At 42.5% G+C, this 72,089-nt stretch overlaps 1 protein-coding gene across 1 annotated transcript; it reads right to left on the minus strand.

The window, feature by feature from the left end:
* Window positions 1-2,014: 2,014 nt before the first annotated feature.
* Window positions 2,015-50,126, minus strand: RIN1 (Ras and Rab interactor 1). Its single transcript, XM_073605232.1, has 11 exons — window positions 49,977-50,126; window positions 49,534-49,610; window positions 40,343-40,520; window positions 35,105-35,219; window positions 28,215-28,287; window positions 17,965-18,056; window positions 14,857-15,876; window positions 11,400-11,705; window positions 9,498-9,629; window positions 7,700-7,836; window positions 2,015-4,622 (listed from the first exon to the last, which is right to left on the minus strand). The coding sequence occupies exons 2-11, from the start codon at window positions 49,563-49,565 to the stop codon at window positions 4,305-4,307; spliced, it is 2,403 nt and encodes an 800-aa protein (XP_073461333.1). The 5' UTR covers window positions 49,566-49,610; window positions 49,977-50,126; the 3' UTR covers window positions 2,015-4,304.
* Between the last annotated feature and the right edge of the window lie 21,963 nt (window positions 50,127-72,089).

The following is a 72,089-nucleotide window of genomic DNA, read 5'->3' on the forward strand; positions in this document are numbered from 1 at the left end:
AATAAAATTTGTGAAATGACCTCTGAATATGAAGGGGGAGTTCTTTGTGGCACCCAAAACACATTGGGGGTTATTTACGAAAGGCAAATCCACTTTGCACTATAAGTGCAATGCAAGTGCACTTGTAAGTGCAGTCGCTATAGATCTGAGGGGAAGATCTGAAATGAGGGAAAGCTCTGCTGATTTTATCATCCAATCATGTGCAAGCTAAAATTATGTTTTTTATTTTCCTTGTATGTCCCCCTCAGATTTACAGTGAATGCACTTCCAAGTGCACTTGCAATGCACTTGTAGTGCAAAGTGGAATTGCCTTTCGTAAATAACCCCCATTGTCTGTTTTCTTTCGTGTAAACCTATACATTAATTTGAACACTTTAATCATTTGGACCAGTGCTTCTTCCATTGGTGAATGTTTTTTTTTTTGTTTGTTCTGGTAACCTGCTGGGTACCCACAGGAGGATAGCCCTGTCTGATGTGAGTAGCCTAATCTTAGCCAGTGAGCTCCCCGAATGTTTTTGTCCTCTCACTACTTGGACTCCCATCAAAATCCTTGCGCTTTTTTGAGGCTCCTGAGTCCTTAGTGACGTCTTATGCCGCGTACACATGATCGGAATTTCGGCCCGCAAAAGACAGATGAGAGTTTTTCGTCAGAAAATGCGACCGTGTGTATGCTCCATCGGTCTTTTGCTGGCAGAATTCCAGCCAGCAAAAGACTGGGAGCATGCTCTGAATTTTTCAGTCGGGAAAAGTTCCTATCCGAAAATTCGATCATCTGTGGCAATTCCGACGTGCAAAATCCCTACGCATGCTCGGAAACAACTCGACGCATGCTCGGAAGCATTGAACTTCATTTTCTCGGCTCTTCGTAGTGTTGTACGTCACTGCGTTCTTGACGGTCGTAATTTCAGAAAACTTTTGCGTGACCGTGTGTATGCAAGGCAAAATTGAGCTGAATCCCGTCGGAAAAGCCGTCATATCTATTTCCGACGAGAAAGCTGCTCGCGTGTACGAGGCATTACATCAAAAATAGTATCGTTGTTCCAATCTTTTAGGCCTAATGCATATGGGCAGAAAAACATCACCATTGGAGGCATTTTTCATTTTTTTAGGCTCTAAATGCAGTTCTATGTCAGCCAAAGTGTACATGCACATTGTGGCATTAAGGTTCATATTTTCAAGCAGCTCTCAGAGGCATAAAAAACTTGCGTTCATAGAGGAGCTTTAGTGGCATAATTCATGAACATGCGTGAATAAATGCATGTAAACAAGCGTGTAGCTGTGTTCATGAATTTGATTGGCCAAGATTCTAGCCAACAGAATTCCTTTACGCACATAAATCTCTAAAAGCCATACTCCTGGCTAATTACATGCCAAAATGAGCATTTTTTTATGGTGGATTTTTCTGGCAGCTCCTGGCTTAAAGATCCAGCTTAGTTAGGAGTATTTTAATACAACTATGGCCATGAAACTCTAAAGTGATACTAAAGACTGTTTTTTTTTTTTTTTGGTTAAAATAAAAAAGAGGTTATACCTTCCTGCTCTGTGAAAAAATATTGCACAGAAAGCTCTCTTACCACTTCTTCTGGAAGTCCCTTGCCAACGCTGTCAACTTCTCATTTCTCCAGATGCCCCCTTAGCAAGCCAAGTGCTAAGGAGGCACCCATGCCAGCACACTCCCAAGCCAGGCTGTGTGCGTCCATAGACACGCATAGCTGGTGAGCAACACCCCTCTGACTCCTCTGACTCCTTTGACTCCTGCTGCCCTCAGTGTCTCCTGTGAAAGCAAGAAGTGAGAGGAGCGTTGCTGCAGCTGAGACATCGCTGGAGCGGTAACAGGAATCAGTTAAGTGTTTAGGGATGGGGGTGGGTAGGACAAGTAATGGGGCATTTTAACCCTAATGCAGAAAATGCATTAAGGTTAAAAAAAAAACTTTTGACTTTAGAACATTGTTAAAGGTTAGTATAGTATAGTATAGTATAGTATAGGATAATTTCAATGCATATACATCAGAAGTTATTAATGCAAAGTTAACAATATTTTAATGGGACTTTTAAATAATACATGTATGTGCTTCCATACTTGCACCAGATATTTTATATAGATTTTTAGATTCTCCCTCTAGGAGCGATCTCAGGTAATGAGTTCAGCATTCCTTTTGAGATAAGATTAACCACAAAAAGTGTTCTGATTCAATCTGGACAAATCGGTAGCTAGCTAGCACAGTTTGCCTATGTATTAAGAAAATGTGGTTGCCCTCTATAATTATACTGTATATATTTACAAACCACAGTTAGAAACAGTTTAGTATCCTTGAAGTGTAGCTATGGGTAAAGTAAAAAATGTCATACACAATGCAATTTTGCATTATCGTTAACACAGCACTTTTTGTTTTTCTGAGTGCGCCTTGAAATATAGTTTTATTGCCTGTGGATCTTGCCAGTAGATCAGTAGTTTGCCCACTTCCTCTTGTAGTAGATTACCTACGCTGTTCGTTTTATAGCGACATTGCAGAGTAGCATTATCACCCTATGGGCAGCATAGTCTTAGATGGACATGTAGTTTTATATTGATTTTAGATAAAAGGCAAACAGATTAAAGCCTAGCTCCAGCTAACACTTTTTGAAGTGGTATTAAACCAAAAACAAAAAAAATGATTATAGGTTATCCATTCTAACATTTGGTACCTGCGTTTTTTTCAGGCTTTTTTACCTTTATTTTCTATTATTTTTCAATTTCCTTTAACAGACCAAGTTGTCCAGCAAAAGTGGCAGTTAGAGAGTTGGGACAAACCATTTAACACTGACAGGGGTGCTCACAATAGTCAGCTTTTATGCATTTATGTAAACCCTCAATCCCAAAAGTAAAAAAAAATGTTGCTGTTAATTGCTTATAAAGCGTTAGCGGGTATTCAGCTTTAATTTGCTAGTCAAGTGCATCTGAATCTGCTAGTGCATCTAAGGCTGGGTGTCTCACAGCAGGGGTCCGGTGCACCCCTGTTCGCCATTTCAGGTCCGATTTCAGCCCGAATATTTGGCTGAATTCGGACCTGAAATGGACCAGAAGACGCACAGGACTCCTGTGCAATTCGCACCAGAGCCGCTCCAGAGATAGGGAGCCGGTTACAATCTCCTGACATGTGAATTGAATGCGGAGAAACCCGCATCCAATTTGCAGTAGTGTGAACCCAGCCTAATACTACACGCTCTCAGACTGATAATGCTGTTGTCCAGAAGTGTCTCCATTGCTCCTCCATCCAGAGTAGAGACACCATAAGACAGGAATCGTATGCATTGGCAAGCTACAATACATAAAATGATTTTTTTTGTTTTTTTTGGGGGGGGGGGGGGGGGTAATACCACTGTAAGTAGTTACAGTTACAAGTGCAGTGTTAATTGGTTGATACCAATTCCTGTATATGAAGATGTTGCTCGACACTATGGCCTGTTAAAAGAAGTGGACAATTATTGGCAGGATCAACAATCAAATCTAAGTTACGGGAAAGACCAAAAACTGCTGTGTTACTGCTATTGACATATTGAATCGTTATACTGTATGTATTTTTTTTTCGTCTTTTCCAATAGTTACGCTTTTATATTCATTCATAAAGATATTAACAGGAAACTGTATCAGATCAGATTCTGATATACATTTACATAATCTTGTAAAACATAGATATTCTCCTAAATAAAAAATATACATCGGAATTTGATGACTTTAAAATCCCTGGCAGAGTTTCTTTCCCAAAAATACAGTAACAGACAGAATAAAATCAAGTCTATTAATAAAGGTTACTTATAAACCATTTTTTGCTACTCTTGGTTTTGAGCACTTCAAGTAGTGTGCAAAATAGCATAGTTTTTAAAATATCTAAAGTGCTGGTCATATAAAACAGCGTGTTAAATACATGCTTTAAATTGCACTAGAGTTCACAAATAAATACTTAATCCAGTTCCTCACGTATGTACTGATCTTTTGTTTTTCTCCTAAAATATTTTCAAAACTCATTCATTCATTAAGATTAATTCTGAGCATCTGTACAACTGACAATCTATGTACAATTTATACCAGGAAATGTATAAAGAACGTATCTCTTGCATGGTAAGTCATATACTACTTTGTGGATATCACAATGGCGACATTCCAATAAAAATGTTGAACACTACAAAGAAGCTACATTTCAGGCTGTAAAAATCATGCTTAGTTAGCTTGAAATTTTATATTCAAAGTATATTAGAATGCCTGGACAAATGACCAGACTCTGTCCTTATGTCCCAAGCTACGCAGTGACACATTTCTGATTTTTTCATAGATGTGATTGGTCAGAGGCTTTTTCTTCAAGGACTTTTTCTGCATCCTCCTCCTCAATTCTTTGGTAACAGAAGAAAAAGCTAGATCCAGTGTCTTTGAGCTTGGCTTTTATCTCCTGGGGATGTTCATCCAGAGATAACAATTGCTGTTCCCCACCACAGTGTAGAAAAATAGAGAAGTCTTCTGGGTTAGAAGGCTTGAATTTGAGAGCACAGAGATGGGTTAGGTCAGCTACTGTCTGTGTTGGCTTCAGAAGGATGGTTTTTGTAGTGCAGCCATTAACCGGATCTTGATGGGCAACTCGTAAGAAGTTCTGGAATAGAAAGACATGTTTGAAAACAATCTGCTAGCCAAATATTACAGCTTTTCTATTATATTTACAACCTTTTTTTTCCCCAGATATGACCTTAAATTATTTGTTTTCTTGTATAAATGTGTTTGATTCCTTCTCAACAGAATTTGGTGCAGGACTAACTTTAGAGGAAAGGCTAGTGATCAGACATGTTGTCTAACTTGTCCGATCACAACTTTCTCTGAGACTTACTGGAGGAACCAGTAGAAAGGAGACCCTAACTGGATCTGTCTAAAATCAACCAAAGCTTTTGTCTGAGGTGACCTTTACCCTCTTCTTTATTATTTTTATGTCTGATTTTGTCTACTCAATTGCCAAAATTTTGCAATTCCATCTGCTGGCAAATTTTGGTTTGTGCCCTTTTCACTGCAATAAACTACCACTGGAGAAAATCATTATAAACAATTCCAAATGCACACAGGATCAGTCCTGTGCATCAGAAATAAACGTAAAAGACAATGGCAATGATGTATCAGCAAACACACAGAAATTGCTATAACAACCAAACAGATGAATAAAAACTAGCCAAATTACTTTACAACCACTGCAAGCCTCGTAAAATAAGGATTGAAAATGCCATTCTAAATAATAAGTTACAAAACCAAATACATGTATGTAGTGCCAGTCCACATATTACACCAAGCATGTATATAAACATATTTGACTAATAATTTTCCCTCTGCCTTTTCTTTTTTGGGGAAGAGGGAATACGTGATGCTGGGGAGGATGCAATTAATACAAACCAGTTGCTTTGCCCTGCACGGCCAAAGTACAGGTGTGCTTTGATTTAGTTTTTAACTGATAGTTTTATCATCTAATAAAATGAACCAATTGCTACAAATATATCTTAGAGTGTATCACTACCAAAATAAATATTTATTTCTGAATCGTGTATCTCATGTCTGTGGACTATATCATCTTGCCACGATAAGATACAATCAATATTGCATCACAAAGGACTACAATAGCCCTTAATCTTCCAAAATACACTAGAACCTTCACCATTGAAAGGACAATTTACAGCATTCACTTCTACATTGCTCTTATATTATAGCATTATGATTAGCAGTAAAATACAAGCTTTGTTACCCTTTTAATTTTATCTTACATATATTATGGAACCATTCTAGAAAATCACTTATAACACTGAATGGAAGTGATGGTCGGTTGTAAACAAGGATAAGTACTTTCATTCTTATATTTGTCTTGTCACTCTCCTACAAAATGCTAATGTCTTATACAGTATCTCACAAAAGTGAGTACACTCCTCACATTTTTATAAATATTTTATGATATCTTTTCATGTGACAACACTGAAGAAATGACACTTTGCTACAATGTAAAGTAGTGAGTGTACAGCTTGTATAACAGTGTAAATTTGCTGTCCCCTCAAAATAACTCAACGCACAGCCATTAATGTCTAAACCGCTGGCAACAAAAGTGAGTACACCCCTAAGTGAAAATTTCCAAATTGGGCCCAAAGTGTTAATATTTTGTGTGGCCACCATTATTTTACAGCACTGCCTTAACCCTCTTGGGCATGGAGTTCACCAGAGCTTCACAGGTTGCCACTGGAGTCCTCTTCCACTCCTCCATGACAACATCACTGAGCTGGTGGAAGTTAGAATGAATGAATGAATGAATGAATGAATGATTTATAAAGCGCTGCAAATGCGAACTGAATCGCCTCAAGATCTTGCGTTCCTCTACCTTCTGTTTGAGGATGCCCCACAAATGCTTAATAGGGTTTAGGTCTGGAGACATGCTTGGCCAGTCCATTAACTTTACCCTCAGCTACTTTAGCAAGGCAGTGGTTGTCTTGGAGATGTGTTTGGGTTCATTATCATGTTAGAATACTGCCCTGCGGTCCAGTCTCCGAAGGGAGGGGATCATGCTCGGCTTCAGTATGTCACAGTACATGTTGGCATTCATGGTTCCCTCAATGAACTGTAGCTCCTCAGTGTCAGCAGCACTTATGCAGCCCCAGACCATGACACTCCCATCAACATGCTTGACTATAGGCAAGACACACTTGTCTTTGTACTCCCTCACCTGGTTGCCACCACACGCACTTGACACCATCTGAACCAAATAAGTTTATCTTGGTCTCATCAGACCACAGGACATGGTTCCAGTAATCCATGTCCTTAGTCTGCTTGTCTTCAGCAAACTGCGGGCTTTCTTGTGCATCATCTTTAGAAGAGGCCTCCTTCTGGGATGACAGCCATGCAGACCAATTTGATGCAGTGTGCAGCATATGGTCTGAGCACTGACAGGCTGACCCCCCCCCCCACCCCTTCAACCTCTGCAGCAATTCTGGCAGCACTCGTACGTCTATTTCCCAAAGACAACCTCTGGATATGATGCTGAGCATGTGCACTGAACTTCTTTGGTTGACCATGGCAAGGCCTGTTCTGAGTGGAACCTGTCCTGTTAAACCGCTGTATGGTCTTGGCCACCGTGCTGCAGCTCAGTTTCAGGGTCTTGGCAATCTTCTTATAGCCTAGACCATCTTTATGTAGAGCAACAATTTTTTTTCAGATCCTCAGAGAGTTCTTTGCCATGAGGTGCCATGTAAAACTTCCAGTGACCAGTATGAGAGAGTGAGAGTGATAACAACAAATTTAAACACACCTGCTCTCCATTCACACCTGAGACCTTGTAACACTAACGAGTCACATGACACCAGGGAAGGAAAATGTCTAGTTGGGGCCCAATTTGGACATCTTCACTTAGAGGTGTACTCACTTTTGTTGCCAGCGGTTTAGACATTAATGGCTGTGTGTTGAGTTAATTTGAGGGGACAGCAAATTTACACTGTTATACAAGCTGTACACTCACTACTTTACATTGTGGCAAAGTGTAATTTTTTAAGTGTTGTCACATGAAAAAATATAATCAAATATTTACAAAAATGTGAAGGGTGTACTCACTTTTGTGAGATACTGTATACATAAAAAAAAAAAAAAACCTATGTTCCATAATTCAGCTTACAACATTATGTAAATGCATATTCATTATAAGCATTCACGTGATACCTGTAAGTCATTAAGTGATGGCAAGCCTTGCCTCCTCCGATGCCATTCACTAAGGGACAGTGCAGCATCCTGGGGGTGAGTATGTAGTGAGCATAGGACAGACAGAGAGGCAGATATACTGGTCAGATAATAACCTCCTGGTAAAGAGAAAAAAAAAAAAAAGACAGAATGAGGAGGGATCGACACATTATTCAAACTAGAGTAAAGTTCAAGTTCAGGCTGGATTGACAATGAAGCAATGCAATAACCCGTTCATTACCTTACACATTGACTCAACATGTGCTATGATGCCTTTAATCTTAATGAGACCCCAGTGCATTTTGTCAACAGCTATGTGTTTTGTCAACGGCTATGTGTTGCGTCAAGCAGATAGAACATGAATTTTTTTGTGCATTAGGTAGGTCATTTAAATGTGTTACTGTGCCATGAGGTGCTTGACAAAGCACACATTGCCATAACACATAGGTCAGAAAGGGGCTTAAAGACTAGCTATAATTTAAATAAATACATTGAAATGACCCTCCTTCCCATGCTAACTAAACCCTCTTGCACTTGTACCATCCCTCCTCCCAGCACCCCTGACACTGAACCCCCTGCTATCCTGACTCTGAACCTTCTTGCATACCAGCACCCCAGACACTGACCCCCCCCCCCCCCAATGCTATCCTAACTATGCACCCTCCTGCATACCAACACCCCTGACATTGAACCCTTGAACCCCCCTACTATTCTGACTCTGCACCCTCCTGCATACCAGCACCTCTGACATTGAACCCTTCTACTATCCTGACGCTAATCCTTCCTGCATACCAGCACCCCTGCACTAAACTCCCCTACTATCCTGACTCTGATCCTTCCTGCTTACCATCACCCCATGAACTGAACTTCCCTACTATCCTGATGCTGCACCCTCCTGTATACCAGCACCTCTGACATTTAACCCCCCTACTATCCCGAGGCTGCACCTTCCTGCATACTAGCACCTCTGACATTGAACCCTCCTACTATCCCGACGCTGATCCTTCCTGCATACCAGCAGCCCTGAAATAAACTCCCCTACTATCCTGACTCTGATCCTTTCTGCTTACCAGCACCCCGACACGGAACTCCCCTACTATGCTGACTCTGCACCTTCCTGCATACCAGCACCCCTGAACTAAACTCCCCTACTATCCTGACTCTGATCCTTCCTGCTTACCAGCACCCCTGACACTGAAGTCCCCTACTATCCCGACTCTGATCCTTCCTGCATACCAGCATCCCTGAACTAAACTCCCCTACTATCCTGACTCTGAAGATTCCTGCTTACCAGCATCCCTAAACTAAACTCCCCTACTGTCCTGACTCCAGAACCCCGACACTGCTTCTTTCTGCTAGCCAGCACTACACCTGCCACTCAGCCACTCTGCCACTGCAAACTCCACCATTGCTCCATCACTATGGAACCTCTTCAAGGTGGCAGCCACCATGTACAAGTCCAACAATCAAATTTATTCTTTATACATTTTAATTTAAAGTTAAGGGTTTTTTTTAATTACAACACAACTATTTATCATTCCTCCCTACTAAGCTATTTAACCCTCTATATTTATATTTTAAACAAGCAATGTCTATATCAGGCTGGAACTGGAAATCTATTTCACGTCCTATATGCTTCTTTTACAATAAAAATAGGCTATGATAAACTGTACATAAACACCGACTTGGTGTGCTTTCGCAATACAAATGTTACAAATATAAACATAATGTAGAATCATATACAGTATCATATATCATAAAAAATGAGTAATATTCTTACCTTCCCCCATAAGGGACTCTTGTGGCAGCAGTTCTATGGTGTACTGAGTATCTATCAGAAGGTGGGGCAGCTCACATAGTGCCAGCACATAGCACAACGCAGGGAGAAATTCATCTGCACCACAAGCATCATCTGGAAGAGACAAGTGGGACTATAGTCTTACAATGTATAAACATTATTTTCCTTACCTGTAAGCATCTGCTATGACTATGGACATTTTGTAATGTATTTGCATTTCTTAAAGTGGAAATAAACTGTCTCAATCAGTGTTAACTAGTTTTCATAGATAAGAAGGTATATTATATGTACTTGTTGCAAACTTTTTTTTTTTTTTTTTTTACAATTCTTCAGTTGCTTCCTGATTTCTGGCCTAGGCCAAAATGTTGTCCTACATCCCATTAGTCTTCATAGGCATTTTTTCTATAATCTGGAGAAGTGCAGGAGGGACTTTCTTAACTAAGCACACTCACCTGCCTATATGCCTGAGTTAGGGGAAGGTGGATTCCAGGAAGTAAATGCTGCATCAATCACCTCTCCTTACTCAAGATGGCCACAGCTAGAAAGGCTTAGGCGGTGTTGTTCAAAGTGATTTCTCAACAAAATAAAGTATGGAGGCATGGAGATATTAGTGGGGGTGTTTGCTTTCATTAATAAAAAAAAAATAAGTAGCATTTTCAAGTTGTGGTGCTCAGATAAAAGTAAGTTCTGCTTTAATACCATCAATCATTAAAAATGTAATTTCACAAAAATATTGTAAGTACGATATATGCACACAAAACATTTCCTCTATTTTATTGTATAATAAAGCAAACATGTGAAAAGCTAATAAATTAAAGTGACCAATACAATGAAAAAATATATAAGCAGAGGTTATCAATGCTGTCACTACAAATAAATTGACTAACAGTTAGATATATAGACAGATGAAATTATCTCCAAACTGGATTTTTGCAGAAAAAGTCATGCTTATCCAACTCCCTCATGTCCTAGAAGTCTTCCCTCTTTTCTTTTATGTAAACCCAGTTAGTAAAACCTTAAATAAGCTTTAACACGTTAATGTAATTTAAAAAACTTTCTGCTGCCACTTTGCCAAATGCCAAGGGTTCTCAATCTTACAACTACTGTTATCTTAGCATCAATGCCTATAAGTTATTTACAACTACAGAAAACCTCTCCCTCTCCTTTCCTCCACAACATAAGGGAGGTGCTCTATAGTACACAGAGAGAACTGGAAACAAGGCTAACTGGTAAGAGCCAACACTTGCAAAGAGAACAGAAAGTTCTTAACTCACAAGATTTCTGGCAAAAATAACAGATATTTTTGGTACTTATCAATGAGATATAACAAAACGCATTCCATGATACATTATATTTAAAGGACCAAAAAGAGAGCAAATAGGAGAAATTTACTGTTAGGGTTTACCTACACTTAAAGTGGAATTGAATCCCAAACCTAAGTATTCTTAAAAATGTTCCCACCCCTTCTCTTACCTATCCTGCCTACCCTATGCAAAAAAGATCTGTATACTTACCTATTTTTAGTCTGCTCCAGTTCAGTCATGTGATTCTGCAGCTCTGGCTCCCTTGTGTCAGTGAGTGGCTGCTGCAGGGGAGAAGAGGGAACAGTGACAATGGCTGGGCCAAGGGAGCCTATGAGCGATGTCACAGCACCCAGAATTCCCAGCTGTTGACAAGTATTCCATGACACAGGGGAGCTGGAGCTGCAGGATCACCTAACTGGACATGAGCAGACTTCAGATCTTCAGATCGTTTTTTACACAGGGTAGGCAGGATAGGTAGGGGGAGTGAACCCTACTTTAAAGCTTGTTTTCAGTGGAAAGTGTGACACCATTACTATGTGATTATGGCAGTTCAAAGGCTACACAGGGTACTCAGTGTTACCTTGCTGTGTGTCCATGCTTTTATAAACCCCTCTGCAGGCTTGTAGCAATAAGCGGACCTTATCAGAAGGAGAATATTTTAATTGTATTCTTAACAATTTCTGTCGTATTTTCTCCAGATCCTGAGCCACGGGAGCTTTTAACTTTACACCAAGAAGTGATGATCCACCTTTCTTTACACTTTGCATATTCTTTCCAAGTTTCTCCAGCTCTCCATTTTCTTCCATTTCTCTTTGAATTTCAGACATTAGATATGATTTCAGAGGCTTTAGTATAAGTCGGTGGAGTGATTTTTCCAAGACACGTTCTGCAATAGCATAGAAGACAGTTCTGTTAGTATTATGACATCATTAACACATATAACCATGCTATATTTAACTTACCTTTAACTTATCTCATGACACTGAATATATAAGGCAATCCTAGTAAACACCTGGTATAAAGAAGTAAGCTACAAAAGGCAAAATGGAAGTACTCATAGATGGGTATTAAAAGGATGAACGTGAATTGTGTTAAATGGTATACCAAAATGATTATGTTTTTTTTAGCATAGATCTGGTATTTAAACTTAAAAAATACTGTATATACATGTGTTCACATAAAGAACAAGTGTACATGAGTTGTGACAATATTATTAAAGTGGTATTAAAACCAAAAGCAAACATTTACTATATTGCAGACTTGCTGGTAAGTGTGCTAGGAAATGTTCTGTTTGTAATGCGCAAAGCCCTTCCATGTGCTTCTTAAGTGAGTCGTAGACGGTTCAAATCTCAGCTGGATTAGCAGTAACTGGCCGAGATTTGTACCGTGTGTGGGCAGGCTGAACATACCAAGTTGACCAATTGATCAACTTGGGTACAACCAGCCTTCCAGATTTACTTGCAATTAATGCTAGCAGCTATGGTTGCAGGAAAGAAAATTGCACTGTCTATGCCCTGCCTTACTGCAAAGTCTAGTTATAGATTGGGGTGGTTGCCACTTATCTACACAGTTTGTTAGCTGAATCTAGCATGGGGACACATTGGATGCCTTCATCTGCCATTGTACTCTTGCTAGGCGTCCAATGTGTCCCTGTACTTTTAAAGATGGGGTGAGCTCCCTCCAGGCAAACCTGACCTTATTGTTTCCACTGCTATATGTGCTCCAACTTGGAGACTCTCAAAAATATAGAGTTATGACTGCAGTATACAAAGGTGCCTTGGCAAGGCTTTCACATATATTTGCAAATGTGTACAATGAAACCCTTTGTTTTTAACAAGAATTGTAGGGGCAATTTGTTTTTTTTGCAGCCTAGCTAGTAAGTGTGCTGGGAAACTTTCTGATGTTTGTAATCTCCAAAGCCCTTCAATGTGCACTTTATTGCAAATGCTAGTTATACATTGACAGCTGAATCTAGTGAGGGGACATGCCTTCAGCTGCCATTGTGCTCTTGGTCCATTCTATCCCTGTGCCTTTAAGGAGGAGTGGGCTCCCTTCAGGCAAACCTTACCTTAAAGCGGAGTTCCACTCAAAAGTGGCACCTTTCGGGGGGAAGGGGGGACAAGTCTTTGACAGGCATACTGTTCCCACTTCCGGGAGTCCGGGCCATGGCCCATGACATCACCACGGGCTCCCTCCTCCTCCCCCTGTCACCGGGCCAGTAGGAGAGAGGAGTGAGGCCTCATGCATGCGCAGTAGGGTTCTCAGCATGAAGCCGTAAGGCTACACTGCCGGGTACCCTTACCCGCAACTGGCGGCGGCAGCACCCGAAAGCTGATGGAAACATCAGCTGCGGTGCCAACATCGCTGGACTCCAGGACAGGTAAGTGTCCTATTGTTAAAAGTCAGCAGCTGCAGTATGTGTAGCTGCTGGCTTTTAATTTAATTTTTTTTTGGGCAGAACACCGTTTTAATTGATCAACTGCTATATGTGCTCCAATTTGGAGACGCTCAAGGCTTGATGTGGCACTGCAGCTTTCACATATATTTGCTGGAAAATTTTCTGTTTTAGGATGTGCAAAGTCTTTCCATGTGCAGCTTACTGCAAAGGCTAGTTATAGATTTGGGTGTCTGTGACTTATCTGCACTGCTTGATGGTTGAAGTGTGGTCAGAAATTTTCTGTTGTTTGTGATATATTGCAGCTTACCAATTCTTAAATGTGACGACTGCATTCATTTTCTTTATTAGGCATTATTTCCTTTATTTTTACCTGATGGTCCAGCCAGTAGGTCTGTTGTTTTTCAACAAACAATTTTACACTAACAGGTGTGCTTCTAATGATCAGCTTATATTTATTTATTTATTTATGTAAAACATCAACCACAAAAGAGAAAAAAACTGTTGCTGTAACTGTTTGTGTTACTGCAGTGTAATCTGGAGTTTAGCTTCAATTTGTTAGTGTACCTAAATCTACTAGCACATCTAACATTTCCCTTCCCCCAGACTGACAGTGTTGCTGTCCAAAGGTGCCCCATGCCCCTTCATCCAGAGTCGGGGCATTCTAATACAGGAGGCGTGTTAATGGCCAAATCACTATGTAAAAAAGAGAGGAAAAAAAGAAAACCAAAGCAACCACCACATCTCAGGATTGGTAAGCTGCCTGCAATATACTATATTTTTAGTTTCGGGTTTAATACTGCTTTAAATTAGACCTGCTGTGCAACAGCAAACAATGGGAGTTATTTACGAAAGGCAAATCCACTTTGCAATTTGCAAGTGCAAAGTGCACTTGAAATTGCACTGAAAGTACACTTGGAAGTGCAGTCGCTGTAGATCTGTGGGGGACATGCAAGGAAAATAAAAACAGCATTTTAGCTTGCACATGATTGGATGATAAAATCAGCAGAGCTTCCCCTCACTTCACATCTACCCCCTCAGATTTACAGCGACTGCACTTCCAAGTTCACTTTCAGTGCAATTTCAAGTGCACTTGTAGTGCAAAGTGGATTTGCCTTTCGTAAATAATCCCCATTGCATTGCTTTCTTTTAAGTTATTGTGGAGAATTCCTTTCACTTCTAGCCTCAGACACATAACTGGAGGTCAACACAAACCTCCCAAAAGGGATGTAAAATTCCATCTTGGACAATTGTCACCAATACATTAAAAATGCAGATGACCATTTAGGTGTCTGCAGCTACATATAACACAGAGTTAATGAAGTACAGGTTCACATGTGCATTCTACACCAACACATAAGCTCACCATCTCCATCTGATGCAACCCTTAATTTTCTTAAATATGGGAACCAAATATTAAGATAGCCCAGTAAGTCAACATAAATAAAGATCTTACTGTTGCTTATAAGACTGGGCATTTTCATGTTTCTTTGTAATTAAATCTGAAACAAGAGACACTTTTTATTTAGCTTCCCATTTAAGGTGGGACATCCATATAATATTAATAAAAGTCACACCATGCCCATGTATATATGCTCACTACATCCTATCTGTCAGAGCTCTTATATGGAACGTAACTAACCTTGTTCATCGGGTATAAGCATTTCCAGGTGCATTTCTGCACTCTCTCTTAACAAATGCTTCATGCGATCCATAAAATCCCTGATCTCCTTTAACAAATTCTTATAAGTTGTAGGTCCCTCCTGTGTCTTATCTTTTACATCTTTATTTTTACTCAGTTCCATATTTTGAAGAAAGGCTTGCAGTTCCTTCCCAAACTCTGTTGACATGTCTTTTCCCATTTCCTCTATTAATATCATCATCTTTCGTTCTGGGGATAAAAGGGACAAGAATGCTCCACTAACTGCCCGAAATGAGGAACGGCCACTTTTCTTTTTCTTTCTGCGTGTAAGCTGAGGAGACTTTCCACCATCCTCGGATGTTACATCATCTGCACTGCTGATGGATCCACTATCCTGCTCTTCCAAAGTGGACACTCCATTGATGTGGTTCTCTCTTGCATCCTTTGAGTCTTGTGTTCTTGCCAATGTGGAAGGGACATTGTAGTCACCTACATCTTTAGACCGCATTGGTGACAGCTTTATTCCAAGGTCACGACTACCCTTACTTAAGCTCTTTCTCAAACGCTGTCTAAGAGATGACCGAGGTTTTCTATACTCTTGGTCTTCTGAAGATTCCTCAGTTTGTTTGGTCTCAGTTCCATGTGACATCTCCACTGAAACCACCTCTTCTTCCTCTTTTACAGCTTCCTCACTAGGCACTGGAGGAGGTGGGTTTAGAGGAGGAGAAAGGGATCCTGAATTTTCAGTAGACACCCTGACTTTGATACTCTTCTGGAAGTGGGAGCGCTTGAGTGCGCTAGTGTCTTTGTTTTTGAAAAGAGGATTAAGAAAAAAGAGTGCTCCTTCTTTCCCTCCTGAGGAAACCTCTTTGGGGCTGCGAGTTTTGAGTGCAGGAACAAGAGTTGGGCTGATAGTGTCTGGTAAGTCAGGCAGAGGTGACAAGGTGAGTGTAAGAAAAGTGGTACTGAAGGTTGGAGCTGAAGAATTATCACGAGCATTAAGGGAGGAATTCCAGAACTCTAAAAGGCAACAAAAGAAAGTACTAATTTAGAATGTGAGAAATCAAATATGAGACATAAAAGAGCATATACAACTATTCAATTTTTGGTTTCTGCCTTAAAGTAGCATAAGAGTTCATTAACTACAGCCTGTCATTAAGCGTGTGCCTGGGGCAGGTGGGATAGCCTCTTGCAGGAAGGAGTTGTTGTTGGCACCCTCTCTGTGAGTGGGCTCCCATAGCAATGAGGTTCCCATCCTGTACAAAGGTACGGAAGAGTCAAGTGAAGTTTAGTGCATGCAAGGAGTCCACAGTAGGTGCACGGCGGGACCCCATACTGTTACTGAGAGTGAGGTAGCGGTGATACGCTGGACAGGTGGATGCGGACAAGGCTCAATATGTCCCTCCTAAATGCAAGTTATAGAGAAGGTGTATATTGTTACGGGGACCCGAGAGTTAACTGGAGAGTAGTTACAGTGCAAGTGTACATGGTGTATGTTCATCTCTAAAAGTAGAGGCCCTCCATAAGGTCGAGGATTCCCTCACGGCGGCCTCAGCCTTGTCCCAGGGCATTGGTGGAAACAGCACAGAGCAAATGTATCCCATGTGTAAGGCAGTGACCCTATTTCAAGCGCCTAGAATAGCCCAGAAGAAACCAACCCAGGGGTAGTGCTCTAATGTAACCCAAACTTGGCACCCAATGAGTTAATGGGAAAACATGGAGGAAAGGTTCATCTTCAGCCCCACCCCGCCTACATGCAGAAACCCCTGTGAGTTATAACAGTGCAGCCATTGACACACCCCCAGATCTCATCCAAAGCAACAATCCATTAACATGTATCCATTAACATGTATTACCATGTGCACCCGGACTGGCAACAAAAGGTATAACATGAGTTAACATGAGGATGACAATATCAGAAAATAAACTCGGTCCAGCTGCTTTACATGGCTTATTCTTATTGTACTCATGATTATCAGCAGGGGCGGACTGACAACTCATGGGGCCCCTGGGTAATAGAAGATTATGGGGCCCCCAGGCTTACAGATGGCTGCCATGCCAGGAGTAAGTAACAAACAAAATAACATATAGAGTACAGCAGTCAGGATGAGCGCCATACTCATATCAGAGTCCTCCCTTACACCAAAGTCCCAACATTCTCCCTATACATCACAGTCTGCAGAGTTCCACCTTACGACAGGGCCCCCCAGTGTGCCACCCTACAGCAGAGCCCCCCAGTGTGCAACCCTACGCAAGTGAGTCATAGAGCTAGAGGAATAGTGAACTGCTGTGGTTGGCCTCAGATTGGGCAGTGAGGCATGTGAAAAAAAGCCATGCTTGATGCCTGTGTGTGCACGCAGTCCACTACCCATGCGCATGCGCATTAACGCACCTAGGCATCTACAGACGCCCGTGCGCATGCACATGAGTGCGCACGGACGGAAGCTTAAGGTTTTCTTACACACAGGCAGTGGTGATGCAGGAGAGGGGAAGACTGTGCCTGTGTACTGGTGGGCAGGTAAAGAGTAGGGAGGTATAGTAGAGATTGAGATAGAAGTTCCGAACATCCGTCCTCCAGAAGCAGTGCACTTCTCCTCACACAGAAAACTGATCTGACTGCTTCAGAGACAGGAGGAGCCCTGCTAGAGGAAACACAGCTTCTCCCCTCCCCCCTGCTCACCAGGGTAAGCACTGACAAGAATACATTCAGTTCAGCTCACCCAGCTTACCTTCTAGCAGGCTGCAGCCCCTCCCACACTGCAGGCTGTACACTCTTTCTCCTGTCCTCAAGCAGTCGGCAGTCTCCTGCTCATATGTCAAATAAGCTGCACTGGGGAAGGGGGCGGGTACACTGTGTTCCTATTTGCAGTGCAGAGGCAGAGCAGCTATAGCCTCAAGATTTTCACATCAAAAGCATGTCGGTGTCAGACATTTCAGGGACAGATGAAAAAAACACAGGTTTTTTACAAACTGTCCCTGGTTTTACTGAGGCTGGCAACTCTGATGGGGCCCCCTAGAGGCACCGGATCCTCGGGCAGTGCCCGAATGGTCAGTCCGCCCCTGATTCTCAGTATACAGTATAAGCATAATAAACTCTCATTTATTTACCATGTCCTAGATTGGAAATAGCCTCCAGCTCTTTGCGTGAAGTCACTTTTTCTATAGCTGCGGGAAGTCTTAGCGTATATGGGAGAACATCCCTGAAAAATAAGGAAAATAAAAGTTGCATGCAAGATACAAAATAAGTGTAACAGTGCAAAGAAGAATAAATGTAGAAAAATAAAAATGCATGAAAGTGCAGCTAAATATGGTTGAATAGATCACTGTAACTATAAAATATAGGTTAACAGAAAACTTTACTAGAAAAATAATGGATTCTGATGAAATATGCCTCTTCTGTACTTGCTATTGCTTTGTATTACATTTATAATAGTAGCTTGGCACCTAAAGATCTCACATTTAGAACTCATGCCGTCCTACATTTTTCAATCTCTGTACTGCTACTTAAGGTAAACGCAAACTCCCATACTTATGCTGTGTAATTATAACTGTGAAACATGCCATATGCTTAACCTGCTAAATTCCTATTGGAATGTACAGTGCACTCACTAGACTTCTAATGTACAAGAAAAAGAACCACTGCTCCAGGTGTATAAAGATAAGGCTGGTTGGAGTATCTTGCAGAGTGCTAGCCCCGGCCTGCCTCCGTGGGAAACTTGGAAAGAAGAAAAAAATGGCTGCACATCCAGAACTTCCGATTGCCTTTTATTTTTCTTCACAAATATAACACCAGAGACACCAAACTGTGGTCATGCAGAGGCGTTTCACACATACAGTTGCAATAAAAAGTATGTGAACCCTTTTGGAATGATATGGATTTCTGCACAAATTGGTCATAAAATGTGATCTGATCTTCATCTAAGTCACAACAATAGACAATCACAGTCTGAATAAACTAATAACACACACAGAATTAAATGTTACCATGTTTTTATTGAACACACCATGTAAACATTCACAGGGGGAAGAGGGGCTGGGAAAGAAGGGAGAATGGAATTAACCTCGTGATGGGAGGGGGGGGGGAAGGAACAGGGACAGGGGGAGGGAGAAGTGGAGGGGAAGGTAAGGGAGGGAAGAAAGGGAAGGGGGAGGAGGGGGGAGGGGAGGGAAAGGACAGGAAGGAAAAGGGGGGAGGGGGAGGGGGAGGGAGGGGGGAAATAGGGAATAAGGCCTCATAAGAAGGCCCTATAGGACACTGATTCGTTTAGGCCGGGGGGGATGGTGGCATTGAGTCGCTCGATCCACAGGGATTCCCTTTGGAGTATCGAGCGATCCCAATCGCCACCCCTGGGACTAGGTTGAACCACCTCCAGTACCAGAAATTTGGCCACAGTGTTATCGAATCTATGATATAGGCCAATGTGTCGGCCGATAGTAGTTAATTTGCCGTTTTCTGAGTCATAGAGGTGGTCGCCGATTCTCTGTCTAAATTCCCGGATTGTTTTGCCCACATAAAAGGCTTTGCATACACAGTTCATAAGGTAGATCACCCCTTTTGTACCACAGTTGGCGAAGGTCCGTGGGACCAGAATCTCCCCATTGGGTAGAACCACAGTTCTACTTTCGTGGACCCAAGGGCACCGGGGACACTCCCCGCATTGAAATGTGCCATTGGGACCACTCCTCAAAGGTTTAGTGGGATTATAATGGCTGGCAGTTAACTGATCACGTAGTGACCGCGCTCTACGGAAGACCACTTCCGGTGTGTGTCTAATATATTTGGTCAGTGTGTGATGTTCAGCCAATGCCAATGTTTGGTTAGAATATTACGAAGTACGTTGTGATGTGCAGAGTAAGTCGTGATGAATCTTACGGTTTCTGTGGGAGAAGAGGGTTTCCTGCCTTTGAAAAGTAGAGAAGTCCGGGAGCGTGACAAGGACTTATTATATGCTTTGCGCAAGATGGTAGAGGAGTAGCCACGTTGTAAGAGGCGTTCGCGCAATGCTTTAGCCTGACGTTTAAAGTCGTTGTCATGTGTACAGTTCCTACGTAAACGTGCATAGGGTATGCTCCGTACCAGGGAATTCGGATGAGCACTGGTGGCGAACAACAAGGTATTCCCAGCAGTGGGTTTTCTGTAGAGGTCAGTGCCTAAAGTTCCGTCCGGTTGTTTAATAATTAGTAGATCTAAGAAGGGGATTTGCTCAATCTCGATTTTAAATGTAAATTTGAGATTTAGGTCGTTGTTGTCAAGTTGACGTAAAAATTGTAAAAGTTTGTCCCTAGAACCCGTCCATACCATGAAAAGGTCATCAATAAAACGATACCATAAAAGGATATCGTTTAGAAATTCCATATATTGATCATGAGCATGGATATGTCGCTCCCAGCCACCTAGATATAAATTTGCATACGCTGGGGCGCACGACGTCCCCATTGCAACACCCTGTATTTGTAAAAACAATTGATCGTTAAAAGTAAAATAATTTTTGGTCAATATGAAATACAGTAGTGTCAGTACAAATTGATTCAAGGGCCAGGTCGTTGTATCTTGTTCAGCTAAGAAGGATCCAGCCGTCCGTACGCCCTGCTCGTGGGGGATACTGGAGTAGAGAGCCTCAATATCAACAGCCACGAGCAGGGCGTCCGGAGGGATCTGGATTCCCTCAAGGTGTTGCAATAGGTCAGTAGTGTCTCTGATATAGGACGGGAGGCTACGGACATGGGGCATTAGGAAAGCGTCAACGAATTTACTCGCATTGTCTGTTAGGGAGCCTATCCCCGACACTATGGGTCTTCCCGGAGGGATATGTACATCTTTATGGGTCTTGGGTAAGGAGTAAAAGGTAGGGGTACGGGGAAATTTGGGGACCAGGAACTCCAAGGTGTCTTTGTCAATGAGGCCTGTGATATAGGCCTCAGTGCAAAGAGCCCGGAGTTCCTGTGCAAAGGAAGATACGTGTATCTCAGAAATGGGTCTATACCAATGTTTGTTGTTGAGTATAGCAAGGCACATAGATTGGTATTGGTAATTGGTCATAAGAACAATATTACCGCCCTTGTCCGATTGTTTGATCACGACATCAGAGCGTTGCTGCAAGGACCGAAGGGCTCGGATTTGACTAGAATCAAGGTTTGAGGGGAAATCAGGCCATTTTTGTTTCTTGAGGTCACTAATTGTAGCTCGAAGGAAGGCCCATATCTCAGGGCAGGTATTGAGATCGGGAAACCTACGGGATCGTAGGCGAAAGGGCTTGGGCAGAGATGTTTGTTTAGGGATAACCGGAGGACCAGACATATTAGGTGCAGGGAGAGTAGGTGAAACTGTCCCTGTTACAGGTTCATTGGCAGGGGTATCGTCAGGACCCCCGCAATCTTGTGAGGATGCGGGGTCTCCGGTGTCACCTTCATCGTATAGGAGCATCAGGTCGCGGAGCGCCCTGAACTCTTCCATAGAGAAGCCTTTGGTACGCTCCGCGAGCTCACGCTCCAATCCTAAGTTGATGCGATCCTTATCATAGATAAACCTAAAGGTTAAGTTACGTGCAAAAAGGTACAGGTCCTTAATTGTTTCAGTAACCTTCAGTGCATCAAGAGGACAGAAACCCAGACCTAGCTGTAACACCGAGATTTCCTCACTATTGAATGTGTAGGGGGTAAGATTTATGACATTACGGTCGGTGTGGCATGGAGGGGAGGGTTTTGTTGAGACGGTGGAGGTTTTAGGACGTAAGCATCTAGATTGCTCTGTTGTTTTTTCAGATCTAAAAAAATGGCATCCTCATTAATTTTCGTATATTTATTAGTCATTAAAGCCGAATTTAAGATTTTGGGAATAGTACCGTGCAATGTGGAGTGACCAGTGGCCCCTTCTAAGGGGGTATTTATATCGTGTGAAGTTTGTGTAGGGGGTGCCTGAGTGGATCTGGGGCCTTTTGGGCCTTTCTTATCTTTTTTGGAGTTCGTTGGAGGGGTGTTGCCCCCAAAACGAAGTCTCTTACGTGAGGCTACTCCTCTACCATCTTGCGCAAAGCATATAATAAGTCCTTGTCACGCTCCCGGAATTCTCTACTTTTCAAAGGCAGGAAACCCTCTTCTCCCACAGAAACCGTAAGATTCATCACGACTTACTCTGCACATCACAACGTACTTCGTAATATTCTAACCAAACATTGGCATCTTTTGGCTGAACATCACACACTGACCAAATATATTAGACACACACCGGAAGTGGTCTTCCGTAGAGCGCGGTCACTACGTGATCAGTTAACTGCCAGCCATTATAATCCCACTAAACCTTTGAGGAGTGGTCCCAATGGCACATTTCAATGCGGGGAGTGTCCCCGGTGCCCTTGGGTCCACGAAAGTAGAACTGTGGTTCTACCCAATGGGGAGATTCTGGTCCCACGGACCTTCGCCAACTGTGGTACAAAAGGGGTGATCTACCTTATGAACTGTGTATGCAAAGCCTTTTATGTGGGCAAAACAATCCGGGAATTTAGACAGAGAATCGGCGACCACCTCTATGACTCAGAAAACGGCAAATTAACTACTATCGGCCGACACATTGGCCTATATCATAGATTCGATAACACTGTGGCCAAATTTCTGGTACTGGAGGTGGTTCAACCTAGTCCCAGGGGTGGCGATTGGGATCGCTCGATACTCCAAAGGGAATCCCTGTGGATCGAGCGACTCAATGCCACCATCCCCCCCGGCCTAAACGAATCAGTGTCCTATAGGGCCTTCTTATGAGGCCTTATTCCCTATTTCCCCCCTCCCTCCCCCTCTCCCTCCCCCCTTTTCCTTCCTGTCCTTTCCCTCCCCTCCCCCCTCCTCCCCCTTCCCTTTCTTCCCTCCCTTACCTTCCCCTCCACTTCTCCCTCCCCCTGTCCCTGTTCCTCCCCCCCCCCTCCCATCACAAGGTTAATTCCATTCTCCCTTCTTTCCCAGCCCCTCTTTTTTTTTTTTTCCCTCCTCCACCCCCCCCCCCCCCCCCCTTTGCCCTTTGTTACCATTGGGTTCTACCACTATATAGGATGCCTTCTCTGCTTAAAGCTTACTCCTGAATGTTGTTGGTTATTGACATTCCGTTGCTTATATACAGAATCATTGTATTGTTTTTGCTTTTAATATACCATGTTTTATTATGTTGTGATTTGTATTGCTGTTCAAGGATAACCTCCTCCCCCGTTATTGGACTCTGTTGGCCTTTGTTTCGCCTTGCTTTTTCTCCCTGTGGCGGACACATGCTCACCCTGGCAGCCCCAGGGCTGCTTGTGTCTCCGTGTCTGGGAGGTTGATTCCCTTTGACGGGAGCGCGCGCTCGTGCAGTGGCACCTAACGGTGCGCCTGCGCAGTGCGGGTGAGCAGACCCTGTTACGTCAGGGACCGCCTCCGTCACGCCGTCCCTGACTTCCGGGTTGGGGTGCTCTTATAGCGGCCGGTTACGGCCGCTATGAGAGCCTACAGCCTCCTGACGCTGCGCTGTTTGAGGATCACCCTTCGGGTAAGTTCTGTTCCCTCTTGTTTTCCCTATTTCCAGCCAGACCTTTCCTGCATATTGTGTCCTCCTCTCATATCAAGTTCATCCAATACGGCTTCCTCTTGTAGTGCCATTTGCAGCCTTAATGTATCTCTGTTTATGTCTATATCCAGAGTGTTTCCCCTCTGCTGAGGACTAGTACCCCCCAACCCGGCACTGCTTTGTACCCATTGTCAATCCACACTACCTCCAATACTGCAAACTTTATCCTTAGTTTGTTACTTGTATACCGCTCTTTACTTGTGGGCAAACCCTTCCTTCTATATTTATGGATGGTAATTCTAATACAAACTTTGATTGCAGTTGCTGCTGTGACCTCCCTCTGCCCGCATACATCACTGGCTCCAGTCCTGGGGGGCTCTCATTGCTATTGTAACAGTGCTTGGTCTTTTCAACTTTGGTATATGATCCCCTGCTATGCTGTCCTCCTCCATTCCAGCTCATGCGTCTTTCAATTAATTAACGCTTTAGTGGTGAGTGCCAGCTCTCAATACCTGTGTGCAACTTCTTTCAGTCCTGATCTGTTTCCTACACAGATGGAAATATTGGTTCTCTCCCCCTTTCTTCACTGACCCCACTGGCTCCCCTCTCCTTCCCACCTTTCCCTCCTTCCCTCCTCCCCCCCCCCCTCCCCCTCCCCCCCCCCCTTCCCCTCCCCCCACTATCTTTCTTCCCCTGTTTCCTCCCTTTCCCCCCCCCCTTTTTTTTTTCTCCTTCCTTCCCTCCCCGTCTCTTCCTCTGGTATTTTCCGTTCTATCACCATCAATTATCTCTTCTCTATCTTTTTCTTTGTTCTTTTTCTGCACACTGGTTTTTTGGAAATCTCAGAGTCATAACACTGGCACCCTTATATTCCACTCTTTCTTTTGATTTTTTTATCCCCTAATTCAGTGACTTACATAATTCAATTGTCCAAATTTATTCAACAGAGGCTGTTTGCTATCCCCTGTGTTCGCCACAGGGGGAATCACATGGGGCCTTACATACCCACAGAGAATCCCTGAACGGGTGAGCTTATCCTTATTGTACAAAATTTGTATGTAATTGTTTAATGTATTATGTAATGACTTTGCTGTAATAATTACTTCTTCATATACTTTTTGATCTGCTTGTATTTATTACAATTTATTCCATGTTGCACTATAGATATTGCTCTCCTGAGGAAGCGGTGAATACCCCGAAACCGGTCGAGAATTCAAGCTATCTATGTATCCATCATTATTCTTGGGTGTAATCCATATGGTTGTATATACTGTCTCTGCTTTGAACTACAACTGTATGTGACATTGTAATAATCTTTTAATAATGTTTTCTATTAAAATTGAATTTTTATCTAACCACTATTTCCCTATCTACCCTGATTTACTTAATATTTAGTTATATCCAGTACCGCAATAGTCCCCTCCTGTTTTTCTTTGTGGGGGGTTGAGATACTGGCCGAAAGGAGCAGCCAACTGCGGCCGTTCCCTGCCCCCTGCCCTTTTCCGTATCAAAATAAAAGGCAATCGGAAGTTCTGGACTTCTAATGTAGCCTGTATGCAGTGCTAAAAGGTATCTACTGCCTACATACCTGCCTGACTTCCCCACCCTTACCCTATATTCAGACAGCCGAATATGTGTGGCCAAATTGGCCACTGGCAAGAATGTCCAGCTGTCAGCAGGAGATGTCAGATTTGTACTCTATACAATCAATAGCAGGTGGTGCTGCTTTTCACATGTAACCGCTCATCCATTTCTGCAGAGTTTTGGCTGCACACAAACTGGCCTTAGGTAACTGGCCAGATTTTTTGCAGCTTTAACAGAGTGTTGCTGCACCCAGATGCTATATTTTTTATTTAAATAAAAAGGTGTTCTCTAACTGGTGTTGGCAGAAATCCCTCTACAAAAATGAATAATAGTCAATCAGTTTATAGCAGCATAGTTCAAATGCAAAGGACATTCACCAATCATTCACTCTAGGTAATTCAATTACTGTAATTTTAAACACATGCACCAGGAAGATATACCTGCAGTGTATGATTAGTGAATGTCATACTGAAAGCATCATAAATATGCCCTTAAGAGCGAATATCCCATTACCACTCTCTGCTATACAAATCAGCATTGCTCCACATCACAGCCTGTATTTTACAGCCCATTCATTAAAAAGGTGTTAACCCTAAACAAACAAAAAAAAAATGCTCCTTTTCCTTTAAAGCATGATATACCACACAGTGATTTTGCAGTGTCATTTGTCCCAATACATGTTATACAATACCTGGTTGATCCTGGCTGTTCCTGTGTTCCCTGCTGTAATGTGACCACGCTTATCGTGGCTGCTGATCAACGATAGCGTGGTCAGATTACTTGCCTCCGTCATCCTGCTCTCTCCTTATCGTCTCTGCATCTCCCCCTCCCTCCTTGCCTTTCATTTCCGTAGTTTATGCTCTGAGCCGATCTCCTCTCCCCTCTGCCCCTCCTGCATCTATTCCCTTGTGGCTGTAATGTAACATATATTATTATTTGTATCCTCTCTGTTTTAGGAACATATTAAGTACCTTCTTTGCCCAGCTCTGCTGTGTGGTCACATGCCCTCCCTCTGCTAGCTGGCATACATCAGAGGGGAATCTCAGCCCCTTCCACTGTACTCCTTAGATCGAGAAGAAGAGTGGAGGGAGGACACATGGCCACACAGCAGTGCTGGGCAAAGAAGGCATTTAGCTTTATCATTTTTTAAAAACACACACACTGTACTTTATATCTTCATAAAACAGAGGGGATTTAAGTAATTTATATATGTGACTTTACAACCACTTTAACAGCAGGACCCAAAATGGAACCTGCAATATGTTGAAAACTCCATAATTAGAAGAGAGGCTGATCACATAACTTTGAGGCTGGTTTCACACTGCAGTACGGAGCAGCTCACAGCAGGGGTCCGGTGTGTCCCTATTCACCATTTCAGGTCTGATTTCAGTCCTAATTTTTGGTTGAATTCGGACCTGAAACAGACCAGAAGACGCACAGGACTCCTGTGCAATTCGCAACGGAGCCGCTCCAGAGATGTGTGACCCGGCTCCATAGAAAGCTGGTCACAATCGCCTGACATGGGGAACCCGCATCCAATTCTCAATAGTGTGAACCCAGCCTGAAAGGTCATGGGCTCTATATGTTTTTATACCTTTTTTTTTTTTTTTACTTGTTGGGGGGAATTTACTAAAACTGGATTAGACAGAATCTGGAGCAGATATTAACCTTCTAGCTTCAGCTTGTTCAGTTAAGCTTTGAAAATAAATATAGAAGCCGATTGGTTGCCACGTAAAGTTGCTCCAGTCCTAGTAAATTACCCTCGTTCAATTTAATAGCACTTTGCTAGTAAAGTGCTTTGCTATTTAATAGCAATTTACTAGACCAGAAGACAGCAGAGCACTTTAATTTCATACCACTGGTTTATAACTCAAAACCTTAAATGCCACAAACATTTAAAGTTTCCTATTGGTAAATCAGAATTGTGTGGAACTATCGGTATAGAGGAAGTGGCCATAAATACGTGAGCTGTAAAAAGGTTAGGATTGCTCTCAGCAAATCTTCTTAGTTTAATCATCCCTACTATACAGTTTCCATACTCCACCCCCACAATCTTACTGCTAGGTTTACCAAAAAGTAACCAGTGGTAGCCATAAAAGAGGAAAAAAACAGAAGCCACCTACTTCAGGTACTAGTCCTGAAGTGCTTCATAGTAAATATAGCCCTGATTCTCAACAAAACAAATAGGTTCCTCTACTTTGCCTAACATAGGCAGAGTTTGTGATTATCAGAGTAAAGACTACAGTCCAAATCCTGAAGAGGACTTAAAGTAGAACTAAAGGCCATTTTTTAATTTTGCATAGAGTAGGGAGGGTTATAACCCTTGTCATTTTTTTTGCCATCTGTGACCCACTGGGGAGATTTCGCCTCACATTATGTCCTATAGCCAAAACAGAATGTAAGAGCAAATCCCTCCAAAGTGAGGGAATTCTAATTTTTTCACTTTTAGTGATAGCTGTAAATAGGTTAATTGGCCCTAGTATGGGTATGTATGGACATTAGTTAGGGACCTTAGATTGTAAGCTTCTTGAGAGCAGGGACTGATGTGAATATAGATGTAAAGCACTGCATAAATTGTCTGCACAATATAAATACCTGTAATAAATAATAAATAACAGGATCAATAGAGAGGGTTAATCTCCCTAATGCCGTATACTCACAAGCGGAATTTCCGACAGAAAGAGTTCGATGGGAGCTTTTCATCGTATATTCCGACCGTGTGTATGCCCCATCGGACTTTTTCCGTCGAAAATTCAGAAGGACTTAGATAAAAGATAAATATAAAAATAAACATATTTAATACATATTTGCTTTGCATGAACATTTTCATATGTTTTATTCCTATCTACATGCTGCAAGTACTGAAAAATAATGGTTGATTATGTGTCTGCAATATAGTGTGCTCCTACCTTCCCGTTTGACAAGACAACAGAGTGAATTTTGGGCTCTGAATTCCAAAGCATTTGTTGTCAGCCCTGCCTACATTACTTCTGATGCATTAAAAAACTCAGACCTCTCCTAATCACCTTTCACTCCTCATCTCCATAACCGCTCCTTGGGTACAGGTGGAGAACACAGGAAGTGATCAGTTTACAGGAAGTGATCAGTTCACAAGATTTCTGGCAACATAGAAAATGCACTTATGAAAAAGATATAAAAAACACTTTCAATGGTATCATTAGTAGAGCAAAGGTGAGCAAAGAAAAGAAGTTCATTATTAGGGTTTACATACAGTTTAACTAATTACCTTTCAGAACTGTAGTAAGATATAAGTCGGATAAGATCTGGAAAGGTAAATGTTGAACGTTCCAGAGAGAGACCTGCAATGTACAGAAAAAATCCACAGTCATCAAATCAGTTCAGATCAGGAGAGAGGCCAGAGTTGAGAACAAGCACTTAATTTATATAATATTCAGTAGAGCAAAGACATACCATAGCTATAATCAAATTACATAACTTAAGGAGATTAGTGGGCCTGACTTGGTACTCAAACTGATAATCTACTTCTTCAGTGATTGAAAAGGCCAAAGTACAATACAAGAATCTTTAAAAGACTCAGATAAGCATGATTTGCTTATGCACTGGTATCTTGCAATGAATGAACAGTTTCACATGGTCTAAGGTTCAGTCTGGATTGAGTAATTTTAAAGAGGATCTTCACCTTAGGTGCAAAAATTTTAAGTCAGCAGTTACAAATATTGCATCTGCTGAATTTTCATATAGGAAACTTACCTGTCTAAGGATCCAGCGCCATCCTGACCTGAGCCGGTTCTTCTGGGTTAAGTTCTGCTTTAGGTATAACTATAACTAATATTCATAAATGGTTGACAGTTTGCTTCAAACTTTCTTGATCCACCATTTTTATTGTGTGGTTTGTGGCGCTTTTCATAGTGCCTCCCAGCCTTCCCTTTACTTTCCTGCCTTTATACAGGCTGTGAGGATGGGTTGTGTCAATAGAAAAAAACTGCAATTAAAAAGAACTGTGTGTTCACCATTTTCTGGGAGCACATAAAAATATCCGGCCTCTACAAATTAACTGAAGATATCCATGACCCTCAACCCAGGAAATGAATGACATCAGCTATCTGACTCAAACAATTTCATAGGTTGGGTTACATAAACTCAAAGTTTTCTCCCCCCCCCCCCTCAATTGTCTCTCTCTTTGGTCTAGAGCAGTCATTTCCAAACTGCGCTCATTTGCTTGCCTTTATCTGGCCCTTGGGGGACTATTACTCTTACTGATGCAAGGCACTAATCCTCCCACTGACACCAACAAGGGGGTACTACTCCTCCCACTGATGCCAGTGAGGGAGGACTATTCCTCCCACTGATACCAATAATCTACTGACCACAGGCTCTATGTTTTTTTTTTTTACTCCCATTGACCGCCAAGCCTGAAACATTGTTTAATCCCACTAATGCTGGGACATTTTCTACTAGTGTCCATCATAAACTATTCTGTTTGCCGGCCACTAGAGGGCATCTGAACTATCCAACAACCTGATTGTTATGAATCAACAAGATAACCTCCTCTAATTAACGCCCCCTATTTAAGGCACTCATGCCCCTACATAATTAACTTGACAAAGGAGCGCGCCTGTCACTACCATTGGCAGAGCGCACGCAAGGAAATGCATTGCATCATTTCCTGTGACATCACACGCTCGCCGCTGCGGTCCATGTGCTCTTTCTGGGACGCTCTGCTACAATATATATTTACGGTGGGGAGGGAAAGTATTCAGACCCCCTTAAATTTTTCACTCTTTGTTGCATATTGCAGCCATTTGCTAAAATCATTTAAGTTCATTTTTTTTTCCTCATTAATGTACACACAGCACCCCATATTGACAGAAAAACACAGAATTGTTGACATTTTTGCAGATTTATTAAAAAAGAAAAACTGAAATATCACATGGTGCTAAGAATTCAGACCCTTTGCTGTGACACTCATATATTTAACTCAGGTGCTGTCCATTTCTTCTGATCATCCTTGAGGCTGGGTTCACACTAGTGCGACAAACGCTCCGACATTGGGAGCTCATGTCGCATGACGTGTGAAAATCAATGTTTCCCTATGGGAGCCGTCCTAACTGGTCCGACACAAGTACTACTTCAGCCCATTGACTATCATTGAAGTCGGATCAAAGTCGAATCGCCGTCTTGCATGATCCAACTTTGGCATGCGACTTGTGCTCAGATGATCTTGAGGGGGAACTCCGTGCCAAATTTTAAATAAAAAACCGGCATAGGTTCCCCCTCCAAGAGCATACCAGGCCCTTCGGTCTGGTATGGATTTTAAGGGGCACCCCCTATGCCGAAAAAATGGCGTGGGGGTCCCCCGCAATCCATACCAGACCCCTATCCAAGCACGCAGCCCGGCCGGTCAGGAAAAGGGGTGGGGACGAGCGAGCGCCCCCCCCCCTCCTGAGCCACGCCAGGCAGCATGCCCTCAACATGGGGGGGTGGGTGCTTTGGAGTGGGGGGTGCCCTGCGGGAGAAGAACCTGAGAGCGCGGAGAAGAGGCCGCAGAGCGCGAAGAAGAGGCCGGAGAGCGTGGAGAAGAAGGAAGAGACCGCAGATAAGAAGCAAGAGACCACGGAGAAGAAGGAAGAGACCCCCGAAGTCGGAAGACGCCCGGAGCTGCCTAATAAATTACTTTAAAAACCCGTGTAGTGTTTTTTTTTTTTTTATTGACACTTTTTTTTCCTAGGTGAATGGGTAGGGGTACGATGTACCCCATACTCATTCACAAAAGGTGGGGGGCCGGGATCTGGGGGCCCCCCTTATACGCCGTTTTTTTTGGCGTAGGGGGTGCCCCTTAAAATCCATACCAGACCGAAGGGCCAGGTATGCTCTTGGAGGGGGAACCCATGCCGGTTTTTATTAAAAATTTGGAGTTTCCCCTCAAGATTCATACCAAACACAGTGCCTGGTATTGGCGGGGATCCAAGTCGGATCCCCGTTTATTGAAAGTCGGACGTATGTCGGCTTTAAGTCACAGGGCAAAATTGGATCCAGAGGAGGACGGCTGTTGTGTCGCACCAGTGTGAGACCAGCCTGAGATGGTTCTATACCTTCATTTGAGTCCAGCTGTGTTTGATTATACTGATTGGACTTGATTAGGAAAGCCACACACCTGTCTATATAAGACCTTACAGCTCACAGTGCATGTCAGAGCAAATGAGAATCATGAGGTCAAAGGAACTGCCTGAAGAGCTCAGAGACAGAATTGTGGCAAGGCACAGATCTGGCCAAGGTTACCAAAAAATTTCTGCTGCACTTAAGGTTATAAGAGCACAGTGGCCTCCATGATCCTTAAATGGAAGACGTTTGGGACGACCAGAACCCTTCCTAGAGCTGGCCGTCCGGCCAAACTGAGCTATCGGGGGAGAAGAACCTTGGTAAGAGAGGTAAAGAAGAACCCAAAGATCACTGTGGTTGAGCTCCACAAATGCAGTCGGGAGATGGGAGAAAGTTGTAGAAAGTCAACCATCACTGCAGCCCTCCACCAGTCGGGGCTTTATGGCAGAGTGGCCCGACGGAAGCCTCTCCTCAGTGCAAGACACATGAAAGCCCGCATGGAGTTTGCTAAAAAACACCTGAAGGACTCCAAGATGGTGAGAAATAAGATTCTTTGGTCTGATGAGACCAAGATAGAACTTTTTGGCCTTAATTCTAAGCGGTATGTGTGGAGAAAACCAGGCACTGCTCATCACCCGTCCAATACAGTCCCAACAGTGAAGCATGGTGGTGGCAGCATCATGCTGTGGGGGTGTTTTTCAGCTGCAGGGACAAGATGACTGGTTGCAATCGAGGGAAAGATGAATGCGACCAAGTACAGGGATATCCTGGACGAAAACCTTCTCCAGAGTGCTCAGGGCCTCAGGCTGGGCAGAAGATTTACCTTCCAACAAGACAATGACCCTTAGCACACAGCTAAAATAATGGCTTCACAACAACTCTGTGACTGTTTTTGAATGGCCCAGCCAGAGCCCTGACCCAATTGAGCATCTCTGGAGAGACCTAAAAATGGCTGTCCACCAACGTTTACCATCCAACCTGACAGAACTGGAGAGGATCTGCAAGGAGGAATGGCAGAGGATCCCTAAATCCAGGTGTGAAAAACTTGTTGCATCTTTCCCAAAAAGATTCATGGCTGTATTAGATCAAAAGGGTGCTTCTACTAAATACCGAGCAAAGGGTCTGAATACTTAGGACCATGTGATATTTCAGTTTTTCTTTTTTAATAAATCTGCAAAAATGTCAACAATTCTGTATTTTTCTGTCGATATGGGGCGCTGTGTGTACATTAATGAGGAAAAAACTGATTTTAGCAAATGGCTGCAATATAACAAAAAGTGAAACATTTAAAGGGGTCCGAATACTTTCCGTCCCCACTGTATATATATATATATATATATATATATATATATATATATATATATATATAGTACTGTTTAAAAATTGACTGTGCAAAAGATGAGAACCCTGAGTGACACTTAAACCTTCTCACACCGTGACAGGGAGTTGTACTGTCACAATATATAAATACTTTTCATAGCCTGTAACCAAGACAATATTTATTTTCCTGCATTGAGATGTGAATTATTTGCCCTTTCTTCTGTGGTAGCCTAAATTGAATTTTAGAATAAAAGGTTTACTATGCTTTACATGATTTCCTATGAAGAATACACTGTGCATATTTAAATTGTGCAATATGAAATGTTTCCGAAGCATTAATGTTCCAATATTAGTAGTTTGTTCCAGTAAAATGCAGTGTAGTCATATCACCAGAAGGTGGCAGAAGTGTATTATCACTTACAATTGGAGACATACACCAATGTAATTTAAATGATGCATACAGACATGATATCCAAAATCTGTAGTAATCCCTGGTGTTTTAAATACTGTATATTGTATATATACTGTGTATATGTATACATGTGTGTGTGTGTGTGTGTGTGTGTGTATATATATATATATATCTCTATCTATCTATAGATAGATAGATAGATAGATAGATAGATAGATAGATAGAGAGATATATATATATATATATATATATATATATATATATATATACAATATACACATATACCCGAAGAGAGAGAGAGTAAACGGCACTCCCACAAGTCCTTTTTACCACTAGTTCTCCTTCTTACTGGCTGTTCAAAACAACAAATGTAAGAATTCATAGATTGGATGAAAGGTTTAGCATAGAGAGGAAGAGAGAGAAATAGAGACAGAGAAAATGGAGAGAGAGAGGCAGAAAAGAGAGAGAGGAAGAGAGAGAAAGAGGGAGGAAGATAGAGAGAGAGGGGAAGAGAGAGAAGGAGAGGTCTGTATCTGTCCCCTGAATTGGTACTTTTAAACTTTTTGGGCTCAGTCCTACATATGTAAAAGTACCCATACAGGGGTATGTCATGTCCGACTGAACATACATTAACTGATTCTCTCTACTCATGTGACTCAACCATGATTACTTAGGTTTGCCAGACTGCACATTGTGCCCCCACCACTAGTCAACAGCAGAGATTTCCTGGAATGCGACTAGTCATATTACTGTTTCCTTCTCAGGGAAAAAAACAAAAAAAGGTGTCCAGAGAAAAGTATAGATGAAGGGTATTTTTTGCTAAGTACAATAAGCTCCATCAACAGCTTGAAGCAAGCAGATACTGGAGATCATCTGTGCATTAGCATGTCATGGTTGAACATGAGTATGGCAGCCTAGGTTAGAAGTCAGAGAAATGAAGATGATTTAGAAGAATACGGTGCACTAGTTGCTTGAAGTTGCAATTAATATATATGGGTCAGTCCAGATCAATGAAAGTTCACTGAACCTAATGCAGTCCCCTGGTGGGTTATCATGTTGCTTATTCTTGCTCAGCAATATTTCAGCTTGTATGCAGATTTAATTGGCTGAAAATAATATAGTCACTACAGGGGGAAGCTTCATACAAATCTATGTGAACTGTAAGGACTAAATATATGGAAAAGTAAACAAGCAATATGTGAAAGGCTTATCAAGAATTAGTTTCAGCTAAACTTTACAGTAATAACGCAAGTGTAAAAAAAATACCATGTGTTCCCTTTAAATACACACAAGTCATTTCTTTTGCTCTAAGGAGTTTCAAATAATCAGGCACTAATGTGGACAATAAATTGATAATCTCATTGAAAATGCTGTAGACTGCAGACTCGTTACTATGCTTTTACCACAGCCATTCACATAAACAGCAGTCAACTAATGGCTGGAATTAATATTTCATTATGCAGTTGTTTTCGTAAAAGACCAAGAGAAGCAGCAAAGTGAAAAAGTGATTTGTTGATGGTTGGGGGTTTATAGTCCATCCAGCTTACACAGCAAAATAGAGGCTCTTAAAGTGACCCTGTCAGGTTATAAATAAAAAATAAATAAATAAATAAATAAAAAGAACAAAGATCCCTGCAATAGAAAAGCTTTTGTACTCACTTGTCCAGCATCCCGTCTCATTTTCCTCTTTCTTTCCAGCTCAATTGCTTTCTCCAGTCTTATTGACAATCAATATTTATGGGAGTGTCAGATGCCTGTGTCCCATGCTGCGTGTCGAGGTTCCATCCTCTGACCCCTATGTCACTGATGTGTCCTGTAGTGACAGGGGGCACAGGCAACGACACTCCCAGAAGTGTCGGAAATTGAATAGTCTTATGGAAGCTGCAGGTTGTAAAGTATGTCACATATAGTTATGACCAGTACAAATCGTGCTACACTATACTGCACCTTACTAATACCCTGTAAGGTTCAAGACAGGCATTTATGTGAGGGTTTTAAATCTCAGTGCACAAAAATCGAAGTAGTTTTGAGTTCTCCAGACACTTCAGAGCTGCTCCCCAACAAATAATCCAAAGGGGTCCAAGCAGGGTGATTCTCTCTGATTGCCATTACTTTCCCAGTGAAGAGAAAACAAACCAGATGCATTAGGCAATTGCTGGGAGACCAATGAAACAGTTGCATCTTGCTACTGTACAATTCAATAGAAAAGCACACACCCAGTAAAAGAAACACATGAATTGACCTAACCACCTTAACCGAGGATGGGCAACCTACTGTACTCTGCTGCACCTTGTCTAGTGTATTGTGGCCTGTCTGCTATTCACCTGATGATCCTTCATGTATATAAGCCTGATGGATGAAACTTGGCCCGCAGTCATCTGATAGTCGCACACACAGGACCAACTGCTGCCGAGTGTTGGATCTCCTCACCAAGAATGTCTGGAAAATAAAAGACTATGGTAAATTCTGAGTACAATGGACATTAAAATAGTGACAAAATACATATATTCTAGTGTCAAAAAAATAGAAAAAACACAACAGGCCATTCCTTAGGGAACAAGAATACAGTACTAAAAATAAAACTTATGAGGCTTACTTTGTTTTAAAAAGACAGCAATGGATAAGTATGTACATGTAAAATATAAGCCTAAGGGCACAGTTATTCTGGATTTGCCAATATTCAAAATGGGAATTAGACTAGAAAAAAAGAAATGAATATGTTCTCTATAATGATATAAATACAAGCCTAAAAATATAGCAAAAGGACAAAGTCTGAACATGTAAGCTCCCTATAACCTTACAACACTGAGTGCTTCACTGGGGACAAAGGCAAACTTACTGAATGTTTTCTTTAGCTCTGTGTATGTAGGGGAACATGCTGCTGATTTGTAGTATGATGATACTGGTGGAATTATAAATGCAACAACATGGCTTGGTAAAAGTAAATGCAATAATTAAAATCTCATATAAGCCTTAACGGTTTAGGCCTCATGCACACAAGACGCTGTTAAACACACGTTCAGAGGCAGTTGGACACTTTTTTCAACTGCCCCTGAACTCATTCAATGTTATCCTATGTGTCCATGTACACAGTCTCGTTTTTTGGCGTTTTTAGGCAGTTGCATTTAACCTCGTTTTTCCAGAAGCAAAAAAATGGGTTCAGACGCAAAAGTTTTCCACGTTTCAGATGCCAAACGTGGCTAAACGCCGGTACCGCGTTTAGCCACATTTGCGCTTATAAGTGTTTTTAAAGGAACCCTATTTTTTGGACCAGAAAACACAGAAATATGATGGTAAACTGCAGCAGAGAATGACATTTTGCGACCCGACTTTGGGGCCCCATATCTCGGGGCCACTTGGTGCTAGGAACCTTGGTGTGCAAACAGTGGAACTAGCACTACAACATATCCAAATCTGGAGTTCCTAGCACCAAGTGGCCCCGAGATACGGGGCCCAAAGTCGGGTCACAAAATGTCATTCTCTGCTGCAGAAAAGTGCTTGACATTTCGCAACCCGACTTTGGGGCCCCATATCTCGGGGCCACTTTGTGCGAGGAACCCTAAATTTGGTGTGCTTCTGGCCAATGAAATGTGTTACCACCTAAGCACTTTATGAATCTAAACGTGTCTAAACGCACCAAGTGTTTTTTCTGCTAAAACACTGCGGCCAGGGGAGAGAGATGAGCAAATGCTCTGTGTGCATGGGGCCTTAAAGCGGAGCTCCACCTTAAAAAAAATGATTAAAAGCCAGCAGCTACAAATACTGCAGCTGCTGACTTTTAATAAATGGACACTTACCTGTCCCAGGGTCGCTCATCTCTCGGCTGCCCCCGCCGCCATCCTCGGTCAGGGAATCAGGAAGTGAAGCGTTGCGGCTTCACTGCCCGGTTCCCTACTGCGCATGCGCGAGTCGCGCTGCGCGTCTTCACTGGTCCCCATTGTATTCTGGGAACGGTGCGTTTCCCAGAACACAATGGGGGGGGGGGGCATCTGCAGATATTCTGCGGCTATCTATACCCAGAAGTGGGTGCAGATGCCTGTATTATACAGGTATCTGCACCTCCCTCCCACCTGAAAGGTGCCAATTGTGGCACCGGAGGGGGGGAGGAATCCAATGAGCGGAAGTTCCACTTTAGGGTGGAGCTCCGCTTTAAAACTTTACCTGTGCTAGGTGTGTACTTCCCTACATTCCTTATTTTGTCTTTTTGACAATATCATTAGCCTTTTCATGGTGACTGGTTAAGGTGTCTGTGCTACCTGTGTGGATCTACACTCACCGGCCACTTTACTAGGTAAACCTGTTCAATTGCTTGGTAACACAAATTGCTAATCAGCCAATGACATGGCAACAACTCAATGTATTTAGGCATCTAGACGTGGTGAAGACAACTTGCTGAAGTTCAAACCGAGCATCAAAATGGGGAAGAAAGGGGATTTAAGTGACTTTGAACGTGGCATGGTTGTTGGTGCCAGACGGGCTGGTCTGAGTATTTCAAAAACTGCTCATCTGCTGGGATTTTTACGCACAGCCATTTCTAGGGTATACAGAGAATGGTCAGAGAAAGAAAAAATGTCCAGTGAGCGGCAGTTGTGTGCACGAAAATACCTTGTTGATGTCAAAGGAGAATGGACAGAATGGTTTGAGATGATAGAAAGGCAACAGTAACTCAAATAACCACTTGTTACAATCAATGTACGCAGAATACTACCTCTGAATGTACAACACATCGACCCTTGAAGCAAATGGGCTACAGCAGCAGAAGACCACACCGGTTGCCACTCCTGTCAGAACTGGAAACTGCAATTCACACAGTCTCGATTTCAGCTTAGACATTCAGATGGTAGGGTCAGGATTTGGCGTAAACAACATGAGAGCATTGATCCATCCTACCACGTATCAATGGTTCAGGCTGGTGGTGGTGGTGATGTAATGGCGTGGGGGATATTTTAATATAAATATATTTAATAAATGCCACGGCCTACTTGAGTATTATTGCTGACTATATCCATCCTTTTATGACTACAGTGTACCCATCTTCTGATGGCTACTTCCAGCATGTTAATGCACCATGTCACAAAGCTCAAATCACCTCACCACTGTATTCTTGAACATGACAATGAGTTCACTGTACTCCAATGGCCTCCACAGTCACCAGATCTCATCCAATAGAGCACCTTTGGGATGTGGTGGAACGGGAAAATTCTCTTCATGGATGTGCAGTAGAGCTGCACGATTCTGGCCAAAATGAGAATCACGATTTTTTTGCTTAGAATAAAAAGATCACGATTCTCGCGACGTAAAATCTTTCACATTATACAAAAAAAATTGGGCTGACTTTACTGGTTAGTGTTTTGTTTTTTTTTTAATTCATTAAAGTAATTTTTTTCCCAAAAAATTGCATTTGAAAGATCGCTGCACAAATAAAGTGTGACATAAAATATTGCAACAACCACCATTTTATTCTCTAGGGTCTCTACTAAAAAATATATATATATATCATGTTTGGGGGTTCTAAGTAATTTTCTATAAAAAAAAAACAAAAGGATTTTAACTTGAAACCAACAAATGTCAGAAAAAGGTTTAGTGTTTAAGTGGTTAAACTTTCTTCATTTACACACAAGTCTATTCCATTGACAAATTTTTACAATGTTTACACTTAAGCCCCGTACACACGATCCGAAAATCGTACAAAAAATGCCGCATTCGAATCGATCGTACGATAATCGGATCGTTGGTACAGAGCTTTCGAGAGCCGATCAGGACAGTTCATCCGATATTATTCTATCGAAAATGCACGAAAATTTTTTTCGTACGATGCCAGATCTTATGATTTTCGTTTAAGCAGTACAGCTGTTGTTCGAAAATGCAATACAAATGCATTACAACACATGACATCACTTCCGAATTTTTATTCTGTCGTCCGGGAATTTTCGTGACTTTTGTAAACCCATTAGATTCGACGTGAGATTAGTATGCAAAAAAACCCAAAAAAAACGGACGATCATTTGCCCGATAATCGGATCGTGTGTACGGGGCTTAAGTATGTTGTGATTCTTGGCAGACTGCCTGTTTTTTTTTTACAGCTGTGGCTTCAGAAGAGCAGAGAGAATTCTTTGCATAGACAGAATTGTGAAACACTTTTGTCAAGATCACCACGGGGAAAAAATCGCGATAACGATTTTCGACGATTAATCGTGCAGCTGACAAATCTGCAGCAACTGCGTGATGCTATCATGTCAATATGATCCAAAATCTCTGAGGAATGTTTCCAACACCTTGTTGAATCTATGTCACGAAAAATGAAGGCAGTTCTGAATGCAAAAGGGGGTCCAACCCGGTACTAGCAATGTGTACCTAATAAAGTGGCCGGTGAGTGTAAGTACTGGGGTATCTTCAGATATAGAGATGAGGAGATAAAGCCGCTCACAGGAAAACCACTTCAATCAATGAGAAAAATCCTCCCCCAGCCTCACAGGTGCTGGCACTGCACAATTAATGGAAGGAAAAAACCGAAAAGCCTGGATGGCCGCACTTCCGTGAAAAAAGCACCTTTATTGTAACAAAACTAGGTCACATAAAATCTAACGCGTTTCGCATCAAATTTATGTGAAACGCGTTAGCTAATAGTTGTCCTGTGTTATCCGACTATATGTGACCTATTTTTGTTACAATAAAGGTGCTTTTTTCACGGAAGTGCGGCCATCCAGGCTTTTCGGTTTTTTACTTCTATTGGGGTATCTTCCTTAAAACCTGAGGTAACGGAAGAAGTGACTTGAATAAGCTACAAAACATCTTCAACGTTACACAAAAAGTCTAGTTAAATGTGACCAGATAGTTCTTTACAGACCCAATAATCTCTTGTTGTGATCCTTTGTACCCAAACACATTGAGATGACCAACTTTGGTCCATTCTGTGGCTTGGGAAAAGCCTTTCTATCTCCCCATACACACAGTGTATATTATATAAAAAGAAAGAAAAAAAAGAGCGCACCAGCCTAGTGCATTATCCTTGACAGATTTATTGATTAAAAACAAGATAAAATCTACTCACAAAGGTAGAAGAAAAAATCGCATTTGTGTATGGCACAGCAGCGATTAGTCCAATGGTAGCAGTTTTCCAGGTCCCAGGAAGGAGGCGTACGGACTACTGCTGGCTAACGCGTTTCGAAGGTTGCCCTTCTTCATCAGAGCCTTGGACCTGGAAAACTGCTACCATTGGACTAATCGCCGCTGTGCCATATACAAATGCGATTTTTTCTTCTACCTTTGTGAGTAGATTTTATCTTGTTTTTAATCAATAAATCTGTCAAGGATAATGCACTAGGCTGGTGCGCTCTTTTTTTCTTTCTTTTTTTCTTTCTTTTTATCTAATATTAGGACATCCCATCCTTAAAGAGCAGCAAGGCCGAAATCCACAGTCCTTCCTGAACCCTTGGGATCTTTTAGCTAATACACCTGTGCGCAAGAGTATTTTTTGCTTTTTTTGTATATACAACAGTGTATATTATATTGAGAAGAATGTGTACACAGCAAAGGTCACCAGTTGTGTTACCACGACTTACCCCTGGTGGCTCTCTCTGCAGTACATGGAGTGCGGTCGCTGAGTTGACACTGAGGTGAAGCCACACACTCTGTGTGAGAAGAAGCTTGTCTGTAATGCTGACTGAGGTTGATGATCCTCTTGGAGATGGGGAATGGGGGGGTTCATTATTTGGGTAATCATACACAGGTTCTGTCGTGCTGAAAAGACAAACAAAAAGAACTGGATATTAGAGTGTATTTATCATTGATTAGACAAGAAATTCACCCAACATTCACCTGTTACGTGTTTGCTTTTTCACATTCATGCTATATAAAAATCATTGTGATCTCTCAATATTTATCTGGCAAAAAAAAAATAAATGAACCGGTACATCAAACACAATCCCCTTCTATTTGTTGAACTAGATGGACAAGTGTCTTTTATTTAGTCAGTCTAAGCTTGTAACAATTAGTTTATGGGAACATTTCTTGAACGGGATTTACCCAACATCTCCTCCTCAATGGGAAAGTGTTTTAGAACTCATTTACAGTTGCAGCCGGGGGGGCAGTAAAAATAGGCGGTTGAGCAGTGGTTTTACTGTCTATAAAAACCTATAAAAACTATACACCATAGTTTTTGGCTGCTTTCCTGTACTACTCATCCTATTTCATTAAATAAATATAGTAAATGTAGCACATACACTATATTACCAAAAGTATTGGGACACCTGCCTTTACACGCACCAGTCCTCAGGAAGGACGTACTGGAAATGGAGTGAGTACAGAGAAGGGCAACAAAGCTAATAAAGGGTCTGGAGGATATTAGTTATGAAGAAAGGTTGCGAGCACTGAACTTATTCTCTCTGGAGAAGAGACGCTTGAGAGGGGATATGATTTCAATATACAAATAACATACTGGTGAACCCACAATAGGGATAAAATTATTTTGCGGAGGGGAGTTTAATAAGATACGAGGCCACTCATTAAAATTAGAAGAAAAGAGGTTTAACCTTAAACTATGTAGAGAGTTCTTTACTGTAAGAGCGGCAAGGATGTGGAATTCCCTTCCACAGGTGGTGGTCTCAGCGGGGGGCATTAATAGTTTCAAGAAACTATTAGATAATCACCTGAATGACCGCAACATACAGGGATATACAATGTAATACTGACACATAATCACACACATAGGTTGGACTTGATGGACTACTATGTTACTATGTAACTATGTATGAACTTAATGGCATCCCCGGCTTAGTCCGTAGGGTTCAATATTGAGTTGCCCACCCTTTGCAGTTACAATAGCTTCAACTCTTCTGGGAAGGCCGTCCACAAGGTTTAGGAGTATGTCTATAGAAATGTTTGACCATTCTTCCAGAAGCGCATTTGTGAGGTCAGACACTGATGCTGGACGAGAAGGCCTGGCTCGCAGTCTCTGTTCTAATTCATCCCAAAGGTGTTCTATCGGATTGAGGTCAGGACTCTGTGCAGGCCAGTCAAATTCCTCAACCCCCAAACTCGCTCATCCATGTCTTTATGGACCTTGCTTTGTGCACTGGTGCACAGTCATATTGGAACAGGAAGGGGCCATCCCCAAACTATTCCCACAAAGTTGGGAGCATGAAATTGCCCAAAATGTCTTGGTATGCTGACACCTAAAAGTGGAGTTCCACCCAAAAGCGGAACTTCCTCTATAAGGCCTCCTCCCGGAATCCTGTTTGTGAAACTGAGCTTTTGGAGAGGAGGGGGGAGCAGGTATCCGATTTTGACAGGTACCTGTTCCCACTTCCGTTCTGGTTGCGGTTGGAAGCGGAAGTTCTCCCTCCCAAAGTTTACTGGGACAGATGGCAGGTTATAGAAAACTCCGGGACCAGTCACAGAGCGCAGCACGACTCACACATGCGCAGTGGGCACCCAGCTGTGAAGCCGCAAGCTGTCACAGCCGGGTGCCCATATAGTAGAGATGCCGCCGAGGGAGGACAAGGGGAGAACACAGCATGGGTGAGTGCGCCGCTGGATCGTGGGACAGGAGAGTGGCTGTTTATTCAGCCTAGGTTCACACATGTGCAGTGCGAATTGAAGCTCAGGTTTCACTGGGAAGATAAAAATCAGTTGTTCAAAGGTTTCACTGCATTGTAGCTGCGGATCAGAGAGCAGGGAGAGGGGGAGGAAGGGGGGGGGGAGGTGTAGTGAGGAGAAGGAGAAAATCCTTGTTCAGAACGCAATGCATCTGCGAATAAGATGCTCTCCTATAGGAGATAATGGGCTTGTAATTCGCACTGCAATGCCCAAAAAACGCACACGAATGCAACGCATATATGTGAACCAGATACTTTCAAATGAATGTATTTTAAAATGTCCTGCGAATTGGATGCGGGGTAAGCCGCATCTAATTCGCATAGGTGTGAACGGGGGATAAAAGTCAGTAGCTACACTTTTTGTAGCTTCTGACTTTTAATAAACAAAAATATGAATGGAACTCCGCTTTAAGAGTTCCCCTTACTGGAACTAAGGGGCCAAGCCCAACCCCTAAAAAACAACCCCACACCATAATCCCCTTCCACCAAATGATTTGGACCAGTGCACAAAGCAAGGTCCATAAAGACATGGATGAGCGAGTTTGGGGTGGAGGAACTTGACTGGCCTGCACAGAGTCCTGACCTCAACCCGATAGAACACCTTTGGGATGAATTAGAGTGGAGACTGCGAACCAGACCTTCTCGTCCAACATCAGTGCCTGACCTCACAAATGTGCTTCTGGAAGAATGGTCAAACACTCCCATAGACACACTCCTAAACCTTGTGGACAGCCTTCCCAGAAGAGCTTAGGCTGTTATAGCTGCAAAGGGTGGGCCAACGCAATATTGAACCCTACGGACTAAGACTGGGATGCCAATAAATTTCATGTGTGTATAAAGGCAGGTGTACCAATACTTTTGGTAATATAGTGTACGTTTGTAAAACTCAAAGCCCAGTCTCTAGGAAAGCAGATTCAGAATGCATTTGCATAAAAGCGGGTCTGTGCAGTAAAAGGGCTTGTGTCGATGGAATCAGTTTGACATGAATCAGAATTCACTGACAGGAGCATTTGAGCTGCAGTTGACTTCATCCTGACCTGCATAGACCTTTATGGGAATGCAAAACTCACTTGTAATGAACAAAAAAACCCCGCCATTGCAGGCCTTTGTGCTACGGCTACACTGGTCATTATTATTATTGGCTCAGTAATGCTACTAAAATCTTATGAGACAGATTTCTTTATATCACATTGATTTTAATTTAAACTGCTACATGCAGTAAGAGATTTTCAGTAGTTTCATTGAACGATTGACCTACAGCTGCAAATTCAACCGCTTCCCAACCAGCCGCCACAGTTTTACTGCGGCAGAATGGCATGGCTGGGCAAAATGACGTTTCCTTACATTGCTTCACCTTTGGGCCACTAGCCGCTGGGCTACCGCGATCGCTCGTGACAGAGCGAGAACCGGGATCTGTGTGTGTAAACACACAGACCCTGGTTCTTTCAGGGGAGAGGAGACAGATCGTGTGTTCATACTATGTCTCTCCTCCTAGACAGTCCCATCCCCCCTACAGTTAGAACACACCTAGAGAACACATTTAACCCCTTGATCACCCCCTAGTGTTAACCCCTTCCCTGTCAGTGACATTTATACAGTAATGAGTGCATTTTTTTAGCACCGATCACTGCATAATTGTCAATGATCCCAAAAAAGTGTCTGATATGTCTGCTGCAATATCGCAGTCCCAATAAAAATCGCAGATCGCCACCTACTATTAAAAAAATAAATAAATAAATAAAAATACCATAAATCTATCCCCTATTTTGTAGACGCTATAACTGTATACGCTTATTGCGTTTTTTTTTTTACAAAAAAAAAAAAAAAGAATACATATCGGCCTAAACTGAGGAAAAAATGTGTTTTTTTTATTAAAAAAATGTGGGATATTTATTATAGCAAAAAGTAAAAGATGTGTTTTTTTTTCAAAATTGTTGATCTTCTTTTGTTTATAACGCAAAAAATAAAAGCCGCAGAGGCAATCAAATACCACCAAAAGAAAGCTCTATTTGTGGGAAAAAAGGACGTCAATTTTGTTTGGGTGCAGCGTTGCACGACTGCGCAATTGTCAGTTAAAACGACGCAGTGCCGTTACACAAAAAATGGCCTGGTTATTGAGCAGCCAAATCTTCCGGGGCTGAAGTGGTTAATCACATAACAGGAACTATTAGCAGTTGATCTCCACTCTTCTTCTCCAGAGATTTGAATGGTAACATGAGAGAAATCTCTCAACAATGGCTCATTTGGCATTCTTGGGCAATTTGTCATATTTATGTATACTTCATGAAAATGATTTCCTGGTAAATCACCCAACAATCTCTTGCAGTAGCACAAAAGAGTGATTTTTCCAATAACATATTTTTTCTGTCTATGAGATTAAAAACTGCCCATGAAGCTAAAAGTTGGCCAAAGATGGATCAAAATGTGGTCAGCTCAGCGGGGACCGGACACATTTCAATCTGTATGTGGCTTTCCCTGTTCATCAGAAGTTGTTTTTGTCAATCTGCAGCTGCAGCCAATGATCAATGTATTCTGACAGTGGAGATTTCTGTTGTCAGATCACAGTGTCCCGTTAGAAGGGATTCCTTCATCCACCTCACTTCAGTGGATGGCAGAATCAGCTTAACAGCTAAATGAAAAAAAAAAAAGATTCATCTATGGCAGGGATATGCAATTAGCAGACCTCCAGCTGTTGCAAAACTACAAATCCCATCATGCTCTGCCTCTGGCTTTCAGGCTTGTGGCTGTCAGAGTCTTGCTATGCCTCATGGGACTTGTAGTTCTGCAACAGCTGGAGGTCCGCTAATTGCATATCCCTGATCTATGGCCAGCTTTAGAGCCAGCTTTCTTCATCTATGCTACACAGCGAGGATGGACAAATCTTTGGCTGAAGGCTATTGTATTCTGACAGTCGTCACCCCCAGCTGTCAGAATACCTGAATACTTGAATAGTGACTTGTTGGCTGCAGTCACTGTTCTTCCAACCTTTTTCTGCCCGATTCCTTTGATTTCTTTGATTTCTCCGGCAGGGCCAAATATGTCTTGAATTTTGTCCAGCTTCAGGCCTTATTCACATCAGGCAATTTGGGATTCCAAATTGCGCTGCAACAGTGATAAAACACACCACGTGTTTGGGTGCCATTCATTTTGAAAACATGGTACGATAATTTGTGCAGCAAACCACATTGCACAAAGCTTGCCGCCCAAAAGGAGCTCCTGCTCCATTTTGGGCAACAAGTTTAGCATGATGAAGTTTGCCACAATTGATGAATGGTAGCCAAACACGCAGGGTGCGTTTTGCCACAATTGTAGTGCAAATTGAAATTGCGGGCAGAATTGCGTCGATTCTGCCCGTGAACCCAAATCACCAGATGTGAACGGGGCCTCAAGGCAGAATGGCACCACCTGTCTCAAAAGCTGATTTCTCATCAGATGCAGCCACTGTTTGGGTATTCGGACAGCCATAAGTGCCAGCTGTCAGAATACAATAGCCAGCAGTGGAGATTCCTCTATCCATACTGAATGAAAGAAATATTGAAATACACTATATTACCATAAGTATTGGGATGCTTGCTTTTACACACACGTGACCTTTATGACATCCCAGTCTTAGTCCGTAGGGTTCAATATTGAGGTCAATAAAGGCATGGATGAGTGAGTTTGAGGTGGAGGAACTTGACTAGCCTGCAGCAGAGTCCTGACCTCAACACCTTTGGGATGAACTAGAGCGGAGACTGCAAGCCAGACCTTCTTGTGCAACATCAGTGCCTGACCCCACAAATGCGCTTCTGGAAGAATGGTCAAATATTCCCATAGACACACTCCTAAACCTTGTGGACAGCCTTCCCAGAAGAGTTGAAGCTGTTATAGCTGCAAAGGGTGGGCCAACTCAATATTGAACCCTACGGACTAAAGCCTTGTACGTGGTTCGATTGTCGTACCGAGCGTCTGATTTTTGTAAACAGCATGTGTGCAGGATTTTGTCTAACATACATCTAACTATCCACAAATTGTTGTTTGACAAACACGAATGTAGTGACGTACTACGAGAGTATAAATAGGAAGTTCATTTCTCGAGGTGAGCGTTGATTCACAATTTTCAGACCGTTCCTGATCTTCAAATGACAGTTTGGGAGTAGGCAGTTACATTAAAAACAACACAATGGAAAATTAACAAGGGACACCAACATAATTGTATTTCTGATCTTAAAGTGATTGTAAGGGTTCGTTTTTTTTAAAATAACAAACATATCATACTTACCTCCACTGTGCAGCTCGTTTTACAAAGAGTGGCCCTGAACCTCGTCTTCTGGGGTCCACTGGAGGCTCTCACGGATCCTCCCCACATCGGATAACCCCCTGGGAGAAGCGCACTCCAGAGGGGGTTACCTTGCGGGCGCGCACCTGAGTCCAGCCTTTGGCGTCCATAGCCGCCGAATGTATGACTCTGCCCTGCCCCTCGGGTCATTGGATTTGATTGACAGCAACGGGAGCCAATGGCTGCGCTGCTATCAATCTATCCAATCAAGAGCGGGGCAGAGAGAGCATGTCCCCGTTGGGTCAAGTTCCAGGGCTCAGGTAAATAAAACGGGGAGGCTGGGGGGCCGGTTACTGGAAGGTGTTTTTTCACCTTAATGCATAGGATGCATTAAAGTGGAGTTCCACCCACTTTTACAACTCTTCAGCATCCCTCACTAAACTGTGCACTGTAAACGAATTGGATATTTTTAATTTTTTTTTCTCAGCACCTACTGTATATCTGCTGTATTCATTTTTCACTTCCTCCTCCCTGGCCGTGGCCCATCGCATCATTTCCTGTTTGCAATGCCTTCTGGGAAGGGGCGGCAACTTCCTCTGACACTGCCATTGCTATGGAAACCTGACCTGAAACCTATTACACTGCTTGTGCTGCACTGAGCATGTGCGAGATCTGCAAGAATGAGATCCAGGAAGAAATACAGTCTGGCTTCAGATGCCCACGGCCTGCTGTAAGTTTATAAAGTAACAAACTACTGCTATAAACTAACAAAACAGACCTTAGTTTACAGACTAACTTTACTAGAATACATTAAAGCGGGGTTCCACTCAAATTTTTTACTTAATCTTACCCCCTTCTGTTAATTGCATAGATGATCAAATGCCGCATGAAATTTTTTTTTATTGCTGTAATTACCTTTATATTGTACTTTATTGTGGCACTTCCTGTCTCTCCTCCCATGGGAGTAGGCGTGTTTATTGCCTTTCCCCGGTGCCGCACTGTCTCCTGGGAGCTTAGTGTCAGGCTTCCCAAGATTCAGTGCAGGAACAATGATCATGCACGTGAACAAGCTGTGAATGAACAGCATTCACCGCATCCAGGAAATCAATGTTTGTGGGCTTCATATGCCCACAAGCAAGATGGAAACAGCCAGCATCACATTTTTAAAGTTATTCTTCAGTACAAAACAGACAGAGGCGGAAATATTACACCCAAACTGTGAGTATTATTTTGGGATTAGCAAAGTGTCTCAATGACCTAAAAAAAAAAAAAAGATTGGTCGCCGGAGTCCCGCTTTAAGCTTGTGTATTATAGGGGTATTTTTATTTAAAAAGTATAATTTCGGCCGGAACACCACTTTAAGGTGAAAAAACACGAAGGTTTACAACCCCTTTAAAAACTCAGGGATAGTTACATAGTTACATGGTTAGTAAGGTTGAATAAAGACACCAGTCCATCCAGTTCAACCTGAGTGAGTGTCTACAATTGTCCCTATCCCTGTACATTGTGTCTCATTAAGATGCTCGTCTATTGTATCATTATTTATTTAAGGTACCCAAATAGCGCCGTCAATTTACGCAGCGTTCCACACATACATTGCACACTCACATTGGTCCCTACCCTCAAGGAGCCCACTATCCAAGGTCCCCAACTCACATTCATATACTAGGGCCAATTTTGGACAGAAACTAATTAACCTAATAGAATGTCTTTGAAGTGATAATGGTGTTGTGGTAACTTCCCCAAAAAATCAAACAACCATAATATTAATATTATTTATATCACTACAAAACAAAAGCCTTTAAAAATAAGTTTGGCATAACTCCATCAGTATCACCAGCAAAGTAGCTTCATTATTATCCCATTAAAGAAGATGAGAATGTGCGCTGCATTTCAACATTTCATCAATTGCCGCATCACAAATGTTAATTCTAGATTACGAACGCTAGTTTACCGAACTCTGCTGGGTCGTTCCCTGATTCCGATCATGTATGTTTGTACTTTCGACTTTTGTGTGATGATTTCTGTACTGACCATCTGAAAATCGGACGTTGAGCTGTCGTTTGTCAAAAATTTACTAGTCTGCTCATCCAGCTTTTGTCTGACGCAAAAGTGAATCGGCTGTCGAAAGCACCGTACTAACAATCCGAAAAAGGCAGATTGTTCTGCGGACTAAATTTTACTTCCGATTTTCGTATCATGTGTACGGGCCTTTAGGCTTACACAGACAGCCACCACAGAGAAATTGCGGTAAATATAGAGCTGTCAATCAGGTGCATTCATATCTATAAGCTGCTGTGCAGTCTGCTATAGAAAATGCAGCCTAGGTGAATTTTGCAGCGTTGCCATGCACTTGGTGACCTACAGAAATAAACAGCAGTGCAGAATTATAAATGTGTAGCATGCGTTTATGTATGTATGTAGTATACTATATGACCAGCTGACGTAGATACATTTTTATAAAAGTGTCTATAAGTGTCTCCTTAGACAAAAAAATGTAGCAAGACATCAAAACCAAGCGTCGAGTGTCAAAAATGTGAGTCAACTGGTATCTGCATTAAAAGCACACAATGCTGCACTGACTGTCACATCATCAAGTGTCAGTCCAACGTCCCAGGTAACACATGCACAATAAGCAATCACAAATCCTTCGGTGAGTTGGAGGTCGTTGGATTTGCACTAAATAGTGTCTCATTTTATCCAATATTTGCTTGATAAATCCCCTCGGTATATTAAACACAACCAAACCGTTAATGAAACATCGCCATTAGATCTGAAACGAATGTAATGCTTCCACTAATACAATATTAATGCCGATTTAGTGTGCTTGCTGTAGGAAGCTCTGACCACGATGACAGAGCTGAAAATCTGGAAAGTGAGAGATGTTTTTGGAGAATACCTTGTCATGCTAGGTTCCGATACAGTTTCCATGCCAGGAATTCCAGTTTGCTTCCTTCTTCGTAGGAGATGCTTGATCTGAATTTGGGAACAGGATTACAGTGTCACGTTGCTATTAAACCAGGAAAGATTATTACTCATGGTTGAACTTTGGCAGAACACAGAAATACTGTACTGGATGTATAGTAGAATGTGCTGGATTACTGACGCTACACAACTTTTCTATGAAATACTCTTTTTCAAACTGTAATATAGCCATTTCAGCTTTATGCTGACTATAACACTTAACGTACAGTGTTCTACTTCTAGATTGTAAGCTCCATAGGTAAATGACCTCTGTCTTTGTATGATTAGGAGTTTACAGACTAGGATTTCAGATTAGTACTGTATATAATAGGCTGTTGTGCTATGAAAATAGGTAAAGAAAGTACTAAGTACACTTACCTTGGTTCTCCCTTGGGACGCAGACTGTGGAATTTCTCTCACCCTCTTTTCCAACCCCTATGGGCGTTCCCGGAGTGACTAACCCTTAGGGTGTTGCGAGGTATATACGCAGCTCCTTCACTCATTATTTTCTATGGGCCCTCCCCTTCTTGCCTTTCACTGTATCTCTCATGCTGTCAGCTCTTCCCACATGCCTGCTCTGTAGAGACTTGTGAAATAAAAGAAGCTTCCAGGAGGGAACAGCTAGAGGCTCGGAGACCTGGCACTGGCTTAAATATTAACTATTTAAGGCTTCTTTCATACGGACATTTCAGCATTTTTGATTTACGGATTGAACGCAGCTGCATTGTTTTCAATAGACATATTCACACAGGTGTGTAAATATGCACTGCGTTCAGATCCGTAGCGCAAAATCCAAAAATCTGCATCTGAGGACATGCATATACAAGTACGCCAGATGCGGGTTTTTTTTTTTAAACAGGAGAATTTTACAAATGTATTTAAAGCGGAGCTCCGCCAAATTTTTTTTTTTTAAAGTCAGCAACTACAAATACTGCAGCTGCTGACTTTTAAAATATGGACACTTACCTGTCCAGGGCGCCCGCGATGTCAGCACCTGAAGCCGATCCGTCCCTCGGCTCCCGAGGTGGAGGTGCCGCCATCTTCGGTAAGGGAATCAGGAAGTGAATTGCGCTGCGCAATCCCGCTTCTCCCTGCAGTCTTCTGGGACCTGTGTGTCTCCCAGAAGACAGTGGGGGGGGGGCGGAGGAGGTGCCGGACACGGCGTAGATATCCGCAGATACTGCAGCTATCTATGCCCTGATGTGGGAGCAAATACCTGGATTAGACAGGTATCTGCTCCACCCTCCCCCCTGAAAAGTGCCAAATGTGACACCGGAGGGGGGAAGAATTCAGAAAAGCGGAAGTTCAATTTTTGGGTGGAACTCCGCTTTAATGATCATTAAAGTGTTACTAAACCCCGAAGCTTGCATTCACTATATCTGGTCTCCCATAGTACACAGAACACGGAAATGCAATTATTTTTGTAAATATAAACTGCTAAATAGCTTTTCTCATCAGCAGTTAGAGCAGTCTTGTGACTTTTATAAGTGTCCAGCCGAGCACTGGTTAAAGCTTGTTGGAGGAGTTTTCTGACTGTCCTATGAGACTGCAAGACCCCTGACCTTCTGTCTGGAGAGTACTGATTGGCTTTGTGCTGATCACATGCACCCTCCCAAGAAAAAAAACCTCTCTAGCAATACATACCAAACTGAGCATGTGCAGCCTGACTTCCTAGACTCTGTGTTAAAAAATTATCAGGGGACAATGGAAGAAGGGGAGGATCAGAGAAGACAGCCTTTTTACACAATGCGAAGGATTAACCCCTTATGTTCCATAGTGAGTATAACAAGCATGCTTTACTGCATATACAGACTGATTTTACTGTAGTGGGTTTAGTAACACTTTAAGCAGGAACTTTTGTGCTAGAAAAAAAGTATGAATAATAAGATCAATAAAATTTTAACATCCATGTGAATATAGCCTTACAAATCCTTGTGGACAACTAACTGTACAATTGTAATCTCATTTATGCCTGTCATTCTTGTAGGCAACAATAGGATACAGACTTTATATCACTGTGTTGATCGACTTGTGTACAACCAGCCTGCCACGGTTTTCCCAAATGATAAGTGCCATTGGCTATACCTGGCAACAGGGCTGCTGTTAGAAATCACAGGGCCCCATACAACCTACCTGACAAACAATCCCCCCCCCCCCCAAGTGACTGAGGACATAGATTTATCAGTTACATTTTCTGAAAAATCACCTGCACAGATGAATGAATAAGACAGTCCTTTCAGGCTTCCTGCTCATCCGCAAACATAGTAAATACAGTTAACTATGCTTCAGTGATGAATGGACACAGGAGTGATTGGTACCGATCGCTCACTGTGTTCATTCAGGAAAGGAAGGAGCCAGAAATTAAGAGTTTATTACAGGCACCTTCCCCCCGCTTTCCATCACAAAACATCCCCCTGCTGGTGGGAGATGGGAGGTGGTAAGCCGGAAGCACTGCGGGGGGGGGGGGGGGGGGGGACACACAGGGGGGCCCCCAACAGCAGATGGAAGAGACATGTGCTAGAACCAATCCCCTTGCAGTGCAGCCGGAAGGAGAAAGAGGAGGAGATTCTGGCAGTGCTGCAGGGGAAGGCAGAAGAGGATCGGTGTCTGCATTAAGACAGTACAGCCACTCCTCCTGCTCAACAAGTGCCCAGGCCCCCCTTTTTAACTGATGGGGCCTGGGCCCAGTACAGGAGGGCTGGTTGTACTACCTTATCAACAGTCCTGGCCGGCAGCACTGATCATTGTTTTATGACAGCAGAGAAGGCTCCCTGCCATCAGAATATAATAGCACAGTGGGTAGGTTTCCTCCATCCCTCTCGAGTGTGTGGATGGAGGAATAGGCATTTTTTTTCCGCTGGTGAAACAGGAAATTTGTTACTGGCAGGATCACCAGGTGAAATAATGGAAAAGAAGCCTAAAAAAGAAAACGAATGCAGTCACCAAATCTACGGATTGGTAAACTGCAATATATTACATTCTTGTTTTTGGGTTTAATACCATTAGGTTAGTGACTCAAAGTATAGAGCTAAGAAAGTCATCATGACAGCCAGGAAACTAGCATTCTCAGGAGATGTGTGCAATGGCAGTTTTTTATCGGTTCACTTTCTATGTGTTTTAATTAGTATAAACTGCAATAATTCATTCCGTACACCCTCCCCCCCGCAACTTACAAATAGTTGAATGTATTCAGATCATAAAATGCTGTGGTATCTGGCAGCAAGCTGTCATAAGCAGATCCTTTAAGCCTCTGCTGACTTGCCTTCTAACCACAGTGCATCCTGGTACCATCTTTTCTCCAGGTAAATGACTAATGCCGCATACACACGACCGGTTTTGCCGTTGGAATAAACTCCGAAGGTTTCTCCGATGGAATTCCGCTCAAGCGGTCTTGCATACACACGGTCACACCAAAGTCCGACCGTCCAGAACGCGGTGACGTACAACACGTTCGACGGGACTAGAAAACGGAAGTTCAATAGCCAGTAGCCAATAGCTTCCGTCTTGTACTTGCTTCAGAGCATGCATCGTTTTTGGTCCGTCTGAACAGCATACAGACGAGCATTTTTCCCGATAGGAATTGGTTCCATCGGAAATATTTAGAACATGTTCCATTTCTAGGTCCGTCAGAATTTTCAAAAAAAAAAAAAGTCCGATGAGGCCTACACACGATCGGAATAGACGATGAAAAGCTTCCGTCGGACTTTTTTTTGACGGATATTCCGCTTGTGTGTACAGGGCATAACACACACTCGGCCATCCACAAGATGAAAAAGAAAATGTAATTCAACAGACTAGGTCACTTTCTTCCATTGCTCCATGGTCCAGTTCTGATGCTCATGTGCCCATTGTAGGTGCTTTTGGCTGTGGACACGGGTCAGCATGGGCAGTCTGACCCGTCTGCAGCTACGCAGCCCCATAAAAAACAAACTGTGATGTGCTGTGTGTTCTGACACATTTCTATTGGAACCAGCATTAAAGTGATACTAAAGTCTCCTTTATTATTGTATGAAAATAACAAACATGTTATACCTACCTCCTCTGTACAGTTGGATTTGCACAGAGCAGCCCCGTTCCTCCTCTTTTCGGGTCCCTCTTCAGCACTCCTGGCTCCAACCTCCTGTTGAGTGCCCCCACAGCTTGCTATGGGGACACCTGGGCTGAGCCGTGTCCTGCTCCTCCTCTCTCCTCATTGGCTCACTGACTTTGATAGACAGCAGCAGGTGTCAATGGGAGTTTGGGTTTTGCGCTAACTCAGTTGTCTAGCCATTACAATTTGTCCTGTGTCAGAGATGCTCAAATCCTTATGCTTGCTCATTTTTTCTGCTTTCAACACATCAACTTCAGGGACAGCATGCTCACGTGCTGTGTAATATATCCTATCCATGTGGCCTCTATTCAAGTTAGTAAAGCACACTTAATGTAGTTGTAAACCTCACACATGAAATATGAACAAAGCATATCCCTCTATAGTGTGTATCAATCCAGAGCACTAAGTGTCATTTCTGTCTGCTGCTTTGATCCTCTGCTATCAGCATGAATCACTTCTGACAGGTTTTCCTGACACCAAGAAAAAATGGTGACAGGGGAGGGAGCTCCATCTGATTGACAGCCTCAGCTCTGTTCCTGTGTGAAGGGGAGTGTTTCCCTTCCCTCCAATCAGCTATCAGAGCTCTTCTCACTAAGCTCTGCAGAGTGTAACCTCAGCTCTCTGCCCCCTTTTTCTGACAGCTCAGACAAGCTTTATAAATTTTGTACTTTGAACAGATGTAGAGAAGACTGCAGATAGACAGGTACACCTTATGTAGGACAATTCGTTTTACATCTGTGTATCATCTGATGCCTGTCACTTCACTGGGTATATGTAAGGGTTTAAAACCACTACAAAGGCCTCACAGTGTGCTTGCATAATGATATTATACATTGAGATGGATGGGAAGGGTGGTGTGCCGCCATGGGTTTCTGAAAAGAGCACACATGCGCACTGATCCTCCAGACCCAAATAGTGTGTGCTCAGAGCATATGTCGGTGCGCATTCGGTTACTTTACACAAACCCCAGGATGCAACCAAATACAGCTGCTTCTTCCCATTCATTTCAAAGGGCAGCTGTAGGTCCTGGGAGAGGCATTACTAAAGTTCACCACGCTGTATGGCATTTGCAGAGCCGTATGCATGAAAGTCACCTCTATCCTGTGCTCATTGTGCCATCACCTCCAAAGAAATAAGCTGCACAGCGACCTCACTAATGCACCCAAAGTGTATCCATGTGGGCACCCAGGGAATGCATGGTGACATCAGGGACACGTAGCTGCTTACTTCATGAAAAACCTGCGAAGCATGTTTGTGCCAGCGAGGCCTGGGGGTGCTTCATGATCTATGAGATAACCAACAGTTCCTTTAAAAGGAGTAATATATTCTGCAGTGATGCATAATCACAGAGTAATTCCATAAAGAAATCATGATGTCTGTTGCAGTAACTGAAAAGAATACTTGTTTGTAGCATACGATGATCTGAGATAGAGAGGAATGGATAAAGAGATAACTTTTAAGAGGTTCTGAGACAGATTGTGTCCCTGACACTTTACTCATATCTATCAGTACAAGGGTGATTAATATCTGGGTCAGCATAGATTAATTCCCCCCTATCAAACAGCTGCCATCTGGAACCATAGTGATTATTTGGTACAAATGGATTAGAGAGGGACAGAGGAGAGGGGAAAACATTGAGACTCAGGACATCAGGGAGTAGGAAACCATAAAAATTATATATGGGCATGTCCAAAATATTGTGATGCTTGTTAAGAGGGCTTTTTTTCAGCAGGAACGTAGTTCCGGCACCTCCAACATTTAATTCATGTAATGGCAAGGGTGCTGGGGTGTGCTGAAGGGTCTATTGATGCTAGCTACTGGGGATATAGGGATCTATTGTTGCTAGGGGGAAATCTACTGTTGCTGGCAAAGGTTTATTGTTGCTGGGGAGGTCTATTGTTGCTGGTGGGTGATCTGTTGTTGCTGAAGGGTCAATTGTTGCTGGGAGGCATCTACTGTTGAGGAAGGGGTCTATTGTTGTTGGCTACTGGATAGACTATTGATGCTGACTACGGGGAGATCTATTAATGCTGGTGGGGGTCTATTGCTGCTGGGGGTATTTTGTTGCAGGGGGCCTACTGTTGCTGGCTGAAGGGGATCTATTTTACTGCTTTTCTTGTTATCATTAACAAATTACATACAAATTACTTAGCTTACATTGTTCTATATTCCCTAAAAGGGGCAGTACTGGAGGTGGGTAGGAGGAACCAAGGAACAGTGTTCGGAGGTGGGTAGGGTGCAGAGAAAAGAGGTGGTTCGAAAAGGGGGGAGTACCTGCACATATTCTCTGAGAAAATAAAACAGCTCTGCTTGTCAGAACCTGTTCTACTGAGCCATAATTTGATTTTATCAAGGGAAGTCACACAATCACAATGGCATATAAACATACAGTTCAGCCGTTAGGAGGAGGAAAAAAAAAAAAGAGGAAGGTGGTCACCACATGGTGGAAACAGAATGTCCCCTGTGGACAACCAAGCAGTTAATACAACAGAAACTGGACTTGGTGGCTTATTGTAAAAATATACTTTAATAAATAGATAGTATAATGATAGATATTAAAAATCAAAAGACACGGTGCTGACAATTCCCCTCCACCACAAAAAAACAATATCACAATGAAGTCACCGACCCGAATGTCCATGCAAATGCAAATGTACATTTCTATTGCAGTACAATCGTATTCAATTCCAAGTGTGCAACTCACATGCGCCTCGAGGCTACCTAAATGCCACAGTAAGATGCAAACTCTCACCCACTAACCCGAAGCACCAGGGTAGAGTTGGCACAGCAACAACCGAATCCCCAAAAAGGAAGGCCTAGGTTGGGGCCTCAAAGATGATGTCCTCTCTCCACAGACAGTTAAAGCACAGAGCTTCCTCCCTTAGTCAGTTAGCACTAACTCCCCACTTTCCAACTGAATATCTCCCCAGTCAAGAGAGATAGGGACCATCAATGAAGCAACCAAGAACCCCAAAATAGAAGGATTCCCTTATTAAAGGGGCAGCTAACAGAACTGTCTGAGGTGTGGCCTCCCCAACCAGCTCCATAGGTAGAAACATGAACAGTTGCCCAATGCAGCCATTCACATTTAAAGTGATTGTAAACTATCACCCTGTAAAACAACACATTCGGTTTTGGAAATGAAAGGCAAAACATTTGTGTATAGATATAAAAAAGATCATAAATACCTTTTTCTTTTACAAGTGACCACATTCCCTCTGTTCTCACCTGCATAAGAGCTGGGGGAGGAGAAGCAACAGCATACAGAGCTCCCCAGTTAAAGGCTGTGTGTGTGGGGTGGGTTGTGTGTCAGGACAAGTCTGATCATTTGAAGAGAGCAGGCTGAGTTTCCAGCAGAGCTAGAGAACTGATCATGGTGTGTTTTTCTGCTTAGTGTGGTCAGTTTTTAATCGGAAAGCAGAGGGATTGGCAGGAACACCATGACTTTTACACAAAGGAAGCAATGCAGAGAGAATAGGATACCTTTTCATACAAGTACATGGTATAGCAGGCACATTTCAGCACAGCATAGTGCATGAAGCATGGTGACATTGGTCACACTCCATGTGACAGTGCTGAGATAATCAGTGTTGTTACATGGGAAGTCTACAGCTGTAAGCCTATGGTGGCTCGTATCCATATAAAGAGCTTTTTTCTCACTCCCGGCAACTGGTTGGAGTGGCAGGGGAGCAAAGGATGGTAGTTTTATGTTGCTGAGGGATTTTAAAGTGTTACTGCTCACCTTCACCATCACAGGAGTGAGTTCCTTCTCGTATTCAAACCCCTTCATATGCACGTTCTCTGCTCTGATGCAGTAAATGTGTGCTCAGCATTTGGGCGCTCACTCCTGTGATGGAGAAGGTAAGCAGTAACACTTATGCCCCGTACACACGATCGGACATTCCGACAACAAAATCCATGGATTTTTTCCGACGGATGTTGGCTCAAACTTGTTTTGCATACACGCGGTCGCACAAAGTTGACGGAATTTCCGATCACCAAGAACGCGGTCATGTACACCACGTACGACGAGACTATAAAAGGGCAGTTCAGAACCAAGCGCGGCACCTTTTGGGTTCCTTTTGCTAATCTCATGTTAGTAAAAGTTTGGTGAGAGACTTTTTTAGGCTCGTGGCTTTCGGATCGTTTTCTGCTGTTCAGTTGGTGCTTGTGGGTTTGTATCTGCTCTTCAGTGCGTGCAGCGAGTACAATTGACTTGTCATTGTGTTCGTTCGTTACTGATTTTCAGGTCGCTCTTCACAGGCCTTGATGTTCTTCAGTGCGTTCTGTTACTTTGTTCTGAGCAGCCGACTGGTTTCTAACCATGTTGCGTATACGTACTCCTCGTAGAGTTCGTGCTGTGCGGGGGCTTGGTGTTGGGGTCCTGACCTTGACACAAGTCCAGTCCATGAACAAGGTGGGGAGGAGTTCATGGACCAAGAATTGGTTGCTCTAGTGTGACCAGTTCTGTCACATGCCTTTGCTCCGTGAGATCCGTGAGAATAATCCTGATGATTTCAGGAACTTTCTCAGGATGACGGACCCCGTATTTCACCATTTGTTGGCTTTGCTGACCCCCTATATCAGCAGGCAGGATACCTGCATGAGGCAAGCCATCACTCTGGAGCAGAGGCTAGTCACCACCCTGCGGTACTTGGCGACGGGGAGAAGCCTGCAGGACTTGAAGTTCTCGACAGGCATCTCCCCCAGGCTCTGGGGATCATAATCCTGGAGACCTGTTCTGCCATCATCCAGGTCCTGCAGAAGGAGTATATGAAGGTAAGATTTTTATCCTTTAACATCACATTTTATTGCATATAATGTTTGATAATATATTGTATTTCTTTCCTCATTCCTTAATTACCATGATTGGAATATACTGTGAATGTCCCCTTTGTCCTCATGCATGCTGTATTTTTATGTAATTTTTTTTGGCCTTCATACATATTTGCCTTCACTTACCTCCCCAGCATGCTCTCCTGGCCCTATATTGACCTCGTGTAGTCACTTAACAATGTATTTTGTCAGCTCCATAGTAGTGCTTTACCCTAAACACCCCCTAAAATGTGTAAAATAGTGATTTGTGCTTTAAATTCTGACAGAGTGCCAGGGACGCTTTTTTTGTGTCCCAAAATCTTTGGGAACCCTCCCTCCCCCCAACTGCTAACTCAGCTGATAACAATCCTCTATCTGCTGACTTTGAGGCCTTAAATCGTCTCCTCCGGGATCGGGACGTTTCTGGCTCTGGGCTTTCCTCCTCCTTCTCCTCCTCGTTGCTGTAATTAGCACGCACCTGCTGTGTCTCCGCCGTGTGCTCTTCGCCCACTGCACCGAACGAGAAGGGGCGGGGAATAGACTAGAAAGAACGTCAGGAGCGGGCGGAGTTTAACGCATGCGCAGTGTATATAAAGCGTAACACGTGTGCATAGTACGTACGATCTGTGAGCGGAGGAAGGAGTTTTGGAAGCGCCGATCGTGATAACAAAGGTAACATTTAAACTTGGGCCTATACTGATTCTAGATTGAGGCCTATATTGGAACAAGATTAGGAGACTTTAGCCTGACATTAGGGTTTGTCTTGTGTATTGCAGATAAAATGGATGGCTTCAATGATCACAACTTCCTCCCCCTGTTCATAGACAAATACAGGGAGCTGCCCTGTCTGTGGCAGGTCAAACACCCCCAATACAACAATAAACAAAAGAGGCAGGCAGTGCTGGAGAAACTGCTGGAGTTGGTAAAGCCGGTGGTCCCCACGGCAACCATCCCCTATTTAAAAGCCAAAATTGGTGGCCTGAGGAGCACTTATCTTAGGGAGCGCAAGAAGGTCCAGGATTTCCAGAGATCCGGAGCTGCAGCAGATGACGTTTACGTCTCCAGGCTGTGGTACTATGAGAGACTGCGATTTCTGTCAGACCACACTGAAGTCAGGGAATCCCTCTCTACTCTTCCTTCCACCCTATCTTCCACCCCAGCTGAGGCTTCCGATATTCAACCTGGGACTTCCAGCCAGGAAGAAGTGGAGGAGCCCAGCTGGAGCCAGGTATAGCATTCTTCTACAGATTTCTGGTCAATAAATAAATGATGTTTACTAGATGTTATTATTGATCACTAATTGCTGATTTAATAAAGTGTTTTACATATCAATAGACAGTAGTGGGCAAAAATAATTGTGACAAGAATGAAAAATGCTGGGCTCAGAATGATAATCTGTTATATTTGTTAACATTCAATTTGCAACAGTCGTGAGATGAAAAGTGTGTGTGATTGCTGAAGAAAAAACTAAAACTACGTCCCTTTGTCATACACAGGAAGACCTCAGCCAGGAGGAGGCGGGGGTTAGTGGCAGCCAGGAGGAGGCGGGGCTAAGTGGCAGCCAGGAGGAGGCCAGGCCCAGTAGGAGCCTGACAGAATCGCAGGTCCCTCCCCTCTGCCTTCCAAACAAAGGACCCAGGAAGGGGAGTAACGTGCAAGATTCAGCACTCAGGCTGATTCAGGAGGCTTCTGCGTCCCTCAGAGCCTTCTCCACTCCTGAAGAGGCCTTTGCCTGCATGCCTGCCACAAAACTGCAGGGCATGCAGGAGGGCCAACACCTCGTGTGTGAGGACCTTCTTTATAAAACCTTAACTAAGGGGGTGAGGGGCGAAATCACACCCAATACCCACCTGTGTAAGTTAGACCATCCTCCTCCTCCTGCCACAACTCCACCACCACAGACACAGCGTGGAAGGAAGCGTGGAAGGAAGACCAGAGAGTGATGACCTGGGTTCAGTCTGGTCTGACAAAAGATGCAGGCTCTTGTATGACCACAGCCTGGGGGCATACATGTCATCTGCTGCTGTTCATGATCTCTTGGACTTCTGGACCAGATGGTTTAGACAAACCACTAAATACTGACAATGGTCAGGTTTTATTCATTTGTGCAAAACCTTTATCCCAAAAAGAAAAAAAAAAAACTTTAAACTAAACCTTACTTATAATTTGTTTGTCAAATCCATCTAAATTTGCCATCTAACATTACCCAGCCCCGAGACTGACAATACCGCTGTACAAAGATGTCTGCTTTACTACTTCATCCAGAATGCAGACACCTTAAGGCCCCATTCACACTAGCGCGTTTTTTGATGCATTTTGCATTTTGCAGAAATGCACGGGAATTTTTTAACATGGGTTCCTATGGAACATGTTCACATCAATGCTTTTTTGTATCTCAGCGTTTTTGGAAAGGGTCGGGGACTTTTTTGCATGCAAAAAGCAGCGTTTTGCATGTAATGGTTTTCAATGGACAAGCATCAAAAACGCAAGTGCTGCGTTTTTGCAGCGTTTTTGCAGCGTTTTTGATGCGTTTTTGGTGCGTTTTTGCCGTTTTTTTTTTTTTTTTTTTTTTTGTAATTTTTTTTTAAGACTGTAAAAAAAAAAGAAAAAAAAAAAAAAAAAACGCAAAACGCAAATCGCGGCAAAAACGCCGCAAAAACGCGGCAAAAACGCGGCTCAAAAACGTGGCAAGCATGAAAAAAAAACCTCCAAAAACGCTCAAAAGCAACATGCATAGGTGTGAATCGAGCCTTAGGCTTGATTCACACCTATGCATTTTTAGTGCTTTTTGCATTTTGCAGATTTGCAATACGGAATGTTTTCCATGGGAAACCATGTTAAATGGACTGTAGTGCCAATCTGCAAAATGCAAAAAGCACTAAAAATGCATAGGTGTGAATAAAGCTTTAGGCTGGGTTCACACTTGAAAAAGGAGCAGCTCACAGCAGGGGTTCGGTGCATCTCCATTCATCATTTCGGGTCTGAATTCAGCCCAAAATTCGGGCTGAAATCAGACCTGAAATGGGGAATGAAGACGCACCGGACCCCTGCTGTGAGCCGCTCCATTTTCAAGTGTGAACCCAGCCTAAGTCTGCATCCTGGATGAAGTAGTAAAGAAGACATCTTTGTACAGCAGTATTGCCTGTCTGAAACCTGAAACAGACCAAAAGACGCACAGGGCTCCTGTGCAATTCGCACTGGAGCTGCTGCGGAGATGTGTGAACCCCTCCATAGAGAGCCCTCCATAGAGAGCTGGTAACAATCTCCTGCCATGTGAATTGGATCCGCATCCAATTCGCAGTAGTATGAACACAGCAGCCTCAGGGTAGATTTAGGCTGGGTTCGCACTGCCGCAGGGAGCGGCTCACAGCAGGGGTCCAGTGCGTTTCCATTCACTGTTTCAGGTCTGATTTCAGTCTGAATTTTTGGCTGAATGCGGACATGAAACGGACCAGAAGATGCACAGGACTTCTGTGCAAATCGCCCTGAAGCCGCTCCAGAGATGTAAGAGCCGGTCACAATCTCCTGAAATGCGAATTGGATGTGGGGAAACCCGCTTCCAATAAGCAATAGTGTAAACCCAGCTTCGAACCATGTATGGGCAGGCTGAACATACCAAGTTGATTGATCAGTCAAGTTAGGTACAACAACCCTGCCGGATTTTATTTGCAATTATTGCTAATGGCTGCTATATCCGCTAGCAATAATCACTGAATACAAGTCTCGGTGAGAGGGATTCCCCTGTCAGCATTGTCTGTGTTGATGGGGGAATTGTGTAAATTTATTTTCTGCAACCCGTGGTTGCAGGAAAGTAATTTGCACCGTCAATGGCTTGCCTAAATCTCCCTTGCCTCTGAAGCCTGATCTGTGTTAGGATAACGCTCCAGAGGCTACGGACAGGCTGTGAGGAAGCAATGCAACGCCTCCTCACCGCCTCTTAACGCCATATGCCCTGACAATTGTGCCGCAACTGCGTGCATTGCGGGGCATTTGCTGTGCTTCCGCATTGATTTTCATGTGTAGCATTCAAACAACATATATTTTTTTAACTCTACCATGAAAAATCCCCTTCTGCTGCGTATTGCAGCTTAAGGAGAGGCAGTTAGTGGACGGCAAAAACATAGCTCAACAGCACATTTTTGCTGCCCTCCAAGCCTTGGTCTAAACAAGGCCTTTGACACAAAGTATGTTACTGGCCTGATCACCAGGTAAAAATAAAGGGAACATAATCCTAACAAAAAAGAGAACTATTGTGGCCATCATATTTAAGGATAAGTAAGCTGCAATATGTTCCATCTTTGTTTTTGGGTTTAATTCCACTTTAATTCTGGGTTCACACTATCTTCGCATGTGGCACACAGCAGGGGTCCGGTGCGAACCCGGTTCACCATTTCAGGTCTGATTTCAGCCCAAATTTTGGGCTGAATTCGGACCTGAAACGGACCAAAAGACGCACAGGACCCCTGTGCAAATTTGCACTGGAGCCACAGTGGAGATATGTGAATATATGAGATATGCTCCATAGATAGAGAGAATCCAATTCGCAATAGTGTGAACCCAGCCTAAAGCTTTGATACTTCCTGATAATGCTGAAGCTCGTCTTCCCATTCTTGCCTCCTGCACATTCCTACTGGCCTGTGAGCTAGCCCATACAGCAGCGGGTTTATTACTGCATTTGCAGACCTTATACCTGCAGCTGTTTTTGTTTTTTTTAACAGCAGATTGTGGTGTGTGCCCTGTAGAAAATGGTCAGATTATAGACATTACATATTGTATATCTAAATGGTCATTACCAGTTTTTCTTAAAGTGGAGTTCCACCCACTTTTACAACTCTTCAGCATCCCTCACTAAACTGTGCACTGTAAATGAATTGGATATTTTTTTATTTTTTTTCTCAGCACCTACTGTATATCTGCTGTATTCATTTTTCACTTCCTCCTCCCTGGCCTGTGGCCCATCGCATCATTTCTTGTTTGCAATGCTTTCTGGGAAGGGACAGTAACTTCCTCTGAAACTGCCGTTGCTATGGAAACCTGACCTGAAACCTATTACACTGCTTGTGCTGCACTGAGTATGTACGAGATCTGCAAGGATGAGATCCAGAAAGAAATACAGTCTGGCTTCAAATGCCCACACTTAAGATGGCCACGGCCTGCTGGAAGTTTATAAAATAACAAACTACTGCTATAAGCTAACAAAACAGACCTTAGTTTACAGACTAACTTTACTAGAATACATTAAGCTTGTGTATTATAGAGGTATTTTTATTTAAAAAGTATAATTTTGGCCGGAACACCACTTTAAAGAGGAAGTGAACGCCCCTGGTTTGTCTGTACCTATAGGTAAGCCTATAAGAAGACTTACCTCTAGGTAATGTAAATATCTCCTAAACTTGCACCGTTTAGGAAAAATTTATTGTAAACACCGCAGATTACGTCATCGGCGCATGCGCTTTTCAGAGCAGTGTGCCGTGACCAGCGCCTCCCACACGCATGGGTGGAAGTGACGTCATTGCGGCTCTGGCCACTCACAGCGCCAGAGCCTGTGAACCCGAAAGAAACACCAGGGAAGATGTCAGCCGTCTCAGAGGTGTGCGGCCGACGTTGTGGGGGCTTCATTCTAAGGTAAGTATTTCATAATGAGCTCGTATGCAATGCATACTAACTCATTATGCCTTTGTCTTGCAGGTTTTTTTTTTTTTTGGGGTGAGGTTTACAAACTCTTTAAACGTGAATCTGATGTAAAATATCACATTGAATCGTTATATGATTGCAGATAAATAACATTTTTATAGTGTATAATATTGCTGTACCTTTGCTTGTTCCTGGTCCATAACTCATAAATATGGAAGGCAGACAGCCGGGCAGCTAGCATTTTCAGGAGACCAGCAATGACAGATGTACTTATTAATTCCCATCCAACTCCACTTAAAATGCTGCAGATAAAAACAGTGATGTCTCTTTACAACTCTCCCACATACAGTACCTTTGTTGCTATCCTTTCCTTCTTCTTCATCTTTTCCGTGATGTCAGTAACCTAAAGAAAGTGAAATGTACCTATAATACTGCTATGCTGAGCAAACCCACACGGCAAACATTTTAATAAGCATTGAATTCAGCTGAAAAAAACGTTGCACATCTGTGAGATGCCCCATTATTCTTATTAATGCATTTTATATGTCATTTTAAACACAGTATTATTTGCTATATACATAATAATTTTTGTGTGGATGTTTTAACAAATATTTAATTCCTGTTTCACCCCCCTCATCCCCCATACTTCTACACTGTATGATATATCACATTCCTTTCTTATAGTGACTGATCAAACAAACTCAGTACTGACGTCAGCATGCGAGTCACGCCTAGTTACACGTCTAAACACATCAAACGTGGCCTGCAGTATCATCATTTTTTTTTCCAACATGTTTAATTGGGCAGCTTTTTGTCCGCAATGTACTTCATATTTAGGCACTACATACTTTTGGGTTTGTTTGTACGATGTGTCATATGCTTTTGCGCTAACCACTAGATGTGCAGCAGTGATCTGTAATTGCAGGCATTTGCTAAACACCACTCTATCCTCCTTCAAAAATCACAATCATATGGTTATCCCATTACTATTTGTAGCAGTAAAAAAAAAAAAAAAACGCTTTAAAAGATTTTTATCTGTGATTCATCTCTGTGGCAAATAATCACTTCCTCTTCAGCACAGCTTGTAAGGTACAAGAAAAAAAAAAGGAAATATCTCACTGCCCTTTGCTCCCAGACGGTTACATAGTGAGCTAACAAGGAATCTGAGGCTAAATTGTCCCCAGACTGTCACTTATTAAGTCTATCCAGCAGGGGCAGCATATTCACCAATATCCCCAAATATCAATAGATTTATTTAGTCCTGCACTGTACATGTAAGAATGGTTTAGGAACTCACTGAAAGCTATACATGATGTAAGCACATGGATATGCTCAATGAGTCTCATTTTTTTAAACTTCATTCATCAGCATCTTCTATTGCTGATATTATTCTTCACATTGAATAAACAGCCTCTAAAGTGATTAGGAGTAGGACTAGCAGGTACATCTATACAGACATCCATTTCATCTTTGATTTTATTTTAGGCCGGCTTCAGAACTGTGCACTGCGGTGACATAAAATAAAACGTGTGTTTTGTCATATGCCATCGTGACACACAAAACAGTGCAGAGCCACTCATTGTAAACTCCAACCTACCCAGGGCATTGTGAGGTTGGTGCCTTTAAGAGCACTACAACACACAGATGTGAGGTGCCTGAGCAGTCTATTTAAAATGAATGAACCGTTGTTTTGTTTTTTCTATTGTCCTTCAACTTACGATATTGTTTGCTTTGTGAAACAATGTATACCGTGTTTGTATCTCCTTATATACAAAGTCTAATAAAATAAAAGTTAAAATGTTACTCTTAGATTGTAAGCTCTAAGGAGCAGAGCCCTCTAAATCCTAATGTATTAAAGTGTATTGTATTCGTACTATCTACCCTCAAGTTGTAAAGCGCTGCATAACCTGCTGGCGCTATATAAATCCTGTATAATAATAATAAAAATACTAGACCCACAACAATAAAAATCTGTCTGTATATGCAGTAAAGCATGCTTATTATACTGTGGAATCCATGGGGTTAATCCTCTGCATTGTGTAAAAAGAGGCTAGGGGACAAGCTGCACATGCTCAGTTTAGTGTGTATTGCTATAGTTTTTTTTGGGGGGGGGAGGTGCATGTGATCATCACAGAGCCAATCAGCACTGTCCAGATAGAGGGTCAGGGGTCCTGCAGCCTCATAGGACAATCATGGAAGAATGAAAACTCCTCCTACAAGCTTTAACCAAACACAAATATAAGTCACAAGACTGCTTTAACTGCTGATGAGAAAAGGTATTTAGCAGTTTATATTCACTAAATTTATTGCATTTCCATGTTCTGTGTACTGTGGGAGACCAGATCTAGTGAATTCAGGGTCCAGAGTTTAGTAACGCTTTAAAGTGGATGTAAACCCAAATTTTTGTTTTTGTTTTTGATGTCATAATGTAGAGTAGAGTAGTGTAGAGATTTCCTATCATTTGAGCCCAGTCTTGCCACACAGAGTTAATCCAGCTCCGAGCAATCCTCTTTTATTGTTCAGTGAGATAAAACTTGACAAACAGAGAAAAACTTTGTCAAATCCTCCCCCTTGCTGTGAGTGACAAGTGATTTACATATCTTGTGCACTAGCCTAAGACACATGCAGTATTTTTTATTTCCCACCCCCACTCCTTTTTTCAGCAGCTCTGCAAGGATTGGCTGTTCCACACCTCAGCATGATTTGGCATGTTGAAGTCATGTGGTTACTTTCCTGTCTTTTCACTGGATGTTAGAGATCATAGCAGAAGTTCAGTGTAAGAAATACACAGGAGAAAATGCATGTTGACAAGGGGAGTGTAGAGGTGGTCGGGGAGTCTGACATCACGACTCCACCCACCGAGCTCCAGACAACAGACCCACCCACAGAATCTGCAGTTTTTCGGGTCTCATAACAGACAGAGGGGAGACATTTGACAGGTAAAGATACATGCAGGAGGCATGTATATCCTTATAGATAACCCCTATGGCAGTAGTTTAGAAAAGATGACATTGGGTTTACATACACTTTAATGATAAAAAAATAAATAAAAAAATAAATGAATGAACTGCCTTACTGCAGCAGAACGCATAAGACTTCATTTACACAGGAGGCAAAGGGGCAGTAAAATCAGGTGATTGAGCCACGGTTTTACTGTCCCCTGGGTTGCAGGCTAACATGCCTGGCATATGTTAGTACACTTTTTCATTGCTGCGGCATGGCAAAAATTATACAACCTATCATGTTTGGCAGGAGGAACAAAACGCAATCCAGTCCAGTGCATGGGTCTCAATCACAACTGCTTGTAATGCAGACTGGTAGTGCTGCAGGTTTAAAATGGTTAAAACAGGTGACTGAGAGGCAACCTCTGAGCCATCTGTCAACTGCTTCTGAAAAGTGATCCACCACAGATCACTAATCAGAGGGGGCAATAAAAGATAGACATGTGCAAAACGAAAAAAATTGTTTTGTTTAGTTTTGTTTCAATTCGTTATTTACATAAATTCGTTTAGTTTAATTACTTTAATTCTTTTTCGGAATTTGTTTCGTTTATTCCTTTTTGAATGGATTTGAATCTTTTTGAAAAGTTTTCAAATCAATTTTGAATAGTTTTCAAATACTGCGGCAGGTTGGCATGGCTGTGCAAATCCCTGTAGGTGTACGTCGGCTCTTTAAGACGCTATTGCAGGCGCGCGCCGGAAGCGTGTCCACCGAAGCCAATGTGTGTGCTCGGAGGGCGCGATTCCTGCCGGGCACCCGCGACCCTCGTGACAGAATGAGAACAGGGATGTGTCTGTGTAAACACACATATCCCGGTTCTGTCAGGGAAGAGGAGACAGATTGTGTGTTCCTACTAAATAGGAACACACGATCTGTCTCCTCCTCTAGTCACTCCCATCCCCCCCCAGTTAGAACAAACAGTGAAGGAACACATTTAGCTCCTTGATCGCCCCCTAGTGTTAACCCTTCCCTGCCAGTGACATTTATACAGTAATCGGTAAATGTCAGTGGTCCCAAAAAAGTGTCAAAAGTGTCCGATCTGTCCGCCGCAATGTCACAGTCACGATAAAAATCGCAGATTGTCACCATTACTAGTAAAAAAAAAAAAAAAGACATAAATCCATACATCTATCCCCTATTTTGTAGACGCTATAACTTTTGCACAGATTGATCAATATACGGTTATTGCGATTTTTTTACCAAAAATATGTAGAAGAATACATATCGGCCTAAACTGAAAAAATTATTTTTTTTAATATTTTTGGGGGGATATTTATTATAGCAAAAAGTACAAAATATTGTGTTTTTTTCAAAATTATCGTTTTTTTGTTTATAGCGCAAAAAATAAAAACCACAGAGGTGATCAAATACCACCAAAAGAAAGCTCTATTTGTGGGGAAAAAAGGACATAAATTTTGTTTGGGTACAACGTCACACGACCGCGCAATTATCAAGGTGACGCAGTGCCGTATCGCAAAAAATGGCCTGGTCGGGAAGGGGGCAAATCCTTCCGGGGCCGAAGTGGTTAACAACAGCTGTTATTAGCAGACCCAGGTAAAAATAAAATAAAAGTGAAGTGCTACCTCCCTTCAAAGATAAAAAGGTACTAAATAATATGAACACAAAGTGAAAATAGTGACCCCTAGTGGGAGTATTAAATATAGCACAAATATTGTTGCATAAAACACAATAATATAGTGTGTGCAACTAGTGACCTCTAGTAGAAATAATAAATATAACACATAAATTTATATGGCAAATAAAGTCCATATATTCAATGATATCTTCTGTAAACAAATGCTGTCCACACACAGTCCAGCGGTAAATAATAGCAAATAACACCAAGTGGACCCTTCACCAGTCACACTATGCGCTCACCTCCCAGAATGTCCCCCAATTAGGCCAAGTAGCACCTTCCACTTTGGGGTCTCAATCCGGTGTCTTTTAAGCTCCCAACAGTGGTCTCCTGCAAGCGTGGTCTCTTATAGGTGATGGCAACATAAGGGTACAGAAAGAACTAGCATAGTAATAATACTGTAAAATGATATTTATTTAACCACTTCAATACAGGGCATTTTCACCCCCTTCCTGCCCAAGCCAATTTTCAGCGCTGTCGCGCTTTGAATGACAATTACGCGGCCATGCAACTGTACCCAAATGTAATTTTTATCATTTTTTCCCCACAAATAGAGCTTTCTTTTAGTGGTATTTGATCACCTCTGCGGTTTTTATTTTTTGTGCTATAAACAAAAGTGACAAGTTTGAAAAAAAACACAATATTTTTTACTTTTTGCTATAATAAATATCCTAACTTAAAAAAAAAAAAAAATTCTTCCTCAGTTTAGGCCGATATGTATTCTTCTACATATTTTTGGTAAAAAAAATTGCAATAAGCGTATATTTATTGGTTTGAAAGTTATAGCGTCTACAAAATAGGGGATAGTTTTATGGCTTTTTTTTTTTATTTATTTATTTTATTGTGACTGTGACATTGTAGTGGACAGATCGGACACTTTTGACACGATTTTGGGACCATTGGCATTTAGACAGCGATCAGTGCTATACAAATGCAATGATTACTGTATAAATGTCACTGGCAGGGAAGGGGTTAACACTAGGGGGCGATCAAAGGGTTAACTGTGTCCTAGGGAGTGATTCTAACTGTAGGGGGCGGGGACTCACAAGGGGAGGAGACCGATCGGTGTTCCTCTGTACTGGGAACACATGATCGGTCTCCTCTCACCTGACAGGACACAGTAAACACACAGATCCATGGTCCTGCTCGGTTAATGGGCAATTGCGGGTGCCCGGCGGACATCGCGGCCACCGGGCACGCGCATCGGGACCGAATTGCACGCACGCCCCCCAGACAGCAAGGAAGCCCAGGATGTCATATGACGCCTGCCCAGGATGGGAGATCCCTCCTGCGGACGTCATATGACTATATGCGGGATGTGAAGTGGTTAAAAACACAAGCAACTATTCCACTCACATTTAAGTATGTACTAGCCCTGGTGCATACAGGTGATGAACTTGAACATATACAGATCCTTCCCCTAGGGTCACAAAATCGTCAGCAAGTCCTCGGCCCTGCTGCCCTCCTGGGTGATTGTATACTTCCTTCAATGATGCAATGAAGTCACAAGCCCCGACTGACGCGTTTTGCCACTCACGAGATTTTATCAAAGGGAGCTTTTGATAAAGTTACGTGTGAGCGACAAAACGCGTCAGCGCGGGGCTTGTGACATCATAGCGTCGTTCTAGGAAGTATACAATCACCCAGGAGGGCAGCAGGGCCGAGGATGTGCAGACGATTTTGTGACCCTAGGAAAGGATCTGTATATGTTCAAGTTCATCACCTGTATGCACCAGGGCTAATGCATTCTTAAATGTGAGTGGAATAGTTGCTTGTGTTTTTAAATAAATTTCATATTACAGTATTACACTATGCTTGTTCCTTCTTTACCCTTATGTTGCCATCACCTATAAGAGACCATGCTTGCAGTAGCCCACTGTTGGGAGCTTAAAAGACACCGGATTGAGACCCCAAAGGGGAAGGTGCTACTTGGCCTAATTGGGGGCCATTCTGGGAGGTGAGTGCATAGTGTGATTGGTGGAGGGTCCACTGTTATTCACTCATTTCCTATTATTCACAGCTGCACTGTTTGTGGCAGCATTTGTTTACAGAAGATATCAATAGAAATAATATAACCATTTTCCAAAATTCAAATAGAATCAATTCAAATTTGAATAGAATAGAAAAGAATAGAGTAGAATAGAATAGAAAACAACGGAATAGAATGAATATAAGCATCTTCCTATTCTAATCTATTCTTTTCTATTCTATTCAAATTGATTCTATTTGAATTTTGGGAAATGGTTATATTCCTTCTAGTCTTATCTATTCTGTAGTTTTTTTAATTATACTCTTTTTGTATTTGTTTATTTCTATTCTATTCTTTTCTATTCAAATGTATTCTATTCAAATTTGAATTTCGGAAGATGGTTATATTCTATTCTATTGTTTTTTTCTATACTATTCTGTTATTTTCTATTCATTTCTAATCTATTCTTTTCTATTCTATTCAAATTTGAATTGATTCTATTTGAATTTCGGGAAATGGTTATATTCTTTCTATTCTATTCTATTTTTTTTAAGTCTATTCTTTTCTATTCTATTATAGTCTATTCTATTCTTTTCTTAGGTATTCAAATTTGAATTTCAGAAGATGTTATATTCTATGTTATTCTATTCTATTTGTTTCTATTATATTGTCTAGTAAAAGAGCCACACGTGTAAAGAGGCCTAACATACTGCTTCTCATCATGTGTAGTGCACCACAATGCAGCAGGAAGCTCTGAATCTGGCAGTAAGAGTTATGTGAAATTCTAGGTCTAATGTTATAGAGGCAGTCGTTTCTCTATGAATATAACCGCCACCAAAACTCACACCTTTTTTTTAAAGTGTAACTAAAGGCAAAACTTTTTGTTTGTAGCTATGGATTGAGTGGAGATTAAAACACCTGTCCGGTCGTTATTGCTGCCCGTGCCCCGCTAGGGAGATTCATCCTCTCTATTTGTCCTGTTTACCATTATCGTTGAAAGTAAGTCCCACATTTTGGGTTATCAGAACAAGAATAGATGGGACATTTTCCAATGGGGACACTGGTGACACACCAGGATTCTCTCACTGTGGAGGGATTTCCTCTCACTTCCTTTTTTGGCTATGGGACAAGAAGTGAAAGGAAATCTCCCCAATGGGACACAGACGGCAAAAAAAAAAAAAGAACTGACGGATTATACCCCTCTGTTACTCTATCCAAAATGAAATAAAAACATTTTGCCTTTAGTTACACTTTAACCACTTGCCGACCCCTCACAGTACATTTTACTGCAGACGCCTGTTCCGAGTTAGGGGCGTGCAGCATGCTGCTCCCATAACCGCTGTGTCC

Source organism: Aquarana catesbeiana, linkage group LG11 (assembly GCF_042186555.1).
Source record: "Aquarana catesbeiana isolate 2022-GZ linkage group LG11, ASM4218655v1, whole genome shotgun sequence".
Lineage (NCBI taxonomy): Eukaryota > Metazoa > Chordata > Amphibia > Anura > Ranidae > Aquarana > Aquarana catesbeiana.

What these genes read in the sequence shown, in the direction of transcription:
- RIN1 (XM_073605232.1), bottom strand. Translation starts at nt 49,565, where the DNA reads ATGGAAACTGTATCGGAACCTAGCATGACAAG. An exon ending in AAGCATGGACACACAGCAAG is followed by an intron (nt 9,630 to 11,399) that starts GTAACACTGAGT and finishes TGTCTCTTCCAG; the next exon opens with ATGATGCTTGTGGTGCAGAT. An exon ending in CATCACTTAATGACTTACAG is followed by an intron (nt 4,623 to 7,699) that starts GTATCACGTGAA and finishes TTTCTATTCCAG; the next exon opens with AACTTCTTACGAGTTGCCCA.